General features: G+C 30.6%; 3 protein-coding genes across 4 annotated transcripts in view; all 3 read right to left on the bottom strand.

Annotated features, from left to right (window-relative positions):
* Positions 1 to 5,842: 5,842 nt before the first annotated feature.
* Positions 5,843 to 28,204, bottom strand: LOC107456247 (putative sodium-dependent multivitamin transporter). The gene is made up of 11 exons (XM_016074069.3): positions 27,765 to 28,204; positions 24,420 to 24,485; positions 22,713 to 22,832; positions 19,774 to 19,931; positions 18,044 to 18,184; positions 14,188 to 14,326; positions 12,409 to 12,616; positions 10,024 to 10,178; positions 7,785 to 7,969; positions 7,275 to 7,372; positions 5,843 to 6,214 (listed from the first exon to the last, which is right to left on the bottom strand). The coding sequence occupies exons 1-11, from the start codon at positions 28,098 to 28,100 to the stop codon at positions 6,093 to 6,095; spliced, it is 1,728 nt and encodes a 575-aa protein (XP_015929555.2). The 5' UTR covers positions 28,101 to 28,204; the 3' UTR covers positions 5,843 to 6,092.
* An 838-nt stretch (positions 28,205 to 29,042) lies between these two features.
* LOC107456245 (putative sodium-dependent multivitamin transporter) lies at positions 29,043 to 53,335 on the bottom strand. Its single transcript, XM_043053909.2, has 11 exons — positions 52,952 to 53,335; positions 50,815 to 50,880; positions 49,363 to 49,482; positions 47,750 to 47,907; positions 45,658 to 45,798; positions 41,878 to 42,016; positions 39,890 to 40,097; positions 37,497 to 37,651; positions 35,634 to 35,836; positions 30,917 to 31,014; positions 29,043 to 29,362 (listed from the first exon to the last, which is right to left on the bottom strand). Exons 1-11 carry the CDS (start codon positions 53,285 to 53,287, stop codon positions 29,241 to 29,243), a joined length of 1,746 nt encoding a protein of 581 aa, XP_042909843.1. The 5' UTR covers positions 53,288 to 53,335; the 3' UTR covers positions 29,043 to 29,240.
* A 3,532-nt stretch (positions 53,336 to 56,867) lies between these two features.
* The window catches only part of LOC107456244 (putative sodium-dependent multivitamin transporter), a 27,724-nt gene continuing 20,911 nt past the window's right edge, over positions 56,868 to 63,680 (bottom strand). For both annotated transcript variants that reach the window (XM_071184224.1, XM_071184225.1), the window contains exons 9-11: positions 63,165 to 63,343; positions 60,609 to 60,706; positions 56,868 to 57,453 (exon numbers count right to left, since the gene is read on the bottom strand). In XM_071184224.1, the coding sequence (XP_071040325.1) occupies positions 57,371 to 57,453; positions 60,609 to 60,706; positions 63,165 to 63,343 (360 nt within the window). In that variant the 3' untranslated portion in view covers positions 56,868 to 57,370. The remainder of the gene's footprint in view (positions 57,454 to 60,608; positions 60,707 to 63,164; positions 63,344 to 63,680) is intronic.

Here is a 63,680-nt window from a genome sequence, read left to right as displayed (position 1 = left end):
ATCTAAATTGAAATATTTATGCAGTGAATTTAAAACAACCTCAAAATAAGCTTAGGTATAAATAAAATGACTTCATATACCTCAATAAATATCTCACTCTTTTTAGTTGAAATAAGGTAAAAAATTTTACACCTCAAAAATACCTCTTTTGTTACAAATGTAAGAAAATAAACCTGGTATACCTTAAAAATCACCTTATCAGTCTGGATGATTTGAAGTGAATTTTAAACAACCTCAAAACAAGCTGAAGTATATATAAATCAACCTCGTACACCTTAATTACAACCTTTACGAGGTATAATTTTTATTTCTGTTTTCTCTGCAACCTTAAATATACCTCAAATATACCTCAAAACAACCTTAATACCTCAAAAATACCTCAAATCAACCTTAAATATACCTTAAATTTTCATAAGGGTTCTTTATTTGTGATATTCACCTGAATTAGTATTGAAAACGATCCAATTTGAACTGTAGGTCAGAATTTCTGATTCTTAATTAAATCAATAAAAACAGAAGTTTTGTTCAAATGATGAATCTCTTTTATTCACAATTCAGGAAGTGTTTATGGGATCTCTCTGGTCCCTCATCGCAAAAATAAATTCCCATACTTAATGCGTAACAAAATTAAAAGTGGAAAAAAGAATTCTAAAAAAATTATCGAACAGCAGCTGTCGCCATAGCAAAGTATAGGTAGTAAAGAGTTTGCAGTGCACCATAGTTTAGAAAATACCATCCCTACGGTATTTCAACTATTCATTTAGTAATATTTTTACTCACATGATTACTGTTTATCAGAAATTCTGATTTTCAAAATTTTAGTTCTCATTACCAATATTAAGCAGCAAATACAAAACTAATAAGTAAATGTAACCGAATTTTTTTTTTATGTAAAGTTTTAAACTACCATAAAAAATTATCAAATTTTAATGCGTGTTTTAAAATAATATATTACTTATAACTTTACCGAAATCAATACCAAAGTGCTTGAATAAAAATTACTGTACTTTTTCTTGTTCCTGTACCACCAAGAAACACGGCAAAAATTCACCATATTCTGGTACTTTTGACCATCTCACTGTAGTGAGTGTTTCTAACTTAGAGTGTCTTTAAAATGTACTTTTAGAAATAATTAACCTAATGTACAAAAATTTGGTTTATTTTTTAAAACGATTTGGCTCTGTCTACATTGCTCAAGCAAAGTATTCCTTACACATGAAGCAGTTTTGTATCAAACAATATACAGAGCACAAAATAAAAAAGCTGACCACCCCAAATATCTTTTGATCTAATGAGCGGATCTTCTAGTTCTATGACTTAATCTTGCATTTTTGAAGGGGCAACCTCATATATACTAATTAATTAGTGTAGATGATATTTTAAGTTACGAAACACCAGACAGAAAAACCTACTTTCTCTGAATAAACGTACCTTATTTTCGAAGGATTTCTCAACACCCTAGGTGTAGGGGATAGCCGCAATCTAGGAAATATGGTCCCTATCGTTTAGACCTTTTAATGTTATTTAAATTTTTACCTATTCTACCTGATCTCGAGAGCTTTTTAAGCGAATTTAAAAATTTCTGCACAAAATTACAAAATTCGCTTTTTGAAAGATAATTCCTTCAAAATACAACTTTTAGTAATTAGCTATTATTGTTTATTATTTATTGTTTGTATTAGTCAAATAAGTTTCGAATTGTTAGGTATACAATTTCTTACATTAATTTAAAAAATGTAATTTTACATAGCAGAGTGCAAAGTTTGTGCGAAACTGATCGAATTGTTTCTGAAAAATCAGATTTTGAAGAAGTCATGTTTTCAAAATTCAATTTTTTACTTTATTCGCTCAAATTGCGCATTTTGCCATGTAAAATTGCATTCGTTAAACTAATGAAAAAAAAGTGTATAACTTTCAATTCAAAATATTTTCGACTATTAAATAAACAAATAACTATTTATTTAGAGTTATACTTTGAATGGAATTAACTTTGGATAAGTGAATTTTATAATTGTGGGCAAAAATTCTCGCTAAAAAGTTCTTCATATGTGGACGCAAAAAAGGAAATTAACATTAAGGAGTCCAAACTTTGAACCACTTTCCTGATCAAACTAAGGGGACCATATTTCAAAGACTGGCCCCTCCATTTTTGCTGAGAAAATACCGAATCCATCACCAAAAAATGTATGTTTATTCAGAGAAAGTACGTTTTTGAATCTGATTTTATAACTTAAAATATCGTCTACCCTAATTGAATAGTATATTTTGGGTCACCATCTTGAACCATTAAGAATGTGCTGGAACTCAACATTAGTTTAAAAGATATTCAGGGTGATCCGTTCATTTTCTGTGGACTCTACATCACAACATAATCTAACGCATAATACAACTCCAAAATCTAAATTTCGCCCATTAAATCCATATGAGGACTAAAACATATATGAAATAATTCTAATTAGTATAGGAATAGGATATGCACAATTAATATGAAGCATGGTTACATTTTAAGCCTAATTCGACTCAACTATATTAATTACGAAATCAATCTACTATACACCAGTCTCTATATCTATTATTAATAGTGATGATCAAGGTTATTCCTACTTATCTTTGTAAATATTTAGAAAAATTAAAAATTTTTGAAAATTTGTTATTTTAAATCTTAATCTTTTTACAGCATACGAAAATGATACTACATCGATTGTTACGTCGTGATTTATAATATTTACATTAAATTTTAGTAAGACAGCTGAAAAAAAAACTATTATTTTGTAAAATAATAGTTTTTGTAATATGTACTACTGTTATTATGGTAATTGGTGCAGTTTCAATATGAATTCTACAGCGGGTTTTCCATAGTTTCAGAAAATATTTTTAGCAGTAGTAGCAAAGATAGTGTAACAATATACTAGTGAATTTGAATTAAAAAGTTTGTCTACCCCTATTTTTATGTACACTCTAAAACAAAAAAATCGACGTACCAAGAAGCAATCATCCGATTGCTTTGAAATTTCGCATGTATGAATGTTTTGAACAGATATGACTGGAATGATGCCGACTGGGAACGTATAGACTTTAGCGACGAATCCCACTTCCAACTGTGTCCTGACGATCATCGAAGACGTGTTTGGAGACGTACAGGGCAGAAGGGGGATCCTGCCTTCACTATTGCACGCAAAAGGGCATTATGGTCTGGGGAGCCATTTCCTTTGACAGCCGGACTCCTTTGGTCGTCATTAGAGGTACACTTACTGCACAGCGGTACGTCGACGACATCCTAAGACCTGTTTTGCTACCGTTCCTTTTGCAGCGCCCTGGGCTGGTTTTTCAGCAGGACAATGCCAGACCACATACGGCACGTGTTGCTATGAACTGTCTGCAAGCTTGTCAAACTCTTCCTTGGCCTGCCAGATCACCAGATCTCTCTCCCATCGAGCATGTCTGGGATATGATGGGAAGGCGATTGCATCTGGCACGGAATGTTGATGACCTCGTTCGACAATTGGATCGAATTTGGCAGGAAATACCGCAAGAGACCATCCGGGAGCTTTATCGGTCTATGCCACGCCGTGTGGCAGCTTGTATCCAGGCTAGAGGTGGGTCAACACCTTATTGAACTTGTTACTGTAACTCTGCAATAAGTTATTCAATTGTTCTGAAATTTTCAACATTTACTATTCTGTACATTGTCTTCTTATCCACCAATTTTCGTTTCAATCGGACAACTCCTTCTTCGTGCGTCGATTTTTTGTTATAGAGTGTATTTTAAGCAGTAAATTGAAGGTCAGATAGAGAAAAGGTCATGCTTCAAAATCCTTACCAAGTTCTTACTAGAATTTTATTTGTTTTCAATATTTCGCTTTTAGTTTGCTGTTAGGTTCAGTTAATTTCGATTTTAGTTGAGAAATGTATTTCGCACGTAAACTCAAATGTGAAAGGGTTATGCAATAAGCACCAAATATACTAATATCGCTATAAAATGTTTTGTTATGATGATTATTAAAACTGCACTAATCTTAAGCAGGAGTTCTAAGGAGCAGCGATACTAAGGAGAAACGTAAAAAAAAATTGTCTTACACAAGTATTGCGTTACTCCAATTATTAATAAAAAGTAATGGACACTACTGCTATTATGGTAATAAGCGCACTTTGAATTGGTTCCAAATATATTAATATACACTCTATAACAAAAAAGTCGACGCACCAAGAAAGAGTTGTCCGATTGAAACGAAAACTGGTGGATAGGAAGACAATGTACAGAATAGCAAATGATTAAAATTTCAGAACAATTGAATAACTTATTGCAGAGTTACAGTAACAAGTTCAATAAGGTGTTGACCTGCCTCTATCCTGGATACAAGCTGCCACATGGCGTGGCATAGACCGATAAAGCTCCCGGATGGTCTCTTGTGGTATTTCCTGCCAAATTTGATCCAATTGTCGAACGAGGTCATCGACATTCCGTGCCAGATGCAATCGCCTTCCCATCATATCCCAGACATGCTCGATGGGAGAGAGATCTGGTGAACTGGCAGGACAAGGAAGAGTTTGACAAGCTTGCAGACAGATCATAGCAACACGTGCCGTATGTGGTTTGGCATTGTCCTGCTGAAAAACCAGCCCAGGGTGCTGCAAAAGGAACGGTAGCAGAACAAGTCTTAGGATGTCGTCGACGTACCACTGTGCAGTAAGCGTACCTCTAATGACGACCAAAGGGGTCCGGCTGTCAAAGGAAATGGCACCCCAGACCATAATGCTTTGCTGATGGCTGGTGTGGCGTGCAATAGTGAAGGCAGGATCCCCCTCTGCCCTGTGCGTCTCCAAACACATCTTCGATGATCGTCNCCGGCTGTCAAAGGAAATGGCACCCCAGACCATAATGCTTTGTTGATGGCTGGTGTGGCGTGCAATAGTGAAGGCAGGATCCCCCCTCTGCCCTGTGCGTCTCCAAACACGGATCGTCAGGACACAGTTGGAAGTTCGTCGCTAAAGACTGTACGTCCCCAGTCGGCATCATTCTAACCGTATCTGTTCAAAACATTCATGCATACGAAATTTCAAAGCAATCGGATGATTGCTTCTTGGTGCGTCGATTTTTCTGTTATGGAGTGTATTTGCAATTAATATACGTGGTATCTATTAAAATTGCACCAATACTGTGCCGTTTTAATATAAATACTGAAAAAAGAGGTTCTTTTAGAGGCCCTTAAAAAGTATAAATACCAGCAAAAATAGCTTGGTTGTCGCAAATTTTTACGGTCATGAATTTGTCTCAAGCAATAATGAGAGAAATTTTGACTGTCATGAATTATTTATCTCAAGCAATTCATGTCTCGCTCGCATGAGACATGTGTGCTAGACATGTGACAGATCAAATGATACTGAAAACCGTTGATCTTTATTTTCAAGGAATAAAGTACTAAAAGCACTTAACTTGATAACGTAAAGCCACTGACAGGGACAAAATATAATAATAAATGAAAAAATGGGTCTATTTTAGCTATATAATTCCTGTTGGTATATGTCTTTCAATTTTGGGTCTGATTTTGTAGTATTGATGAGTACTGATTCATTGATTGTTTTTCCTCGTACGAAAAACGGGCATTCAGCTACTACTTAATAATATATCTTATAATAATTTTGTTACATTTTAATAGTTTATAGTTTTATTCTTAATAAAGAAGTAAGGGATTAAAATAAGCAATCTATAAAATATTTTGAGATTTATATGTTTTAATAATTAACGTAGCATAAACTAATCAATGTTAGAGATTTCAATTTAATTAAGGTTAAAAAAAATAAAAAATGGATAAGTTATGATAGATTATAAAAGTATCACAAATTAAATAATCAAGATTTAAATTTAATGAAAAATCACAAATTCCTTAACAAGTTTTTTTAAATGATCCAAATCAATTTACACATTTTTAGATCAGATGTTACATAGTTCAAATCGTAATAAAATCCAATGCAAAAATTTAAATCAAAGAGTGAATTTTTGCCACTTAAGTTTGAAGCGTAAAATATGATGTTAATTATTATATGTGAATATGTGAATGATCAATTAATTTAATATAATTGAAATCTCGTATTTAGTTTTCCACATTCATTGCTTCCAGTTCGGTGAGTTCATATTTAGTTTGCTGTTTTGTCCTATTCCAAAGTATCGGGCTTAAACATTTTGAGTCAGCTGGTATTACATTTTTTCTCCATCCTGAAAACGCAATTAAGTAGAAATAAATATTTTTGCTTAAACAAAATGTAATACTAATTGCTTAAAAAATTGATAGCCATTTAAATTATAAGAATTTAATAGTGTCTCATAGAGAAGAAATTACTATGAGACCCACTGTAAAAAAATTCAGATCAAATTACGAAAAAAAGTACCGGTACTTAGGTGCCGGTATTTTCAATCCCTTTTAAGTGCCTTTTTATCGGAACTTGTTACGGAATATGAAATCGGATATACCATAATTTTTACAGTAATAATTACCTTAAAATCACTGAACCACAATACTTAAAAAAATATCTCTGTTAAAATAACGGTATAATATTTTACGGTAAAATGGATTTTAAGGATGATGCACTCAAAGCGCCGCTACCTTATACCGTAATTTGATCCCGTGTCTTTTACAGTGTACATACGTAGATTTCTATACAGAATGATTTGTATAAATAAGGACTAAACAATGCATCTGTGTTAGTATTTAGTTGTTGATTGTTACTCAATTTCTTTTTTAAGAAATTTATTTTTTCAAATGCTAATCATTTAACAGTTTTTTAGGTTCATTAAAAAATTTTTATATTTACAAATCCCAATTTTTTTTATAAACTTTCACGCTTTTTTCTTTTCACTACAAAACAAAATCTTATTGTTTTACTTATTTATACTGTTTGCAAAAACAAGTTTAAAACAAATGTAGGATAATAAAGAGATTAAATGATTGAAAGTAATTCAAAGAAAATAAACTATATTAAAAAATATTCCAAATTTGGATCATATATTTTGAAGATAAAATGCTGATATCATCTTTTATATAATTTAAAAGTTTAATTTCAATTTAATTGTAATTTTTTTTGCATTACTTAATGCAATAATATTTACTAATTATCAAACTGTTTGACCATTTTAGAAAAATACAATTTTAATAGTTTTATTTTAATAGTTTTATTTTTCTTGCTTTTACAATGATCATTACTCTATGAATTACATTACTTATAATTTATTTGAAATATTAATTTCAATAAATAAAAAAAATTGAAAAAATTCTCACCTGTTAATAGCACAGTAACAAATATGCAAACTGAAGTTAAGACAAATCCAATTCCACTGTACCAAACATGTGAAATTCTATACAGAATAAAGATATTCCTGAAATTATAAAATGATTAAATTATTACATTTGAGAAGATTTTCGTTACAAGACGGCAAAATTTAACTGGGAGTTGGAACGCATCTACACGAGGAATATTTTTCATAGAATGTATGAAAGGAACACAAGCAATGAGGAGTTAAAAATAAGTTTTTCACTGTCACATTTAAAGAATTAATGCAGGAATGAAACAATTGCTTCGGAAAACTTTGTTTGTATCTGATTTCGTCATTTAAATTATAGTCTGCTTTAATTAACCAGCAGATTTAAGGTTAGGCCCTCAAACTATAACGATTGATTCTTAGCAAGTGAAAATTAGATCATTAGGGGATCAAAAATTATACTGTGTGTTCTTTTCTTGCGCAGCGAAGGGCGCTAATTTTCTGTTAAAAGATTGAATTGAATACTTACTCTGTTGAATTATCTTTTGCAAATGATGGAGTAATTAATGATGCGTTTGAAATGGCAGTGCTTTCAAATGATGGACATCCGCTCACACTCATAGGCAGCAATGGTTGGGAGTAATCAGAAAATAAAGAACCATATGATATCCAAGAAATTAGTATAACTCCAAAAAGGAAAGCAAATGAAACACACTATAGAAACACATAGTAAGGTTAGATTGAGTAATTTAATCATTAAAAATGATCTCTTTAGAGTTTGATGGTTTGCATATTGTTAGAAATTTCACAGAAAAATGGTTAAATAACAATTTATTTAATTGTCATTTTAATATATTCAAACAAAATAACCATAAGTAAGATGGTAATCCATAACCATATTAATAACCATAAATAAGATGGTAATCCATAACCATATTAATAACAATAAATTAGCTGGTAATCCATAACCATATTAATAACCATAAATAGGATGGTAATCCATAACCATATTAATAACCATAAATATGATGGTAATCAAACTGTTAAATGTGAGAAATTCCTTCTTTTATCTGCTTTCACTAAATACGGTTAAACAAACAGAAGTTTATTGCACCAACTAAGCCCACCTAAAGAAGCCACTTAGTTTCTTGCATTGCTTACATTTTATAGCCGAGAAGGCTAATCTGGTTGTCCGACACAACTGGGGTTTGAGTCTTAGCGTTGACACCACAATATTTCCACCATTCCCTCTACACATGAAGAGTTTCCAGTATCCTGCAGTCTTCAATTTGTGTCATGTGCTCGAAAATGCAAAAGTAGCAAAAAACCGAGCTTCTACGTACAGTTAAATTTCTTTTTTTACGGTTTTGAAACAGTGCTACTTGTAAATATTTAAAAAACCGTACAGTTTTGTATTCATGGATTTATAATCATACAAGTTGTAAAATGATTCAAAATCGTACTATTAACTTCAAGGTTAATTGGATGGACAGACTGCTTACCATAATTTTAGAATGAAAATTCTAACAGTCTATCAAATAGAAATTGTTTTTCAAGTTTTAACTTTCACTTGTGCAGTTTTACAGTAGCCTATATTTTAAGGCAAAAATACTAGCTCAAAAATAATTCTAATCTATATACATATTTCTCTTGCACGGCGACAAAAAAAAGCCTCATTACAACTCCCTGAATGGCAACGCTAGAAAATCGACCAATGATTGTCGCTAAAAATGTTACATGCCAAATCTAGCTGAGGTGGCTCAACATATAGCGCTTTAAAAAACAGAAACTGAAATAACCAGAGAGAGCATCAGCTGCGGCAATCTCATACTATTAAGCTAGGCAGAAGTGAGTAGTCTTTGTCGATAGATCTCTATTTTAATATTTTGTCGAAAGCGCTTTTTTTCACGAATTTATATATTATGAATTTATTTGACGATTTTAGATTTATAACACGAATTTATATATTACGAATTTATTTGACGATTTTAGATTTATAACACGAATTTATTTTTTTTATTATTGTTATTAGTTATTCATTGAAAAATGAGTCTCAGTCGTGCTGTTACGCTTTAAGATTTTATACTATAGCACATTTCTAATAGTTTTAACGAATTACATGTAATTTATTTGAATTCAAATTTATTTTAATGACTTAGTATTTACTTAAAAGATGCAATTTTTTTTAAAAAAAAAGTTGTTATATGGATTTGAATGATTGTTTTGAATTCATAGAATTTTGTGCATTTGCAATGTACCTAAGTTAGTGGCGAGCGAAGCGAGCTTGGTTTGCGAAGCAAACCATATAAATTGCGTAGCAATTATCAGGGGTTGGCGAGCGTTAGCGAGCAGGGGGCCCAGCCCACTAGTTTATTTTGTTTCTGCTATTAACTTTTCTTAAACTAATTGGTTAATTGATACGGTCGAGATTAAAAATAGACCTTAAAGGATTATTATTTGCAGATTATTTTTATCAGTTAAAAACATTTCCATTTTCATTTATTATGAATCAAATATCGATTTTACGCCATCAGTTTTACATAAAAAAATCTTGATAGATAATAAACTTCTGTTGATTGAAACGAATTTATTTTATTTCGAAAAATTTTGATATTAAAACTATGATTTTAAAAACTCTTAATTTTTATATTCCGTATAAAACTCTTAATATATATATTTCAGCTTATATTTTTTTATTTCGAAAAAGTGCTTAAATGCGTATAATTTTTTTTTTAATTTTACATTTATAATTTACTAGAGTGGCTTACCTTGTCACTGGCCTTTCTTGATAGAACTGCAACTAAAAATAGTGCCAAAATTGGACCATCTGCTGCGTAAATAACAACGAGTGCCAACCGTTTGATACTTTTTACCCCCAGAAAACAAAAGCTGAGACCAATGCAAATTCCACCATAGATGAGAGCTTAATAAAAACATTAATAGTTAATTTAAATAATTCCATAAAAGATATGCAGAATTTCCCTGAATACATGAGCCAAACTATAAAGGGATTCAGGCATAAGGATTGAGAGTTGCATACCAAACCATGATAGTAACTGTCATCAATAAGCGGGCTTACGTAATATGAACTGGCTGTTTGTGCTCACTTGAACTGATACATTTTTTAATTGTTAGTGAACTGATTAACTGAATTAATTGAGTTAATTTTGAATTAATTATAAATAGATTGAATTTATTAATTGATAAACGGATTAATTGAATTAATAATAAATTGATTGAATTAAATAATTGCAATAATTAATTGAATTAATTGATTGTGTTATTGAATTGATTTTAATATTATTATTGAACTTACACATTTATTTAACTGAATTATTTTAATTTTATTCTTTTTTATCATAATTTTCGAAAACATCTTTCAAAGTATGTTGCAGAAAAGGCGGTTTCATGAAAATTCAATGATTTAGGGACCGATTTGTATAGTAGGTCACTAAGCTATTAAATTACGATAAAATAACCTTTAATTTGCCTATTTGAGGGAAATTTTCGATGATTATAATTAAGAATCAGAGTTAATATTATTTAGATGAATGAAAGAGCCAGATGAGGGGTTTAGGAACAGCCAGTCTATAATGTGTCAGTGCCCCTAGATGCTTGTGGCAAATATTCTGTTGCTTGGTAATTCTTTATATTCAATTTTTGTTGTACACCGACTCTTAAAATTTGGCACCATGAATCCACAGATACCATGCATATTTAAAAATATTTACACACATTCTTTCTCTAATAACATCGTTTTTCTTTTTTGTTAAATAAAAATTGATAACTCTATTCTTATGCGTTAAGAGTGGTGAAACTGTTTTATTACGGCCAAAATTACTGGATAACTTTTTGCTTACGGCTAGTACAACTGATAATTCAGAATAGCAGGCAAAAGGTGAAACTTGGAAAGATTTTGAAATATCACGTGAAATTGGGTATTTGCACTTCAAGAAGAAAATAACTCTTACCCACACATGTGACCTATGACGCCAGCACCAGCTGATAAGCAAAATGGCGTGTTAAAGTTGAGCTAAATTTCTACACATGAGTTAGAATGTTTATAATGCGAAATTATTTAAATGCAGCATCGTATCGCGCATCGAATTTTTTGAAATACAATTCTTTCTCGTCTGCGTCATTTACTTAACTTAGATTTATTATTCATTTATGTATTTTATAGCAACTGTGAGACATTTTTGTTTTGTGTACCTGGCAACTTCGATGCATTGTTAGTTTGTTTATGATCTGCATGACTCCATGTCTTTGTTAAATAACAAATATATAGTGAAAGAATTGAAATCTTTGTGTAAGAATATAGAATGTGACCACTTAAGAGTATTGATATGTGCTGGGCTTAGATGAAATAAAATGGAAAGAACAGTTGCTAACGTAAATAAATGGTATGTTTCAACAAGGGTCGAGGTACCCACATTGAGTCACTTAGAGGTATAATCTTACGATATTGTTATCGAAGACATGATTGCTAGAAACAAATTCTCTTTCTTGTGAAGAAGAATATATGTCACGGCGAAAGACCGAAATCGGTGGTTGTTGACTTTCACCGGTGTATGTCGACAATCACAGATATGCTTTGGTGAATGTCCGAAATATTTATTACATTCGATTTGACATGAATTTACTCGTGGATATAATTACATTTATTCGATATTTTAACCCTACATTGATGTTTTTTTAAGGTTAAGTGCCACTGCCCGGTATATCATACACTGATATTTTCTTAAGGTTAAGTGCCACTTCCCGGTATACCCTACACTGATGTTCTTTTAAGGTCAAGTGCCATTGCCCGATACTCCAAACACTGATGTTTCTTCTAATCTATCGTCAGTAAGTATTAAAATATAGAGTAAATATAAATATATCAAATAAATATAATAATATTAACGAAAAAATTAATATAAAATTGGATATAACAAATATTTCGGACATTCACCAAAGCAACTATGTGATTGTTGACATTCACCGGTGAGAGTCAGAAATAAGGCTATTTAGCAAATATTTCGGGCATACACCAAGCGACTAAGTGAATATTGACATTCACCGGTGAATGTCGACATTCTCCAGGTTTCAGTGTTTTACCGTAACATATATATTACTTTAAAATTTTGTTTTGCAAATTGCACAATACCTACACGAAATTTTAGCCAACCAAACAATTTTCTCCTCAGTAATCTGCTTCGATTTAAGAAGAGGTTTTATGAAATCCACAACTGTTACAGTTGAAGCACAGTTCAACGCTGAAGATATTGTACTTAAGGAAGCACAAAAGATGCCAGCTATGCAAAGACCAGTCATCCCAGGGATATTGCTGAATCTCTTTATAATGAATGCCGGGACCATCTACAGAGAAGGATTTATTAATATAAAATTACATTTGATTAAAAGCAATTTTAAAAATACAGTACAATTTTAGTGAAAAGTCCTATTGGTACACTTCATCTGATAGACAAATGGCAGGGTTACAAAAACGCAAATGTTGCAATACAACAGCGGCTATGTCATAATAAAGAGATAAGTTTACGTTAAAAGTGAGAACTTATTTCAAATTTATCGCAAAGGACTACTATCGTTATTTTAAGATATTAAGACACTTTATAAAATGAGTGATGACAAAAACAAAGAATCCTGAGTAATTTCAACAAAGTAATTTCGAAGACATTTTAGGTCATTATTAAATATTAAAAATGCTTAAAATGGGCAAATAATTTTTAAATCAGTTATGGCTTAGTGAGAAATTTCTAATTAAAAAAAAGCAGCAGTCATTAACAGTATTTCTTAAGACCAGAAAATTTAATTGAACAAAACTTCGTAAGTTTGAGAATACATTTTTATATAGCAGTACCTAAAGAAATTTTTCAAAGCTGTTTACGTTTTTATTTATCAAATCCTCGAAAAATATATTTAAGTAGGTTTTGGAACACATTTATTTACTAAATGTGGGATATATTCCAATTTTTCCCACATTGAATTGCTTAAAAAAAATACGAAAACCTCATTTAAAATATTTGCAAAAATTTCAAAATGAAACTTTATTGAAAAACTATATTTTAAGATTTTTAAAAATACAAAAATGACTGTTATTTGGAATATAAATGTATATGTATATTTCGATCTGTCAGCAGCATTCTTTTTGTTATTAGCATATAATTAATTTTTTAAGTTTGTTTCAAATTTTCCTATAATTACATAGCTCATTTTTGATTTCAAAGAATTTTTTAAACGATGAGGGCGTTAATCACGAACCTAATGATTTTCAGAACAGGAAATATTTTATATCAAAAATTTATTTTTGCTTACATTTTTAAATACGTACAGAAATTCCGTTTTTGAATCATAGTAAATATCGCTTTTTGGTTCATTTTTAAAAAAACGCCTTCAACGTGAAAGGAACTTTCGCTTCTAGCGATTTAGAATTACACTGCCGGAATAGTCTGGTTGATAGAACGTTGGACTCGTGTTCGTGAGTTCAAATCTTGCTATCCATAGAATCCCCGAGTTCAAATGATGACTGTTGCACATTAATTCTGTCGGGATCACAAAGTCCTCCAATTTTCCTTAACAAATCAATACCTCTAGGAGTACTAAATTGGAGATTAATCGTTCTCTGGCTCATGTCAAAATCACGATATGTGGATGAATAAATGAAGTATGAATAGGTCCTCCCCATAAAACGGACTGTGACATGTGTGTGGCTGAAATCATATTCGGGGCCATAGATGGGACCACTGAAAAACAAGAAACCTACCCTCTGCCTTAAAAATTCACTTGGTTTCAAGCAGGCTTGCTGATATTGGCCATTGGCATCAATAACAACGGCAGAATTACACTTGTTCTACATAAACTGTTCAATGAAGTGAATGATTTAATATAAGTTGCTCAGAAATTAGTAATAAATGATATTCGAATCGTACTTGATCATGCTTTGTCAACCCTGAATGCTCTTTATCTAATATTGGATCACAGTCATGATAAATTCCATACAAAACAATACCAAAAACTTGACACAAGGCATACAAGAAGAAAGTTGGAATCGCACTCATTCTCAGAGTTCTGAAATGAAATTTATACAAATGCAATTAACTTTGAACAACATACAATAAAAATTATAATTGCGATGACCTTTTAAAAGTTTTAACTTTCATGAAAACAAACTAAGCCTAATTACTTGTTGTTTTGATTCAAGAGATGAGATAATCACGTCTTCCATCGTAATAAATATTGATTTATCTCTCCATGTTTCTTCCGAAATTTCTTATTTTCAACAACCAAATAATTGAGAAAAGTAATAAAAAAAACTTCAAAAATCAATCGGCTTCAGTGGTTGTAAAGATCGCGTAAAATGTAACATACATGTTCATAAAAAAGGAAAGGAACGGAAAAAGTTCGAAATATTATCAATAATACGTATATTGTTAGAAATCATAGTATCACTCAAATTTGTACAACCTACGTTCAGCGCAAATTAATTATTTTTAAATTGAATTAAATGTGGCATTATTCAACTTAATTATTGTTGAATTAAACAACTAATATAAGTTTCAGCTAATGTATATGTTGTTTTGGCTTAAAAATCCGATATTTTGATTCTATTTCAAACGTACTTTCAATTTTTCTCTGAATGTATAATTCTTAATAACTAAAAGCTTCCATAAAATGTGAGTGAAAGTAAAGTAAGACCGGATAGCTAAAATTCGAATGGCTGTAGAAGCAAAACTGTTTAGAACTGTCAGATATTGACAGATTTAATCACAGTTGAGTAGAGTATACCATTCCTAGAAAATCATAGATGTACTATTTTTTTTATAAACGATTTCTTTCTTTTAGAGGAAGTTAAACCATCAAGTTAAATCATAGCAGACCAAAGAAAAGGTCAAGGGATGATGTCTTTAATCGATTTAAAATCTTTCAAGATCTCCAACTGGAAGATCAAGGTCGGGAACAGAGTTGTTTGTAGAAATATTGTGTGGCAGGCTAAGACCCACCCCGGGCTGTAGTGCCAATAACGAAGAAGAATTTCAGTTTAAGAATTCATTTGCGAAGTGATTATTTTCTTGCTCAGATTATCTGTAGCTTTTGTGAGACCCAACAAAAACACTTTCTTTATTAATTCCACCCTTTTTTCTTTCTCTCTCTTTTTAAAAAAAGTTAGAAAATACATCATTGCATAGCTAAAAATGGACATCTGATGTACACTGGTGGACAAAATTAAGAGATGGAAAGCATTTTCGCTCATTCATTCGCACATGCAAGATACCCGCACACCGCTCCATGTGTTTGACAATGAATGCCCAGAGGAACAAGCAGGAGGTCCTGAGCCCTATATGCGTCTTTTCAGGGACGCTGTTGGCCCTGAGTTCACTGTTATGGACGACAATGCGCGACCACATAGGGCTCTCATGGTTGATGAGTATCTGGAAAGCGAGGATATTCAATGAATGGATTGGCCAGCCAAATCCCCTGACCTGAATCCTATTGAACATGCTTGGGATGCTCCTGGGAGAGCTATTGCGATGCGCCAACCTCCCCCCCAGAACCATTCTGGAGTTAAAAATTGCTCTGGTGGAAGAATGGGAGGGTCTTCCACAAGTCCTCCTTAACTCCCTTATTAACAGCATGCATACTCGTTGTGCATGTTGTCTGTCAGGGGTGACCATGCACCATACTAGAGGCAACACACGCTGTACAAGCCTCACTTTTATTGTCATCTTTTATCCTTAAGTTCAGACTACATTGGATTTATTGGCAATAGATCTTGTGCCAGTGAATGGCACTTTCATTTTTGTTTTGCATGTTTTATTATCATGGAATAAGCTACATCCATACCAAATTTTATTTATTTATATTTAGTATTTTTTAAGATATTTGAGACAATGTCTTCCATCTCTTAATTTTGTCCACCAGCGTATTTTTCTTATCTTCACCAGTTGTGAGGTTTTGCTTCTGTTTTCTTTTTGAGTCACTGCAAAACAACTTTGGTTGAACATTTTTCCTGTTTTTTTATTCCTTTCTTGCTCTGTTATTCTAAATCGGTTTCATATTGTGAGAGTAGTACCCGGTCATATCCCGATGACAAAATTATCGATACGTGATGAATAATTACATTTATTAATGAATGATGATGAATAATGAATGAACGTAATGAATGATTGAATTTTCATCCACTAGAACTAAATCTTTATCCTAGGGGGTGACCTCAAATATGCAAATTAGTCAATAAAGACGATATTTTAAGTTACGAAATTGGACACAAGAGCTACTTTCTTTGAAAACATATGTGGATTATGATTTCTGACAGAATCTGGTCCCAATGAAAATATAGTCCCAATAGTTTGGTCAAGAGAACGATCAAATGATTGAAGTCAAATGCGATACTGTATAGTAACAAAAAAAGGACCAACCTGAATTACTTTCGATGTAATGATCGAATCTTCACGTTCTCGTACTTAATATTAATGGTCCGAGAGAGTGACTTCAAATAGGCTAATTAATTATTGCGGACGATATTTTAAGTTACGGAATCAGGCACAAAAACCTGTGTTCTACGCATAAACATAACTTTTTTTAGACAAATTCGGATTCCTTTCCTTCAGAATACAGAAAGTATCCGCAATCTGAGAATATGGTTCGCATAGCTTGGTCAGGAGAGCGATCCAAAGTATGAATCCCTTAATGTTAATTTTCGCCGTATCCCAAGAACTTTTCAAGCGAATTGAAAATTTTTTGCAAACAGTTATAAAATTCGTTTATCCAAAGACAATTCCATGCAAATAATAAATTTTAGTAAATATTTATTATTCTGTTTAATAATAATCGAAAAAAATTGAATTGTAAGGAACTAAATTTTTTACATCATTTTAAAGTTTGCAATTTTGCATGACAGAATACAAGATTTGAGAGAAATCAGTTCAATAGTTTATATACGTCTACGAAAATATACGAATTATTAAAGAGACTACTTTCTTGAAATTTGATTTCTCCGGAGCTACTCAACCGATTCCCTCAAATTTCTATTTTGTTATGCAAATTTACATACTTTAAAATGATGTCAGAAATTGTAAACCTCACAATTCAAAATTTTTCACTATTATTAAATAAAATAATAAAAAAATGTAAAACACACAAGAAAATTTTTTGCATGGAAATTTAGTTGGAAAGACGAATTTTATTATTACGTTCCAAAATTTTTCAATTCTCTTAAAACGTTCTCGAGATATGGCGAAAAACGCAAAGAGTAAAATTAACATTAAGGGGTCCAAACTTTGGATTGCTCTGCTAACCAAACTATGGATACCATGTTTCGCATTTTCACTGAATAAGTACGTTTTTGTTTCTTATTCAGTAACTTATATCGTCTGGACAAATTAATTATGATAGATGAGGTCACTTCCTTGAACCATTAAGAATGAGTTACAGAACGTGAAGATCTGATGTTTAGTTCAAAAGTTATTCGGAGTGGTCCTTTTTTTTATTTTGCGCACTGTATATCGTTTTTGCCTTCCATTTTGAATATTAATTAATCTAATAATTTCCCTGCTTTATAAATGTATAAGAATAATAGTTTTCGTCTGAGAATAATATGAAAATATCTAAAATAGCATTTTCTGATGGCAATTTCGAGACACTGTATTTTTTCCAGACTGAAAAATTCAGTAGACTTTATAATAATTTTAATGATCTCTATAAGAAAATTTTGGAAAATATAGTACTTGAAATGGTAAATAACTCATTTAATATATCCGAATTTGTTTAATTTTTATAAATACTTACGACTTCGCTCTGTCAACATTACTCAAACTAAGTATCCTTTGCACATCAAGCTGATTTGTACCAAATATTGTACATCCTATCGTTATCCCACGTATAATACAACTCCAAAAGTTGAATCTTTCCATGAAATCCAGACGAGGACTGCAAAAATTATTCAGTGAAATATAAAATTGAAAACATGCACATAAGTGTGAAATATAGAATTAATTACGAAACCTAATTACCTTATGAGACAAATTTGACGGAATAAACCAGGCATTTGATTAAAATTGTTATTTATACTTAACTTAATAAACAATTTAGTATAATCATCATCTAATTTGCGTTTAATTAATTTGAGAGTCCCATTCAGGCGGAAAATAGATTCTGCTTTTTTCATATTACTCTACGAAAAATAGTATAAATGTAATTTAACTATTAAGTAACTAATTAATGTTTTAAAATTAGTTTGTTTTATTTCAGTTATTGAAATTTATGATTAAAAGAAGTAAATTTTATTTTTTAAGGTTGAAATCATTTTTAAAATTTTTTAATAAACTTTCTCATTTCTTTAATGAACTGTGATCCTATATAATTAAAAATTTAAAATGTATAACTTGGTAACTAGTTTTAATAGACCTCATATTAATGAATAAAATAAAATAAAAAAGATTCCATGAAATTCATTAGCTGCTTCAGAAGTACTTTATTTAAATCACACTAGAGCTGCACACTGGGCTATTGGCGACGGTCTGGAAAGGATGTTCCGAAGGCATGGCATTACAATTTTGATCCTCTGTGGAAGAAAGGCCCCTCCCCCTTTGGAAGCGTGACGGTCTGGCCGCAAAGTCGAGCATTTTACGGTAGAACATTTTAACGAAGATGCGTACCGTGCACCCTCAGTCCTTTTGCAAGCTGATTAAAGTAATCATTCCCCCGATTACTGAGTGCTGCAAGCGATACTTGGCATTAGTCCACACTGGGAACCGTGTCATGCGATCAGCCCACTGTGGCACTCTTTATGGATGGTTTGATGTGTAAAACTATACACACATGGCACTAGGGGTTAAAATTTCGTCATAAGATTTCCGGGTTACGACTTTCAATTGATTTTTACGCTTAAGCTTGTAAAACGGCGCCATCCAATATTATTAAACTTGTAAAGTTTACAAAATAATGCGTTCTTTCAACTTAAATTTCAACGAAACAAACAACGAATGAATTCGGAAGACTCTGCAAGCATGCTATGGTGCTATCCGAAAAATAAAAAGCGGTGATATTTTTCACTAAAATAGCCAAAGAAGGGATAAAACTCAAAACAGGGCAAACCTCACACTTTATTTGTGATCTTAATTTTCTAAAATTTTCTTTAGGCTCACAACCTAGAATTTATAAATTACAGGAAACTCTTATGAATAGATAAATTGAGCTTAACTTTAAACGCATAAAACTTTCTGGAATATAAAGTCTATTCACACATCTATTAACACTATTCACACATCTCCTTATAAGCATAACGTTGGCGGAGAGATACACCGGAAGCTTTCTAAATTTCTTCCGGTTTTATAAGGCTTGCTAATGTTTACATTCAATTAACAGCCCATATAAAAAAAAATTGTGTTCAGATTATGTGCAACAAGTTAAATTTGAATAAGAATAGTCCATTTTCTGTTAAAAGAAGATCGTAAATAGAAAATTTTCATATTTAAAATAGAACAATACATACACAGAATGCATGTTAAATTATTTACTTGAAAATATCATCAAGTCTGTGCCCTGCCTTTGCTTTTTCATAAATGTTGGATACACCACCTGCATCTTGAATACCGGTAATGAAGAAGGACAGAATACAGATCAACATAAGAATGATTTGGAAGACATCTGTCCATAATACAGCTTTCAAACCACCCTAAAAACAGAAACAATTTGAGCAATGTCAGGTATGTATTTGAGATATGTATGATCAATTATGAAAAGGAATCACCCTAGCCTGTTCATATTTAAACATTTATTTAGTGGATGGATTAATTATAGCATCAAGCAGAATAAAATGTTTTTTTTTTTCTGTCAGCAGTTTTTAAATAAAATCAACGATAAATCAGACATGATATCATTTTTATCCAGAAACTTATTGCAACTAGGAGGTTCCGGTCACCAATCTCCATATTGGCCCTCATTCATCTTTATTTTTTTTCCAAAAAGATTAAGTTTGTTAATAAATAATATAATTATTATAGTTTTATGTAAAAATATATTTTACAGTGAAACCTCCAGGATAGACCTCTTCCATGCAGCGACATCAAAACCTCTCCCAACGGTCTGGCAATTCTCTGCACCAAATGCTAAAACGATCAAATATGGAAACACGAAAAAAAAATAATATCTCGAACGATAAAAACGATATAACAAAACACGATATTAAAACATTACATATAAAAAAAATTAAAATGCATGCAAAATATTTGTGTGAGGCTCTCATTTAGGGAACATTTTTTGATATATATATATATATATATATATATATATATATATATATATATATATATATATATATATATATATATATATATATATATATATATATATATATATATATATATATATATATATATATATATATATATATATATATATATATATATATATATATATATATATATATATATATATATATATATATATATATATATANTCATGGGGCACATTAGGACCCATAATCCTCATAGAACAATCCTTGACGTCTGTAAGCTACTTGAACATAGTTGCAGAGCAGGTTCACCTATTCATGGCAACAGTTTTTTCTACGTGGGATGGTGTTTACCAACGGCATAATGCACCATGTCATAAGGATCGAATCGTCATGGATTGGTTCGAGGAACATTCCAGGGACTTTCAAGTCATGTCTTGGCCCCCAAATTCACCCGGCCTTAATCCAATAGAGCATTTGTGGTCCGACTTGGAAAACCAAATTCGTGCTGCCACGTGACCCCCTCGCAATGTGAGGGAATTGCAGGACCAATTGGTGAGCGCTTGGTACCAGATACCTTAGACTACCTATCAGCACTTTGTGGAGTCAATGCCACGGCGGGTGCGAGCAGTTTTGAGGGCTAGAGGTGGTCCTACATGTTATTAACAGGGTGGTCATAATGTAATGGCTCTTTGACGAATATATTACCATAATTGGCATTACATATTTCCAAACTTTTAAAATTTCTTTAATTACTTAAACTTTCTTTTAATCATTCTTAATCGAATTATATTTAAATTAAATCTATGAGTTAATCTTTATAAAAGCGAACATGAAATATTTTATTCTTTTCTTGTCGATCAATGTAACGGCTAACTTTTTATTTCAATTATAATGCAGACTCTTTGATTCACTGTAACGCCTAATCGAAAACAAGAATCTATTTATAACTCTTAATTCTTAAATTTCTTAATACAAATGTGTTTCAGTTGCATGGTTATATTAATTCTCAGTTGGCAGTAGATTGGACAACATATTTTTTTACTACTAGTTTACCAGCTGCTAATTCTTGAATTAATAATCGAATCTTATTTTTTTTATTCCAGTGAACACCCAGTGCATTTTATTTTGCTTCATTTTATTAATTTTTTATTACTTTTCATATCATTCCATTTTTTATTACTTTTCGTATCATTCCATTTTTTATTACTTTTCATATCATTACATTTTTTATTACTTTTCATATATTTTCAATCGCGAGCCTCTAAATTGAAAATTTTGAGAGAGATTAATGTTTAGACAACAATAGATAAATAGTAAGTATTTAAAAAAAACTGGCAAAAAAATTTACTTGAATGGCACTTAAAATTGCAGTACCTTTCAAACTAATTTAAATTTTGAAAAAACTCGCTCTCAGTTTATAGTTAAAAATGGCTAACTTAACGTGTCAAATTTTCAACTCTGCAGTTGCATTTCCGTGGGCAATCCATTGGCCACCCTTACTACAAGTGTAACAGCTGATAATTCTCGAATTAATTATCAAATGTTAATTTATTTTCTTCTAGTTTACACCCTGTACATTTTTCTATACATCTTTGTAATTCGAAGTATCTAAATCATATCTTGTTAATGATGTTAATTGGAAAACCCAAAATTACTAAATATGATGTTAATTAGAAAACACAATATCACGCGGTTCTTAGGAATTTTTTACGTGACGAGATTATTATTGGAAATTCTTTTTAATGTACCATATCATTTACATTTGTAGAAAAAAGTTTATTTTAAGATGACATAATTATCTACTATGTTAACCTTCATCTATTAAAAGGTGCCTTTAGATGAACATGTCGTATATACTGTTGAATTGGTAATTAATTTTTACAGTGGTATTTACTCCACAATTTTGGTAATTAATAGTTATAGTGTTAGTTACGCCGCAATTTCTCTGTGCTTTTAGATTTTACAATAAGCTAGTATATTTATAATTTACTTCTACTTTTTGTTTTCAAAAGGAGTGACTGATAAACAAGGCTTGGCTCTTCGTGTATTTAGTACTTCTGTCAAACAGAAAATCGGAACTTCTCGTTTAAATCTTTTTGGCTATAAAATCTAACGTTCTATTGTTAAACGTAAAGTCAAATGTTTTCAAAATGATACTTAGCATGTTTTCTCCCTACTTTTCAACTAATACAAAAGAAATATTTACATCTTGCTACTTACCAGGAAACAATATAAAGTGCAGATGGCTCCCAATGATACAATTGACGTTCCAAACGATAAATCTGATACTGCACTTAAGGCTAAAACTGCTCCGTAAAGAGCAACTGACATAAAAAGCATCTAAAACAGAGTATTTCAAAATTACTGTGAACTTGCCTCTGTTATATAAATAAAACTGTAGTGGAAGTATGAGAGTTATCTACTCAACTTTGACACACAATTGTAGAAAAATTATGAGTGTACACCGAAGAGCTATTACATTATGACCACCTGCTAATAGCATGTAGGACCACCATTAGCCCTCAAAACTGCTAGCACCTGCCGTGTCATTGATAGCACAAGGTGTTAATAAGTAGTCTGAGGTATCTGGATCCAAGCGCTCAGAAACTGGTCCTGCAATTCCCTCACATTGCGAGGGTGTAGCGTGGCAGCATGAATTTGGTTTTCCAAGTAGGACCACAAATGCTCTATTGGATTATGGTCAGGTGAATTTGGGGGCCAAGACGTGAAAGTCACTCGAATGTTCCTCGACGATTCGACCCTTATGACATGGCGCATTATCCTGTTGGTAAGCACCATCCCCCGCAGGAAAAACTGCTGCCATGAATGGGTGAACCTGGTCTGCAACTATGTTCAAGTCGCTTACAGACGTCAGGGATTGATCCATGAGAATTATGGGTCCTAATGTGCCCCATGAAAACATTGTTCCTGGGAGAGAAACCATGAAAACCAGGGCGAGCCCATTGCTATAGATGGACGGTGGTCATAATGTAATGGCTCTTCGGTGTATATTAAATATTCATTAGTTTAATAAAAATTCCAGGGGGGAAATAGGTCTACATATTTAGAGAGTTCGAAACAAAGGCAAACATTTTCAAGACGCAACAGACGTAAATGAGAAAAATAAAAGAGATATGAAAAAAATGTAAAGTTGGTGTAATGATTAAAAGATAATCTAGTCCTTAAAGTAAAATTGTTTTTCTACTCTATTTGCTGCAAAATCGTTATTAGGACATTTTCAGATATTTTAGCTGATTAAGTTTTATTAAGCTGATCCTTCGAAGGATGATAATCACTGAGGACTTTACCAAAGATCTTCCCAATGGACTCTTGGCAACATTGGATATACCAGACGCTCTTTAAAATTTCTATTTAGGAAACATGATTTATATGCCAGCCATCAAGAATAGGATGAATCATCTATTGTTGCACATTGTTGGAACCTTGGTCATAAATTTAACTTTTATAGCGACAAAATTCTTTCCATCATTGTAACATCAGCTCATCTCGATGCTCTACGATCTTTTAGTCTCTTATCTCATTCCTACGAATGCCGATTCTCTAGTTTTAACGACATAAACTTCTCACTCTCCCTTTACTACTTGAAAACATATTTCTACCCTAATTTACCTCTTTCGGCCTCGAACTTTTCTCTTGACTGCAGATTTTTTTTCATTTTTTCAAATCTGTTTTGCTGTTCTCATTCACTTTTCGTTCGTCTTGAGATTGGGCGCCCTTTATTTTGAGCTCTAGAAACAATATTGATTTTTCCTATCTTGGTAACTTTTAATGCTAATGAATTCTGTTCCGTTATTAAATATTTAAGTTTCTGTGTTGCTGTGGTACAAAAAACATAGTTTAGCTGTATTATTTTTAAGGTGTTTGTCAAAGTTGATTGGATAACACTCATTTTTCTCTTACACTCACCATTTGCAGAAGGAAGAATGTTGAAAGTATCCACTTGATAATTTTTCCAAAGCGCATCTCAAGAAACTATTGAGGTAATGAGCAAGTACATGAAAATATTGAACAATAATTCAATAAACGTCTACAAAAAAAAGATGGAAACACAGCATAGTTTTTTTTACAATATCTTTTTCTTTTAAATTTAATATTCATTATTGATTCGTATAGTTTAAGTCAAAAATTAATTTTTACAGTTTAACAAACTTCTTCTAAATACTTACTCTATCTCATGATTTATAATAAATAAATGTTTGTAAAATGCAGTATATATTTGAGATAGGCACGATAGCACACATTCAATTATGGCTCCTATTACAATATAACAAATTAAATCCAATTGAGTTAATAAACCATAATTATAGATATTTAGTTTTTTTTGTGTATTTTTTGAAATGCATTTTTAATTAAATATACAAATAAAAAAATTGAATTATCAAAATGAAAATAATAGCATTTGAATATTGCAATTAAAAATAAAATGACTTCATTTTATATTTTATTGCAATTTAAAAAAATATTAGAGATGTACCCTTTGCAAATATTTAGCAGAGTCTGGGTACCCAGTAAAGGTTGAATATTTTACTCTGTTCGTTCCGGGTTCTCCATAAAATTTGAATTTAATTCCCGGTCTAAAATTACACCGAAGAGCCATTACATTATGACCACACTTCTAATAACATGTAGGACCACCTTTAGCCTTCAAAACTGCTAGCACCCACGGTGGCATTGATTCCACAAGGTGCTTATAGGTAGTCTAAGGTATCTGGTACCAAGCGTTCACCAACTGGTCCTGCAATTCCCTCACATTGAGAGGGGGCAGCGTGGCAGCACGAATTTGGTTTTCCAAGTAAGACCACAAATGTGCTATTGGATTAAGATCAGGTGAATTTGGGGGCCAAGACCTGACTTGAAAGTCACTGGAATGTTCCTCGACGATTCGACCCTTATCACATGGTGCATTATCCTGTTGGTAAACACCATCCCCGACAGGAAAAACTGTTGCCATGAATGGGTGAACCTGGTCTCCAACTGTGTTCAAGTAGCTTACAGACGTCAGGGATTGCTCTATGAGGATTATGGGTCCTAATGTGCCCCATGAAAACATTGTTCCTGGGCGAGAAACCATGAAAACCTCGGTGAGCTCATTGTTGTAGATGGAGGGTGGTCATAATGTAATGGCTCTTCGGTGCATAACAGTTATAAAAAACGATGCAAAAATTATATAACTTTCTATCAAACAAAGGTTTTACTAAACATAATAGCAAGGAACTTTATTGAGCGCCTATACGAATAAAAATATGTTTTTATTTTTATATATAAAAATATTTTTTTATTTTTATATTTTTTAAACTCAATTTAAAAAAAAAATTCTAAAGAAAATTAAGAATGATTGTTCCGATGTAGAATGAATAACGTAAAACTTTTAATTGAAGTGGTGACATCGCTAATAGTGGGCATTCTAATAAATAAATTTTTCATTTGATTTAATTAAATTTCCTTCAACATTTTTAATGTAACTTCAGTTAAATGCAGGATATTTTAAAAATGACGGCATATTCAATGAAAAATATTTTGATTATCAGGGATAATTTTTATCATATCCGAAAACTACAAAAGTAATTTACGTGCTATCTCTTAAAGTTTTCACAGTTTTGTGAAAATATGTAACCAAACCAAACCAACTTATAACCAAATATCAATAAATTAATTATTCTTTTTCCATACCATAGTAATTTTGAACAATCGAAAAGTAAAGTAACTCCTAGATATAGCAGCAAACAAAACAAAGAGCAAATTTTCTTTCATGAAAAACTTTTTTTTATGAAACTAACGCGCATTTGCATTACAGGGAGGAAAAAAACACGAAAACATCCCATGGTTAACTTGACTTTAAAAGAACATTAACCAGACTGGTTAGAAATTCTTACTAAACATGTGAAAATAAAAACTATAATTTTGAAAACCAGAATTTCTGGTAAAACGTAATCATATTAACAAAAAATCGCTGATTGAATAGTTTAAATATCATATATATTGGTTTTACCAACTATATTTAGGGTTATTTTTACCAGAAATGTCATTACCTTTTAGTGAGGTAATTTTATCAGAATTTTTTTCTGTGCATATAACTGAAAACTTTTGTCCCTTAATTTACATCTTCTGTTGTCATACACTTTTAAATAATGTTTTACTAACTATAAAATTAGAATGTTTTACTAGCTATAAAATTAGAAAATATGTCAGTATGAATTATGTCATACACTTTTAAGTAATGTTTTACTAACTATAAAATTAGAAATTATGTATGGCAACTTTTGCTTATAATTGAAGACAGTTTAGGAAAGAAATATTAGGTATCCATTTCAAATGTTTTAGTTTTGTAAAATAAAGTAAAAGCTTTTTAATAGTAAGAATTGATTCACTATCTAAAGTATTTATCTATTTTTTTATTCAGCTGAGTTAATATTTTTCTAGAGCAAAATCAAATTAAATTTTAAAGTTTCCATGAGTTGTGAAATTCTCTGAATTTTATTTTTAATCGTTAAGTTTGCTACCCGATCCAATAACAAAAACGATATTATTTGAGATACTTTATTTTAAATAATAAATTTTACATGATATTATTAATATTAGGTAATGTATCAATTAATTTTGTCTAGATTATACAAAATGTATAGAAATTTCAGATAAATATGACACATCACATCGAGCTTGCCAAATACATATCAATTAAAAAAAATNGATTGTAATTTCCTGAAAGGTAAAAGACAACTCTTATAAACACTCAATAACTTTTTTACAAAAGTCACTACGAATTTGAAAGAAGGAAAAAACAAAATTTCCGAATATTTAGTAGTTTTAAAATTAACTTAATTAGAAACTCCTTTTTATGTGCAAACATTGAATTAATTTTTGACTTCTAGTTTAGTTTCCAGATATTTTCAACGTTTACTATTTCAATGAATTTTGTAACATTTTCCAGCATTTTAAAGTTTTATAAACTTAAATTAAAATTGAAGGCATTTTAAATTTTAAAAAAATATATTTGCTTCCTTTTTCTTATAAAAATTAAGGTGATTTTGAATTTTTGATTTTCTCGAAATGTACTTTGAAGTCGTTAATTTTTTGTTTTGTATTTTTACTTTCACTTTTTGCTCGTTACTTTCTAAATTTAAGACTTTTTAATTTTAAAAAGTTACTTTTGCTCAAAGTACTTGTACTATTACTCGTTACCTTTTAAAAGTAACGTTCCTATGTATGACTAGAAGACAACATTCTTAAATAAAATTCTTTTGACAACCATACCTCATTCACAGTTGATACTCCACATTGATAGTAAACAGGTATAAAGAGTAAAGAAGCCAAAAACATACCAAAAGGCATAACAAGAAATGTTATAATATATTTCAAACCGTATCTATATACTTCAGAAGGAGCCCCAATCACTGATATTGGGGAAGTTACAGTTGCAGCAATTGATAATATAACTGGAAGTTTTGCCATTTTCCCGCCGGCCAGTAAATAATCTTTTGCTGTTTTTTGGCTTCCATAATATTTAACAGCAACACCAATGCCTGCAGATATTAACAGCGAAAAACCGATAACTATGTAGTCTGTTATTCCTAAGTAGTGCTTCAACATAATTACTACTCTTTGTCTGCTGCATACAATCGTCGTTTCAGTTATTCTTTCGAACGAAGAACAAAAAGAAAATATAAAATTCTCAAAAATGTTTTTTAATTAATATATTTGACAGTAAGTTATAAACCATAGATTTGATTCTCTAATTGTGAGAGCTATTACGAAAAATGCGAAACAACTTTTTTTTACTGGGCTTCTTACAACTTCGTAAATGTATTTCATAATTAATTATAATCTAGATGGCATTTCATAAATTAATCAAAAGGTCATCTCCAGTGATGGTCAGTCCCAGGCAGAAAAATTTGCATTAAATTCATGAGAGGAAACTATAAAATGTTTAAGCAGTTGATTTGTGTATTTCATGCAAGATTTACGTTCCATCGAATATCACATTTAAAGGATTATTGTCACTATGTTAAAGAGTGCACTTTAAAATTGTTCAAATATACTATAGAACTTCGTGATTAAAGTTTTTTGAAGTTGAATTCTTTTATTTTAAAATAAACATATACACTACTGACTAAAAAACTACTGACAGGAACTCTCAATAATTTTTGTTTCCATTACACTGTTAGAAATGTCTCGAAACAAATGGTTAAATAAATATTCATTTAATGTTTATTTTACCATATTCAAACAAAACAGTCAAATAGCCATAAATAAGATGGTATTCATAGAGCTAACTGTGAGAGAAACTATGTTATTAACTGCTCACCCAATATGGTTACGCACCCGGAATTTTATCTCACCAACTAAACCCACCTAATAAAACCCCTTAGTTCCTCGCAGTTGAGTACAAATTATAGCCGAGAGTGCTAATCTGTCAATATCAGGACCGAGAGAACGGGGGTTCGAATCTCAGCGCTAACACAACAATATTTTCTCCGTTCCCTTCAACACATGAAAAGTTTCCAGTGTGCACAAATTTTTAAAACAAGTACAATAAATTCCATTTTTTTTAATGATCCAAATCCATTTATACATTTTTAGATCAGATGTTATATAGTTCAAACCGTAATAAGATCCAATGCAGAAATATAAATCAAAGAGTGAATTTTTGTCACTTAAGTTTGAAAATATGATATTAATTATTGTTATATGTTAATAATCAGTTAATTTAATGTAATTGAAATCTCGTTTTTAGTTTTCCACATTCCTTGCTTCCAGTTCGGAGAGTTCATATTTAGTTTGCTGTTTTGTCCTATTCCAAAGTATCGGGCTTAAACATTTTGAGTCAGCTGGTATTACATTTTTTCTCCATCCTGAAAATACAACAAATACATTTTCTTATAAATAATATTCTAGGGAGATGTAAATATTCTTATTTAAACAAAATTTAAATTATTTTCTTAAAAAATTAATAGTCATTTAAATTATAAGAAATTAATTTTATTTTATAGAGTAGAAAATGATGGAAAATACTACGAGACCAACTACAAAAAATTTTGGATCAAATTGTGAAAAAAAGTACCGTCACTTAGAGTGCCGATACTTTTTATCATGAAGTCCATTTTTAACCGAACATGTTGCGAAATACAGAAATCTGATATTCCATAATTTTTACAATAATAATTACCTCAAAATCATTGAATCACTATAATGAAATAAATATTTCTGTAAAAATTCAAGTCTAACATTTTACCGCTGGAATAGATTTTGAGGATAATGCACTTAGTTTTTTACAATGTACTTACGTAGATTCATATAAAGAATGGTTTGTAAAAATAAGAGCTAAACAGCGCATATATGTTATTATTGGGTTGTTGATTGTTACTCAATTTCTTTTTTAAGAAATTTATTTTTTCAAATACAAACTCTTTAACAGTTTTTCAAGATTATTAAAAATTTGTTATGGAAACAAGTCCAAATTTTCTTTATAGATTCTTACGCTTTTGTTTTTTCATTACACAACAAAATCTTATCCTTTTACTTATTTATACTGTTTGCAAAAACAAGTTTGAAGCAAATATAGGGCAGTGTTGTCGTCGTCGACCATTAAGGCAGAGGGGGAGCGATTGTTCTTGTTTTACAGTGGTGCCATCTGTGGTGAAGAATTCGACATCTTCCAGACCCATACGTCACACCCGTTTATAGGACGGACCCATTCATATATTCACTCAATCATCCATGAAGCGTAATTCTGACTTGAATCAGAGAACAATCAATATCCTATTCAGTCCAGAAGCATTGATTAGTTATGTGAACAAGGAGGACTTTGTGACATGATAGGCTTAACGTACACCTGTCGCCATTACTTCGGCCGGCTGGATTCGAACTCCCGTTCTCACAAACGTGAATTCAGCGCCCTGCCAACCTGGCTATCCTGGCCAAAATATAGGGCCATAAAGAGATAAAATGATTGGAAATAATTTAAAGCAAATAAATTAAATTAAAAAATATTCCTACTTTGGATGGTATATTTTAAAGTTAAAGTACGGATCCTCTTTTATATAATCAAAAAATTTAATTTTAATTTTATTTAATTTTTTTTAATTCGCATTACTCCTTGCAATAAGAAAACATAATTTATTACTTTTTTTTCTCATAGCAAGTAGTAATAGTAGGTACTTATCCACTTTCTCATATTACTCTATTTACATGAAAGATAAATAGGAATGATACTTGGATCGAAATTATTTACTCATGAGTGAATGAAATTTACTAATTATCAAATTGTTTGATCATTTTAGAAAACTACAATTTTATTAGTTTTATTTTCCTTGCTTTTTCTCTGATCATTGCTCTATGAAATAATTACTTATAATTAATTTAAAATGTTAATTTTAATAAATAAAAAAATTTAAAAAAATTGTCACCTGTTAAAAGCACAGTAACAAATATGCAAACTGAAGTTAAGACAAATCCAATTCCACTGTACCAAACATGTGAAATTCTATACAGAATAAAGATATTCCTAAAATTATAAAATGATTAAATTATTACATTTGTGTAGGTTTCCGGCACAAGATGGCAATACTTAACAGGAAAATAAACCATATCTACACGAGCAATATTTGTCTTAGAATATATGATCGTAACACAAGTAGGGGAAAGTTATAAAGTAATAAAGTTTAAAGTAATAAAGTAGTTTTCCACTGTTACATTTAAAGAATTAATGCAGGAATGGAAAAAATATGCTTCTGAGAACTTTTTATTCTCTGGAATAAGATTGATGATGAAAGAAATTTGCTCAAAAGAAAAAAAATGTATTTTAAATACAGAAATTGCTTAGAGTGGAGACATGCCCAAAATATTGATCAAAAGATCATCCGTCAGCTGCAATTCAGCTTTCACATTTGAAGTTTAGGAAGTGAGGTACACTTGGGAAAACACCAGGTATTTCTTTAATGGCACAGCACTAGCAACAGAGCGATCCAGTAAACGATTAAAGTAATAAATGCAAACTTCAATGCTTAAAAAACTTCACAAAGATTGAAAAAAATTGTGCTGGTGGCTCCAGAATTTGACATGACTCATGAAAACTTAGTGCAACGTGTTACGCCCGTATTCACCATTGACCCTAACCATAACCCTCGGTACGAGTTCAAAACAGGCTTTATGAGAGCAACTCTAGGTTAGAGTTCAAAACTTCATTTCACCGTGTACGTAACTGCGAGTTACTCTAACTCTAATATTCTTTTACTCTACTCTAATATTCTACTCTAATATTACTCTAATATTCCCGGTTAGAGTAACCGCGCATGCGCTGTAAACGAGTGTTTGTTCATTTACTTCGTCTTCTTCTTCGGTATTTTTTATATTTCAGCTCTTTTTTGTTTCACATTTTTAATTGTTTTGAATTTCGATTCTTCTTTTGCATTTTTATTCTGAAGATTTTCCCGGTTTGAGCAAACACGGATACGAAGAAGGAAATTTTTTTTTTTTATGTTTTCAAAAATAACACTTTTGATGTTCGGTTGCTCATGTTCAATGAGGTCAATTTTTGCACTTGATGCAATTATAATTAATTTATATCTTTGCCTTGCCTTCAAAAAAATATAGCATACCATAATATTAATAAAATGAAAACATATTCAATAAATGAAAATTAAATAACACTTTTGATATTCGGTTACTTTTTTTATGTTCAATGGGGTCAATTGTTTTTACTAGCTGTAACTATAATTAATTTATATCAAATAAATGCTTATTAATAAAATGAAGATTAAATAACACTTTTTATGATTGGTTGCTCTTTTTTATGCTTAATAAGATCAATTTTTCTACAATATGTAACTGTAATTAATTTATTTCAAATAAGTGCTTATTAATAAAGTCAAAATTAAATAACACCTTTGATGCTCGGTTGCTTTTTTTTATGTTCAATGAGATCAATTATTTTACTACATGCTTGCTTTTTTTATGTTCAATGAGGTCAATTTTTTTACTAGATGTAAATATAATTAATTTATATAAAATAAATGCTTATTAATAAAATGAAAATTAAATTTTCCAGAGTTAATATCTTCTGTAGAAGATACTATATCTATTTCTCAGATTATTATTAGCACTTAAATAATTTTTCCCTCGAAAAAAAATCGTGGATAATAAAGATTGCGGCTACAATAATTCAAATAAATAGTGTAAGTAAAAGGATTCTAAATAATTTAACTAACTTTCATTTATTTTTTTACAAGAAAAAAGAAGCAATCTATACTTGAAAGAAATATAAAATTTAAAAAAGAATATAATTCATTAAATGTTTTTAGATTTTGATAATATCTATCAAGATGATAGATCTTGCCCGAAAATAAAATTAGTTTAGAGATGAACTGGTAAAATAAAGTGCAATAATTGGACATGAAGATAACGAAAAGAATTAAAAAAATTTTTAATCCGTAAAATGAAGCTATTAATTGAATTAAAAACATATACATTATTTTAAATATATATTAGAAATTATGCTGAAATAAATATTATGTAATCAATGCAAATTTTGATCCGAAGTAACATTTAAACTACACAATAGTCCCGCAGTGGACTGATCGTTAAGTCACGGTTCCCAATAGATCACCGAAGTCAAGCATCACTGGCTGCGGTCAGTGTGCGAGTGGGTGACCACTTGGATCAGTCTGCGTAAGGACCGAGGGTGTGCGGTATTGGTCCTCGTTAAACTGTGCTACCGTAAAGTGCTCGACTTCGCGCGCAGGTCGTCGGGCTACCGAAGCGGGGGTGCCATCCCCTCCGCAGAGGATCAAAATTGTGATGGCATGTCTTCGGATCATCCTCCGGGATGTTTCCCAGATCGTCGCCAATAGCCCATTGTGCAGCTCTAGTGTGACGTAAATGAACAACAACAACAAACTACACAATAATCTGCATCAAATAACTTTGCAAATCTGGAAATTTTGAATTTTATAACCATAAAATAATCTGCTGAATATTTGGAAAAAATAGGATCATTTGGAAGAGATTTATTGCGTAAAACTATATGAAATTAAAATGCCCGTCTTTAGTTCTAATTTTTAATATATAGCCTGACTACTTTATGACATATGGGGCATTTATACAACTGATATATTTCCATTTACAATTATCTAAATAATTAAATTTTTAAAGGCATGTTTTTTTTTAAATTCTAAAAGTTTTGGAATATTTGTTCCGATTATAACATTTTCCTTTAAGAAAATTGTTATCTTATTCACCATGTCACCGACGGTGATTCTCTCTTATCATCGGCAGATGGCAGCATAATAATTGTCATTTATAACTTATCAATAATATGAATGTGTTGATTTATGTTTATCTGAGCTAAGAAGTTTATTTTATACAATTTCATTTAAAATTTAAAAAAGAAATTCTTCTCAATGGTTTAAGTTATCGATAATATGTTATGAAGGGGGGAAAATTCAAAATAAGCGAACAAGGAAGATAATGATGTTAGCATAATCCCCTTGATCATAGTGTAAAATGGAAGTATTAAATAATTGTGTGAAATGAAAGTATTTTTAGTTGAATTTCAGTTGCATTTCTATGGTTGCTTGCGGCTTTATGCTATCCATAATAATAAAATATTTAAATTCATAATAATAAAATATCAGGCAGCAACAGCTACTGTCGTATGAATCTGTGATACGATTCGCCTACCAGACAATGTGGCAGAATGGGTTTGGACCAATCAAATGGTTATAAAGGATCCCTTCCCAAACATTTACGGAAAATCACCACTCAAACGAAGGAAGATGCGTGGCATGCGGGTTCGAAGTTGCCAATGTGTGTGAATTGTGGGTATTACCTGGAATAATCAAAGTGCGAAATCGACACGTAGCTGATAGTTCGCGGTTGACAACGCTTATACCTATTATGTACGACAGGGGTATCCTTATGCAGCACATTCCAAACAGTATTTTGGGACATGTTCACAGCACGTACAACCGCTCACGTGCTACTTCCCTGTTTATCATCCACTCTAGGTAGAATATCCTCAACTTCCTTACATTCTTTTCACTACCTTGTCTTTTGCTTGGATTCGGCAAAAGATCTTGTTTCACAATGTCATCGATGAAAACTCTCGAATGTCTTATCGAAAATCGTTCCTGATGAAGTTTCTCTACCATACTTGCATTCACCGCACCGTGCACGAAGCTCCCATATCCACCTTTCCATCCTTTCCACCAACCATCATCTCAGCAATCCGCATTAGATATGCCCTTTGGATCCTTCTCATACCACTTTCAACGCCACATAGGGTTGCGTCTATACTTTCTACGACCAATATTATTTGTTGCCTGAATTAAACAAATGGTTTCTTGAAATTTGTTACAAGAAAGAAAGCAAGGTTTAAAAAGGATGATAAACACAGACATAGAAAATGTTCGCTTTTTTAATATTATATAAATATATCCTCTTCAAGAAAGTGTATTATGTTAAATATAATGACCCACGAACTGTAGGAGGTATCCGTAATCTGAGAAATATACCCCAATAGTTAGGTAAGACGGGAGATCAAATGTTTTAATCCTATAATGCTTTTTTCTATTTTTAAAGTGAGTTGAAAATTTTTCCATACAATCATAGAATTCGTTCGTGCAAATGTAATTCCATGCAGAAATTAGTTTGATATGCGTATTATTTTTATTAATTTATTTAATAATAATCAAAAAGTTTCCAATTGTGAGATATGAAAAATGTTTACATCATTTTAAGGAATGTCATTTTGAATGGCAAATACAAAATTTGAAAAAAATCGATCGATTAGAAATCGAATTATAAATAAACAAATTTTTCAGCATTCGAAATCCCATAAATAATTCGACTAATAAATTAAACAAAAAAGGAATATTTATTCAGAAAACGTACATGTTTGTGTATTTTCCGTATTTTAAATTATCGTTGTTATTTGATTTCGCAATTTAAATATCGTCTGCTTTAACTAACAAGGGAATTCAGGTTAGGCCCTCGAACTAATAAGAGTGATTTACTACGTAACAATTTTATCATTAGATCAAAAATTATACTGTGTGCTCTTTCATGCACACCGTACAGATTTTAAGCAATGCGTTTTAATTTTCTATTAAATGATTAAATACTTACTCTCTTGACGAATCTTTTGTAAATGATGGAGTTATTGATGATGGAGTAATCAATGATGCATTTACTGAAATGGAAGTGTTTTCAAATGATGAACATCCGCTCACACTCATAGGCAGCAATGGTTGGGAGTAATTGGAAAATAAAGAACCATATGATATCCAAGAAATTAGTATCACGCCAAAAAGAAAAGCAAATGAAACACACTATAAAAACACATAATAAGATTAAGTTGAGTAATCGAATCATATAAAAGCATGTCTTTTGAGTTTGTTGGCTTGTATATTGTTTGAAATTTCAAAGAAAAAATTTGTTAAATAACATTTTATTTAATTGTTATTTTAAAATATTCAAACAAAATAACCATAAACAAGATGGTAATCCATAACGATATCAACCATGAATAACATGGTAATCAAACTAATAACTGTGAGAAATTCCATCTATTAACTGCTGTTACCAAATACAGTCCCTCGGGGGAGCCTGTAACCCCTAGACGGCGCGTCCCCAGGTGGCGGAGCGGGGAATGCCTCCATTGGTTTCCTTTGGGTGGTAGAAGGGCAATAAAATACCTTCCTCGGACCAACAGGCAGAAGTCCAACCTCCCAGGAGGCTCTGGCAACCTTCATCCATGAGTAGTGCAATATGTGGTTCTAGTCTTAACCTAAACTGTGATCGAGCCATTTCCACAACCATAGCTAGATTGAAGACTAAACACTTCAAGGGAATGAAAATATCTCCCGATGTCCATCGAAGCTACAGAAGCTGTCCTCACTGCATCGACATCGAACTCTCTCCCGATCATGTCTTTGATTGCCCAGCCATACCGGCAAAGCTCCTCAGGATTCATCTGGATCCCCCGCAGCAACTCCTCTATTTCTTAGAGATTATTGATGTGGCCAAAGCTGTTATAGATACTTTTGGACGAATTTAATTTTCCTTGCATTACTGGACAAGACAACAACAACCAAATACGGTTAAGCAACCAGAATTTTATAGCAGTAACTAAGCCCACCTAATGAAACCACTTAGTTCCTTGCACTGCTTAAATTTTATAGACGAGAGGGCTAATCTGTCTGTCTCATGATCGACAGAACTGGGGTTCGAGTCTTAGCATTGACACCACAATTTTTCCACCATTCCCCTTAACACATGAAGAGTTTCCTGTATTTTGCAGTCTTCGATTTGTGTCATGTGCTTGAAAATACCCATTAAATAACGAATAGTCGAAATTTCTTTTTTACGGTTTTGAAACAGTACTTGTTGTAAATGGTTTCAAAACCGTAAAGGTAAAAAATGTTCTTTGCAGTAAACTTCACGGTTAATGGAATGGACAGGCTGCTGCCAGTTGCTTTACTATAATTTTAGAATTGAAATTCTAACAGTGTATTAAATATAAATTTCTTTTCAAATTTCAACTTTTCCTATTTAATCATACAGTAGTTTATATTTTAAGACAAAAACACAAGTTCAAACACAATTTTTTTTTTCATTTTCTTTTATCTGTTTTCCTTCCTTTTTTTCAAAAAAATTGGTTAATTGATCGGCCGTACTTAAAAATAAGCTTAAAATTATTACTATTTCTAGACTATTTTTTATCAGTTAAAAACCATTTCCCTTTTTATTTCTCATGAATTAAATGTAAAATTTACTACATCATTTTTACGTAAGTATTTCTTGATAGATATTAAACTTTTGTTGATTAAAACAATTTATTTTATTTTGTAAAATATTGGTATTCAAAATATGATTTTGAAAAATCCTAATTTCTGTATACCACTTTTATTTTTTCTTATTTCGAAAAAGTGTTTAAATATGAGTAATTTTTATTTCATTTAACACTTATAATTTATTTTAATGGCTTACCTTGTCACTGGCTTTTCTAGATAGAACTGCAACTAAAAATAGTGCCAAAATTGGACCATCTGCTGCGTAAACAACAACGAGCGCCAAACGTTTGATACTTTTTACCCCCAGAAAGCAAAAGCTGAGACCAATGCATATTCCACCATAGATGAGAGCTGAATAAAAATATTAATAGTTAATAGAAATAATTCCATGAAGCCCTCAGCATGAAATCCATAGCAAACCCTGATCGGAAATATCATCGCTTACCATTATGGACTGACTATTAGTGCGTACTGGAACTGATATATTTATTAATTATTATTGATCTGTTTAATTGAATAGATTCGAGTCGTGGTGGCTCAGGTGATAGATTCTCCCAATGAGGTGACCCGGGTTCCATTCCCAACGATGGCTCATTGAAAAGAATTCCACATCCAGCTTGTACCGACCACAGTGCTGATGCAAAATATCCTCTGTGGCAATCGGATCACGGATCCGAGTTCACTTGCCATCAGGCTAACAGTGATAGACTTTTGCGGTTTCTCTGCCCATGTAAAGCAAATACGGGTTAGTTTCATCAAAAAAGTCTCACACGAAGGCAAACTTTCTCCCAATATTTGATCCAGGAATTCTTTTGTTTCCTGGATTGAATTCAAAATTACAAGGCTACGGAGTTTAACATTAGTAGCCATAAACCCAAAATTGGGTCGGCTGTTCAACGACGGTTATAAACTAAAAATTGAGTTAAAATTGTGTTAATAATTGATTGAATTGATTAATTAATAAATTGATTGAATTGATTAATTAATAAATTGATTGAATTGATTAATTAATAAATTGATTGAATTAATTAATTGGATTAATTGTTATTGAACTGATTTTAATATTATTATTGAACTGGCACATTTATTTAACTGATTTATTTTAAATTTATGTTTTTTTATCATAATTTTCAAAAACTTCATAAATATATTTGCAGAAATAGCTGCTTCATTCATATTCAATGATTTATAGACAAATTTGTACAGTATCTCGTTAAGAACGGTGGAACGGTTTTATTACGACTAAAATTTAAAGTGATTTGGAACACTTTTAAACTTGGAAATATTTTGAAATATCACGAATAAAGTTGAAATATACCTATCCTAGAAGCAAAACAGTTTGGAAACTCATTGGGCCAATATTCACCATTCTTGGATCACCAAGGCTTAGGGCCATTATTTTGCCAAAATTGAACAAATATAGAAATGTCCAATTCACCCAATATTTTATAGTCACCATTCAGCCAGTGTTTACCTAATGTAAAATTGTCAAATTCTTAATTAATTTGAAAATCTCTTTGCCGTTATTTAGGCAATATCGTCCCTACACAGATTTGTTAAGTTCATCCTATAACTTATAGCCATTATTCAGCCAATATTAACCCCACATGAATTGTCTAATAGCTGTTATTCATATATAACTTATGTTAGTTCGATCTAGAAATGTCCGACTCAACCGATATTATATTGTAGTTAATCGGCAAATATAAACCATATATAACATTATAAGATTCCCTCGATATTTTATTTCCGTTATGCAGTCACATAGAACAGTTCGATTCATCCAACATTTTTTAGACATTATTCATCCAATATGGACCCTATTTAAAATTGTTCTATTGATCCAATATTATTAGACGTTATTCATCCAATATAGACCCTATTTAAAATTGTTCGATTGATCCAATATTTTTTAGACGTTATTCATCCAATATAGACCCTATTTAAAATTGTTCTATTGATCCAACATTTTTTAGACGTTATTCATCCAATATAGACCCAATTTAAAATTGTTCTATTGATCCAATATTTTTTAGACGTTATTCATCCAANGGTGGTCATATTTTTATTTTATTTCATTTGTTTTGTATTGACGAAACAACCTTGTCGAGGAAACGGCCTGTCGACGAAATGACCTAGTCGATGAAATGGCCCGTCGATGAAGTGGTGTCGATGAAATGGCCTGTCGAGGAAGTGATTGTCGATGAAATGAACCAGACCCCAATATAGACCCTATTTAAAATTGTTCTATTGATCCAACATTTTTTAGACGTTATTCATCCAATATAGACCCTATTTAAAATTGTTCTATTGATCCAATATTTTTTGATTATATTGTTAGTTTACATTCAAAGCTTTTTATCAACAACTGGACATCGACATAGAATGGAAAGAACAGTTGCTAACGTAAATAAATGCCATGCTTCAGCAAACAATCTGGATCAAGATATCAACACTACGTCGCAGGTACATTGCATAATCTTACGCTATTGTTATATAAGACGTAATTGCTAGAAACAAAATATCTTTCTTGTAAAGAAGAATCTATGTTACTTTAAAATTTAGTCTTGTAAATTACACAATACCTACATGCGATTTTAGCCAACCAAACAATTTTCTCCTCAGTAATCTGCTTCGATTTAAGAAGAGGTTTTATGAAATCCACAACTGTTACAGTTGAAGCACAGTTCAGCGCTGAAGATATTGTACTTAACGAAGCACAAAAGATACCAGCTATGCAGAGACCAGTCATCCCAGGAATATTGCTGAATCTCTTTACAATGAATGCCGGGACCATCTACAGAGAAGGATTTATTAATATATATTAAGTTGTATTTGATTAAAAACAGCGTTAAGAAAATACAAAATACAAATAATTTTATTGAAAGTTATATATGCTTCGGTGTCGTATTAGTATACTTCATCTGATAGACAAATGGTAGGATTGAAAAAATGCAAATTTTGTAATACAACAACGGCTATGTCATAATAAAGAGATAAGTTTGCCTTAAAAATGAGTATTTATTTCAAGTTTATTGCAAAGGATTACTATCGTTATTTTAAGATATTAAGTTACTTTATAAAAATAATTATGAAAAAAACAAAGAATCCTGATTAATTTCAACAAAGTAATTTCGAAGATTTTTTGGGTCATTATTAAATATTAAAAAATACTTAAAATGGGCAAATAATTTTTAAATCAGTTATGGCTCAGTGAGAAATTTCTAATAAGAAAAGAAGCAGTCATTAGCAGTATTGTTTAAGACCAGAAAATTTAACTAAACAAAACTTCTTGAGTTTGAAAATATATTTTTACAAAGCAGTGGCTAAAAAAATATTTAAAAGCTGTTCAAGTTTTTATTCTTCAAATCCTCGAAAAATATATTTAAGTAGGTTATGGAACACATTTTTCTACTAAATGTGAGATATATTCCAATTTTTTCCACGTTGAATTGTTTAAAAAAACACAAAAGTACCACAAACCTTTTTTAATGTACTTTTAGAAATTTTAAAACGAATTTTTATTAAAAACCTGGGTTCCTAGATTCTCAAAAACGTAAAAATGAATGTTTTTTTTAAATTATTTTGAATAAAAATGTTTTTACTTTGATTTGTTTTCAGCATTATTTGCTATTAGCATCTAATTTTTTTAAGAAAAATCTAACTAAAGTTTCATATTTTCCTATAATTACAAGGGTCATTAAAAAAAAAATTTTTTTTTTCGATGCGTGCGGGCGTTGATCTACAGCCTAATGAATCTCATAACATATATTTTTATGTCCAGAATAAATTAGGAAAACATTTCAAAATAAATTAGGTAAATACTTTAAAACATATTTTTTTACAGTAATTTATGAAAATATTTGAATATTAATTATAAAAGTTATTTTTAAATGAATTATAAATTAAAAATAATATTTAAAAAAATATTTTGATTCAAATACAAAGAAATTAAGTTTTAAATAATTATTATATGAAATCATTATTTCTTGAAACTGTTTTTGATTTGAAAGACTTGCAATTCTGTAATCTTGAAAATTGCTCCATAAAATTTGCATTTGATTATTCACATGAAATGCTGGGATAGTCTTGTTGTAGGACGTTTGGCTCGTGTTTATGATATCGAGTTTCAATAAAGCCTGCCAAAGAATCCCAGTGTTAAATGGTGACTTCTGCACATTCATTCTGTCGGGGTCGCAAAGTCCTCTCATTTTCCATAACAAATTATTACCACTGGGGTACTGAGTTGGAGATTGATCGTTCTCTGATTGAGGTCAAAACCACAATCTGTGGATGAATAAATAAGGTTTGAATATATCCTCCTTGTAAAATGTGCTGAGACATGTGTTTGGCTAAAGTCTCATTCTTTTTCTTGGCCATAGATGGCGCCACTGAAAAACATTAAACGTACCCTCTGACTTGAAAATTCGCATGGTTTCAAGCAGGCTTGCTGATATTGGCCATTGGCATACGTAACAACAACAGAATTACACTTGTTATACATAAACTACTCAATGAAAATAATGATTTGATATAAGTTACTCAGAAATTAGTAATAAATGATATTCAAACCGTACTTGATCATGCTTTGTCAACCCTGAATGTTCTTTATCTAATATTGGATCACAATCATGATAGATTCCATACAAAACAACACCAAAAACTTGGCACAAGGCATACAAGAAGAAAGTAGGAAACGCACTCATTCTCAACGTTCTAAAATAAAATTAACACAAATGTAATTACCTTCCGAAGAAGATACAATAAAAATTATAATTATGATGACCTTTTAAAAGTTTTAAACTACATGAAAACAAGCTAAGTCGAAAGCCTAATTACTTGTTGTTTTGATTCAAGCGATCGGATGGTCATGGCTTCTGTTTTAATAAATATTGATTTATCTCTCTGTTTCTTTCCAAATTTTTTGTTTTCAACAACCAAATAATTGAGAAAAGTAATAAAAATCTGTAAAAATCAAGTTATTAGGCTTCAGTGGTCTTAGATATCGTATAAAACGTAATATACATGTTTTTAAAAAAGGAAAAGGAACGGAAAAAGTTTAAAATATTATAGATAATACATCTATTGAATTATTTTTTTTAAAAAAAGGCAAAATATTAAAATCTACACTACGGATGAGAATTCCGTTTGAAATTTTGAATCATAGTATCGCTCAAATTTGTGCAACCTAGATTCAGTGCAAATTAATCATTTTCAAACTGAATTAAAATTACAGTGATTCAACTTAATTATTGCTGAACTGGATAACTAATATAGGCTGCATTAAATGTGTATGGTGTTTTGGCTTAAAAATCAGATATTTTGGTTCCATTTGAATCGTAATTTTTAATTTTTCTCAGAATGTATTCTTCTCAATAACTAAAAGCTTCCTTATGGAAGCTTTTAGTTATAAGATAGGAGAAAGTAGGGTAAGACCGGGTAGCTAAGATTCGAATCTGTACGAGCTAAACTGGTTGACCCAGAAACTGACAGATTTAATCAAAATATTCATTGTTTAGCTGTGTAAACTATACCATACCTAGAAAATCATAGATCAATCATAATCATAGCACTATTTTTGTATAAATAATTTTTTGATGAATGAGATCCGGTGTAGATTATCTAAGATATTTAGAAATGCCAAAATTTCAGTAAAAGTGATTATTTGATAGTTGATAGCTTTAAATTTGAAGCCGTCGATAGCTTTACATACCTAGGAGCAGCAATTATGAACACTTTAGATACTATTTCAGAAGAAATTATTTGCAGAATCCAGAAAAGCAACCAAAGCTATTTTTTCTATCAGCATCTGTTTAAAAATAAATTGATCCCGAGAGCAATTAAACTAAACAGTTACATAACAATCATCCGTCCCGTGGTGACATATGACTGAGAGACTTTGACACAAAAAGATATAAATAATTTACTAATTTTTAAACGAAAAATATTTAGAAGCATTTATAGGTCAATACAGCAAACTAACACTAGATTGCCCGTGGAAGTCATTTCGACTGCTTTTTAATTTCAATTAGAAAAACAATGATGTATAATGACTTAGAATTCTTAGAATTTTGTGACTTTTTGTTCAACATATAATTTTTTTCTGTTAATATTTACTAATAACGTGTTATATAACTGTAAATAATTTAAATAATATTAAAAATTAATTTTTACCAAATTTATTTACACATTAATTATTCTTTTACAATCCAGTCATTTTGACTGCTTTTGAGCAATATAGGTATTTACTGAGTTTGAGTCTTTCTAGTGCTAATAATTATTGGAGAATAAGAACTAATGATGAACTGGAAGCTCTTGCATAGAAATATTGTAAAATTAATGAAAACACAGAGGTAACGGGAGTAGTACAGATCTTGCATTGGAAGCCCAAGTGCAATAGGCCAATTGGCAGACCTAAGAAAAGATGGATGATATCTTGAATGATTTCAAAACTTTAAAGATCTCCAACTGGAAGATTAGGGTCGGGGACAGAGCTGTAGGGAGAAATATAATGCGGCAAACTAAGGCCCACCATGGGCTTTAGTGCCAATAAAGACGAATTTCAGTAAAAAAGTTGAAGACGCTTTTGTTTATGACAATTTAGGAATTCAAGAGTCGGGACAGCCTGGTTTGTAGGTCAATGGGCCCATGCCCAAGAGGACGTGTGTTCGATCCCCGTGGGCCGGAGACTCCCGTGTAGTAAATGGTTACTAATGCACGTTAAATTCTCTCTTTCTTTCTCCCTTTTTTTTAAAGTTATAAAATACATCATTACAGAGCTAAAAATCAACATCTGATGCATTTTTCTCATCCTCATCAGAAGAAACATTAAACAAGGATTTAGGATTTTTTTTTTATGTTTAGGAAATCTGTTTTATTTTATTATTTCAACTTACACTTCTCCCTCTGGTTTGTTTTCAGGATTTGCTTTTGGTTTTTTGAGACACTGCAAAATAATTTTCTCTTCCTCGATTGAATATTTTTCTTCTGCCTTTCTCCCCTGTTATTCTAAATCGGTTTCATATAGTGAGGATAGTACCTGGTCGTACCCCTACATGCTGTGCCCGATTTTACCACGATAATAGAGATTATCGAAAATGGAACAAATAGTGATCCAATATTCACCCACTAGTACCAAATCTTAATTATCAGAGGGAATTACCTCAAATATGAAAATCAGTTTGTAAAAAAAATATTTACGGAATCAGGCACAAAAACGTACTTTCGATGAATAAACATACCTTTTTTAGACGGTTTCGGATTTCTCTCCCGAAAATTTCAAGGATAACCGCAATCTGGGTACATAGTCGGCATAGTTCGGTCAGGAGAGAGATCCAGAGTTTGAACCCCTAAATGTTAATTTCAATCTTTGCGTATTTCGCCGTATCTCAAGATCTTATTAAGCGATTTGAAATTTTCTCCCTGGCAATTATGAAATTCATTTCTCCAAAGATAATTCCATGCAAAAGATAAATTTTACCAAAAAGTAATATTTTTTATTATTTTTTTTAATAATAGTCTGAAAAAATTTGAATTGTAAGGTATATAGTTTTTTACATCATTTTAAAGTATGTAATTTTGCATGAAAGAATACAAGATCTGGGCGAAATCGGTTAAATAGTTTATATACAGCTTATATGCGTCTATTATTCCGTAACTTAAAATATCGTCTGCACTAATTAATTAGTATAGATGCAGTCACTCTCTTCAATCGTTCAGATTGAGTCCCAGAACGTGAATATCTGATAACTAGATCAAAAGTTATTCGGTGTGGTCTATTTTTCAGTTTGCGCATTGTTTTTGCCGTCTATTTTGAATTTCTATTAATCTAATGACCTCTGTACATTATAAAGCATAATAATATTTTTCGTCTAAGAATAATACGGGACTATCTGAAATAGCTTTCCTGATAGTAATTTTGAGACACTTTGTATTTTCTTAACCGATGAAAAATTCAGTAGACTGCATTAACTTTGAGTGTCTCTGTGAGAAACTTTTAGAAAATATAGTACTTAAAACTGTAAATAACTTATTTCATATAATCTAATTTGTTTAATTTTTATTAGTACTTACGATTTTGCTCTGTCAACATTGCTTAATATAGTACTTAAAGCTGTAAATAACTTCTTTAATATATACTTATTTGTTTAATTTTTATAAATACTTACTCTTTTGTCTTTCAACATTATTTAATATAGTACTTAAAATTGTAAATAACTTCTTTAATATAATCTAAATTGTTTAATTTTTATAAATACTTACGATTTTGCTCTGTCAACATTACTTAATATAGTACTTAAAACTGTAAATAGCTTATTTAATATATCCTAATTTGTTTAATTTTTATAAATACTTACGATTTTGCTCTGTCAACATTACTCAAACTGAGTATTCTTTGCACATCAAGCTGATTTGTACCAAACAATGTGCATCCTACAGTAATCCCACGTATAATACAACTCCAAAAGTTGAATCTTTCCATGAAATCCAGACGAGGACTACAAAAGTCATACAATGAAACATGAAATTAAAAAGATATACATAAGTATGAAATACAAAACTAATTATGAAACCTGATTACTTTTTAAAACATATTTTTGACAGACTATATCAAACATTTGATCGAAACTGTTATTTATACTTAACTTAATAAAAAAATTCAGATAATCATCATCTTTGAAAATAAGTTATTTTGATTTTTTTATCTTTCCGATTACATAAAAAATTGTTATTAAATTATCATGTCATGCCCCATAAATAATTATTTTACATCCAATTTTACTGAAATAAATCTAAAAAATGTATGACAATTTTTCTAATTTGCATTTAATTAATTTGAGAGTCCCGATCAGGCAGGAAATATATTCTTCTTTTTCCATATAAATCTACGGAAAATAATGTAAATTCTATGTCTTATTTATTAAGAAGCTAATTGCTGTTTTGGAATTCGTTTGTTTTACATTAGTTATTGAAATTTTCGATTAAAATTTAGAGAATTTTATTTTTTAAGCTTGAAAGCGTTTTTAAAACTTCCTTAGTGAGCTTTCTTATTTCTTTAATGAACTATCATTTTATCTTATTAAAAATTTTAAAGCTATAATTTATTAACGATTTTCAAAAGACCTCATATTATTGAATAAAATGAAATAAAAAATATTCCAAAAAAAACCTTAGTTGTTTAATAAGTATTAGTTGAACTTAATTTACATCACACTAGAGCTGCACAATGGGCTATAGGCAGTGGTCAGGAAAACATACCTAAGGAAGTTCCAAAGACATGTTATTACAATTTTGATCTTTAGTGGAAGGAATGGGTCGAGCATTTTAAGGTATAACATTTTAACCATAGAACATTTTAACCATTTAAGGTAGAACCTTAGTTGTTTAATAAGTATTAGTTGAACTTAATTTACATCACACTAGAGCTGCACAATGGGCTATAGGCAGTGGTCAGGAAAACGCACCTAAGGAAGTTCCGAAGACATGTTATTACAATTTTGATCTTTAGTGGAAGGAATGGATCGAGCATTTTAAGGTAGAACATTTTAACCTTAACATTTTAACCATAGAACATTTTAACCATTTAAGGTAGAACCTTAGTTGTTTAATAAGTATTAGTTGAACTTAATTTACATCACACTAGAGCTGCACAATGGGCTATAGGCAGTGGTCAGGAAAACATACTTAAGGAAGTTCCGAAGACATGTTATTACAATTTTGATCTTTAGTGGAAGGAAGGAGTCGAGCATTTTAAGGTAGAACATTTAAATGAGGACCGGTACCGTGCACCCTCAGTCCCTTTGCACTCCGATTAAAATGGTCACCCACCCTATCACTGAGAGGTGCTAGTGCAACGGGGTACCGCGACATGCAATCAGTCAATAGTGGGACTCTTTATATAAAAATATAGCGCTCATAGTTTGTTCAATAAAATAACAGGAGCCGGGGTGGCTCAGGGGATAGAGCGCTCGCCTTCCAATGAGGTGAACTGGGATCGAATCCCAGCTATGACTGGTCCATACGAATTTCGCCTCCGGCTCGCACCAACCACACTGCTGACGTAAAATATCCTCAGTGATAGGCGGCTCATGGGTTAGAGACCGCATAACGTTAGGCTAACCATGGGAGGGTTTCGTGATTTTTCTCGCTTTGTAACGCAAATCCTTGAAGGTGAATTTCCCAATACTTGATCCAGGAGTTCCCTTGTCTTTTGGACTGGGTTCAAAATTTCAAGGCTACGGAATTGAACATTAGTAGTCGTAAACCCAAAATTTGGGTCGGCTGCTCAGCGACGGCTATAAAATAAAATAAATTAATGTAAGTTAGCGTAGATTAAGTAGATTCTATTTTCTTTTGAAAGAAGATCCTTAATGGAAATTTTTTATATTTTAAACAGAATAATGCATACACAGAGTAATTCACACACAGAATGCATGTTAAGTTATTTACTTGAAAATATCATCAAGTCTGTGACCTGCTTTTGCTTTTTCATAAATATTGGATACACCACCTGCATCTTGAATACCGGTAATAAAGAAGGACAGAATACATATCAACATAAGAATGATTTGGAAGACATCTGTCCATAATACAGCTTTCAAACCACCCTAAAAATAAAAGAAATACTCTGAGCAATGTTAGGTATGAATTTGAGATCCAGTTGACATTAATTATCAAAAAGGAATCATCCTATATTTTTCATATTTAAACATTTATTTAGCTGATGGACTAATCGCAGCACGGCATTAAGCAGAATAACATCTTGTTTTTTTTCTGTCAGCAGTTTTTAAATAAAATCAAGTAAAATTCACATATCAATTTTATCCAGAAACTTATTTTTGCTAGGAAGTTCTAATCATCAACCTCCATGTTGGACTCTCATTTATCTTTTTTTCATCCTGAAAATAGTTTTTGTTTCAAAAAGAATAGTTTTGTTTATAAAAAAACATAATTTTTATAATTTCATGCAAAAATATTTTTTTTTATTAAAATGTTAGTTTTATAGTTAACAAAGTGAACGATTAATTGGATTTTAAATTCAATATTTGAAATAGAACTTCTGTTATAGAATATTTGAGATAGAACTTTTAAAATGGAATATCTGAAATAGAAAATTTGAAATAGAATATTTGAAATAGAACTTATATCTGATAACATTAATTTTTCTTATCTTTCAAACGAAAATTGAAGTAAATATTATGATTTATATCTGATAACATAAAATCTTTTGATTGATTTATTTTATTTTATTTATTAATTTTTCATTAATTTTGACATCAAATCAATCGCGAGCTTTTAAATTGAAAATTTCACGACAACAATAGATAAAGTGTAAATATTTTAATAAAAAAACTCATAAAAAATTATGTGAAAATCACTTAAAATTGCAATAAGTTTCGAACGAATTCAAATTTTGAAAAAACTCGTGCTAAGTTTATAATTAAAAATGATACTTTTAAAGTGAAAAATTTTAAGCTCTGCCGTTGCATTTCAGCGGGCAGTAGATTGGTCAACATATTTTCTTTACTACAAGATTAACAGCTGCTAATTCTCGAAATAATAATCGAATCTTAACTTTTTTATTCCAGTGTATTTCTTGTATATTTTTCTATACATCTTTGTAATTTCAAGTTTCTAAATCATGTCGTTTTTGCGTAACGAAACTAAATGTGACGTTAAATTGAAAACTCAAAATAGCAGTGATGAATACGAAGTTTTAATGTAGAGAGTTTATAATTGCAAATTCTTCTTTTAAGCACCATATGTCACTTACATTTGTAAGAAAAATTATATTTTTCTGTATTTTTAGCTTTTACAATTAGTCAGTATAGTTATAATTTATTTTTCCTTTTTCTTCTTCTAAAAGACTGAGTGATAAGGAAGGTTTGGCTCATCGTATTAAGTACTCCTATCAAAGTAAAAATCAGAGCGTCTCATTTAAATCTTTTTGATTATAAATATTAATGTATTGCAGTTAAAAATAGAGTCAAATGTCTTATTTAGCATGTTTTCTCACTACTTTTCAACTAATACAAAAGAATTATTTACAGCTTAAAACTTACCAGAAAACAATATAAAGTGCAGATAGCCCCCAATGATACAATCGACGTTCCAAATGACAAATCTGTTACTGCACTTAAGGCTAAGACTGCTCCGTAAAGAGCAACTGACATAAAAAGCATCTAAAACAGATTTTTTTAAAAAAAATAACTGTGAACTTGTCACTGTTATAGTATAAATAAAAATGCATGTGATGAAAGTAAAAAATTATTTAATCAACTTTGACAAACAATTATTCATAAAAGCTAAACGATTGATAGTTTTATAATGCTTATATGTTGCAGACACATAGTTTTTTAGATCAGTTCTTACATAGGTTTTTCAGATTTCTTGTGTTTTTGATTGCGTCGCTTTATCTATTTTCAGTACCTTTTTGAATGCATTATTTTATATATTATAATATTTTATATATTTTATACATTTAAAATGCATTATTTTGAATGCATTATTTTTCATAGTTTTTTTTAACGTTTAGATCCTATTTTTTTTCAAAATAGGCTGTAGTTAGTTTCTTGTCAGAAAGTTATAATTATATATAATAACCTCTAGTTTAAAAAAATTCTAGGTATAAAAAAGGTCCACATCTTTCGAGATCTCAAAACAAAGGCACACATTTTCTAGACTCACGAGACGTAAACGAGAGAAATAAAACAATGTGAAAAAAAATGAAAATTTGTTGTAATAATTAAAAAAACTAATTGTATCCTTATAATAAAATTATTACTATACCTTTTTTTCTATTAATTTTACTGCAAAATTGCTAAGACATTTTCAGATATTTTAAGCTGATTAAGCTTTATTTTTCTGATTCTACCAAAGATGATAATTGGTGGAGAATTTACCAAAGATCTTCCCAATGGAATCTTGGCTACATTGGAGATACCAGACACGCTTCAGAATTTCGATTTAGGAAACTTGATTTATATGTCCGCCATCACGAATCAGATTAATTATCTACTGCTGAACATTCTTAGAACCTTGGTCATAAGTTTAACTTTTATAGCGCCAAAATTCTTTCCATCTTTGTAACATCGGCTCCTCTTAATGCTCTGCAATCTTCTCTCATTCCAATGAATACTAATTCTCTAGCTAACGACATAAATTTTTCACTCACCCCATACTGCTTGAAAACATATTCCTACCCTTATATACCTCTTTCGGCCTCTAACTTTTCTCTTGACTACCGATTTGTTAACATTTTTTCAAATTTGTTTTGCTGACCTCATTCACATTTGGTTAGTCTTGAGATTGGGTGCCCTTTGTTTTGAGTTCTAGAAACTTGTCGATTTTTTTTCTACCTTGGTAACTTTTAATGCTGATGAGTTTTGTTCCATTATCAAATATATATGAGTTTTTGTGTTGCTGTGGTACAAAAAAACATAATTTAGCTGTATTATTTTTTAAGTTGTTTGTCAAAGCTGTTTGGATAACACTCATTTTTCTCTCGCACTCACCATTTGTAGAAGGAAGAAGGTTGAAAGTATCCATTTGATAATTTTTCCAAATCGCATCTCGAGAAACTATTGAGGTAATGAACAATTACATGAAAATAATGAACAATAACTCAATTAAATGAACTTAAACAGAAACAAATATGGAAACACGGCGTAGCTTTTTTTACAATTTCTTTTTCTTTTTTTTTCAAAATTTAATATTCCTTAATAACTTATATAGTGTAAGTCAAAAATTTATTTCTGTAGTTTAACTAACTTTTTGTAAGTACTTACTCTATCAAAAGATTTGTAATAAATAAATGTTAACAAAATACGGTATATATTTGCGATAGACACAGTAGCACACATTCAAACATCGCTGACTACCTATTTCAATTTAACAAACTGAAACCAATTGAGTTAATAAATCTTAATTACACATATTTTGTATTTTTATGTATTTTTTAAAATGTACTTTTTATTAAATATAAAAATCAACAAATGAATCATTATAATGAAAATAATAGCATTTGAATTGCAAATAAAAATAAAATAGTTTCCTTTTATATTTTGTTATAAGTAAAAAAAAATATTGGAGATGTACCCTTTGCTAATATTTTGCCGAGTCTGAGTACCCAGTAAAGGTTAAATATTTTACTCAGTCGCTTCTGGGTATTCCATAAAATTTGAATTTAATGTCCGTCCTGGAATTATATCAGTTAGGAAAAACAATGTTAAAATTGTATATTTTTTATCAAACAAATTTTTTGGTTAAAAATGAACTTTTTTTTAAATTAACTTTTACATGTTTTAAAATTAACTTTTACCTTTAGCTAAATTTACAGACAAAATATTATGTTGCCAAATTTTAGCTACAATCAATTCTGAAATTGTAATCTTTTACATTTTGTAAAATATCATAAAAAATAAAGTAGGTCTATTGAGTTTTTTTTAAACAAAAATCTCTACAGCGATATATTTTATATTCTTATAAATAATTTCATAATATTTCCTTCATAAACATTGCTGCCTTGGTTTTCTACAATGATATAACCCTTGAACCATGCAAATTTTCTACAACCTTAATGTGGCACCAAATTGAAACATATAATCACAAAATTAACGCTTTTTAAATTTGAGCACAAAGATGTTAAAGTTCAACGTACATTAAAACATTGTTCAATTCAATACCTTAAAGAAATTGTAGCAGTATTGCACAATGTAATGTTTCGAATTATTTGCATAGTTCAACATTGGATTTGTTTTCTTCAAGTATATTTTAGCAACAGGAGCATGCAGAGCAATACTTTTACTTTCTATACTTATAACAAATATAAAAGTCAAAAGTGCGTACTTTTACTTGAACATCGTTACCTTCGTAATTTAATAATTTGATTTGATTTTCCTTTACATTGTTGGGGAAAAGTACAAGTATTTGTTAAAAATTCTAAAAGAAATCATTACTTTCTTCTGAAAATTTTGTTAAAAAAATCCTTCAGAAAATTTTTTTTTTCGAAATCTTTGATTTTTTTTTAATTTATAAGTTTAATGCATTTTATATTCTAGCTTACTTCTTTTTCCTAAAACCTTTAAGGATTGTAATTTCCTGAAAGGTAAAAGACAACTCTTATAAACACTCAATAACTTTTTTACAAAAGTCACTACGAATTTGAAAGAAGGAAAAAACAAAATTTCCGAATATTTAGTAGTTTTAAAATTAACTTAATTAGAAACTCCTTTTTATGTGCAAACATTGAATTAATTTTTGACTTCTAGTTTAGTTTCCAGATATTTTCAACGTTTACTATTTCAATGAATTTTGTAACATTTTCCAGCATTTTAAAGTTTTATAAACTTAAATTAAAATTGAAGGCATTTTAAATTTTAAAAAAATATATTTGCTTCCTTTTTCTTATAAAAATTAAGGTGATTTTGAATTTTTGATTTTCTCGAAATGTACTTTGAAGTCGTTAATTTTTTGTTTTGTATTTTTACTTTCACTTTTTGCTCGTTACTTTCTAAATTTAAGACTTTTTAATTTTAAAAAGTTACTTTTGCTCAAAGTACTTGTACTATTACTCGTTACCTTTTAAAAGTAACGTTCCTATGTATGACTAGAAGACAACATTCTTAAATAAAATTCTTTTGACAACCATACCTCATTCACAGTTGATACTCCACATTGATAGTAAACAGGTATAAAGAGTAAAGAAGCCAAAAACATACCAAAAGGCATAACAAGAAATGTTATAATATATTTCAAACCGTATCTATATACTTCAGAAGGAGCCCCAATCACTGTTATTGGGGAAGTTACAGTTGCAGCAATTGATAATATAACTGGAAGTTTTGCCATTTTTCCTCCAGCCAGTAAATAATCTTTTGCAGTTTTTTGGCTTCCATAATATTTTACAGCAATACCAATGCCTGCAGATATTAACAGTGAAAAGCAGATAACTATGTAGTCTGTTATTCCTAAGTAGTGCTTCAACATAATTACTGCTCTTAGTCTGCTGCATACAATCCTCGTTTTAGTTACGAAAGAAGAACAAAAAAAAACCATCTAATTCTCAAAAATATTTTTCAATTAATGTAGTTGACAATAGGTTATAAACTATGCATTTGATTCGCTAATTGTGTGAGCTATTACAAACAATGTGAAATAGCTTTATTTAAAAGGCTTTTTGCAACTTCGCATAAATGTTTCATAATTAATTTTAATCTAGAGGGCATTTCATTTATTAATTAAATGGTTTTATCTTCAGTAACGGTCAATGCCAGGCGCGAAAGTTTGTATTAAATTCGTTGGAGGAAAATATATAATTTTTTGACATTTGATTTGTGTTTCTCTAATATACAAGATAAAAAGATTTTTGTTACTATTTTAAAGCATACACGTTAAAATAGTTAAAATTTGTTTTTTAGAATTTCGTGATTAAATTTTTTTTAAAGTTTTATACTTTTATTTTATTATAAACATATACACAACTGACTGACAAAAATACTGATAAAAACGCTTTTTAATGTTTGTTTCTATTACACTGTTAGAAACGTCTCTATTAGAAACGTCTAAATAACTATTTATTTAATCATACTCAAACAAAGCAGTCAAATAATCATAAATAAGATGGTATTCAAACTGCTAATTGAGAGAAAAACTGGTTATTAACTTTTTTCACCTAATACGGTTACACAAGCAGATTTTTATTGCACTAATTAAGCCTCGCAACTGGGTACAAATTAGAGCCGAAAAAGCAAATCTGTCTGTCTCAGGACTGACAGAACGGTGGTTCGAGTCCTAACGCTGACACCACAATATTTCCTTCATTCCCTTTAACACATGAAAAATTTCCAGTGTGCTGCATTCCCCAATATGTGTGTTATCCACACTCTAATGCCCATTTCCTAAAAAAAAGCCTAGATGCTTAGACAAATTTTGTTTTTACAGTTTTGAAACAATGTTATAGGTTAATGGTTGAAATATCTTATAGTAATATAGTTATAACCATTTAATTATTAGTTAATATAGTTAGCTTCATAACCATACTAATTGCATACGGTTTCAAACTTATAAGGGTAAAAAAAAAATTTACCGGTAAACTTTGCGGTTAATTGGATGTGCAGACTGCTGTTTGTTATTTTAATATAATTTCAGAATGAAAATTCTAGCAGTGTGGAAAAAAATTTCGTATTCCAAAAAAATTTGTTTCATTAAAAAAATAATTATGTTTAAGTTGTTCTCTTTTTAAAAATCTGTGCATTTCTAAAACGCAGCTGCATTATGAAAAGCAATTTCTGAACAATTACTGCAAAAAGTATCGGCATTCAGGTTGTCAGCACCTTTTATTGTAAAATCCATTTTTACAGTAATATTTTATATCGTAGTTTTTATAATGATATTTACGGAATTACAATGATTCTGTAAATATTATTTTAAAAATTACGGTACGTAATGTGTTTTTTTCAGTAAAATTTTCAGGCATTTTGCGGGAATTTTAATTTACAGTGTTTGTTTGACATTATTGCGAGATTACCTTTGCAATCAGGGGGGGATCTTGTACAGGGAACCCATGTGCAATAGGCTAAGAGCAAACAAAAGAAAAGGTGGATGGACGATTGAGTGATTTAAAGACTTTTATGATCTCCAACTGGAAGATTAAGGTCCGGAACAGAGCTGCGTGGAGAAACATTGTGCGGTAAGCAAAGTCCCACCCTGGGCTGTAGTACCAATAAAGAAGAATAATAGTGTTTCTTTAGGCAGAAGGTTTGAATCCGAAAAATGGTGTGCAGATTTGAACAGAGATAAGGTGCTTACGATGCGGTAGTTCCTTGAAATGCGACTTTGCTGTTGAAGCCAACGTATATAGTTATGTCATCAAATTGCTAAATGTTATGCAAAAACGACAGAAATTCTTCCTTTGACAGTAGTGTAAATATGGATAAGGGATGTTTCAAAAATTCCATTGTTGAGCATATAAGTTGGTCATTGAAGTATATGTCATAGACAAATGCAAGTGAGTGTTTTGTTATGGTCTGTACTGGCTGCCTCCGGCGACCAGTTAGATATAATGATTTTTAAAGATTTTTATGCATTTTGATATTTAAAATCAAATATTCAAAACAGTATGTAAACATGAACTCATGTTGTCAAGTGAAAGTCTATTTAATTATTTTCTCGTACATTTTTTTTTATTTTCAGACCTGGCTTAGTTTTGGAGTAATTTTTGGGGTAATTTATATATATATATACTGTAAAATCGTCTATAACTAAGGTCTAATATTTTAAAAATTCGAGTTTAAGTATGCGATATGTTTTGGTAGTATCTTTGTACGATCCTGTATTAAAACATCTTTTTTAAATTTGGCTGATATGTTAACATTTTCTTCTGAGATAACATTATGTTTTTTTTTTATTAGTTCTGCCTAATGCCTCATAACTAATGATTTACACCTGTCACATGTACACAATATATAATAATATTGATCACCATAATAATTGTTATGTTCTGAGCTTAATTTTAAAAGGAGCGTTCATTATAGGGAACCGTTCCGTTAATGACCAATGCAAAAGAATATTTAGAGCTGCGCATCCGTTTTAGATCAGCTTTTACGGCTTAAGAGCTCAACTACAGCACAAAAACGTAACTCGTACAAAATATTTTATTTTTAAATTTAATAAATAACCTTGGACTTTAATACTAAATAAAATAAGACTTTTTTACTGCTATTGCTATGATATGATATTTAATTGCACTTTTCAGACTTCTTCATTTCCAACAGTTATTTTGAGTACACGATTACCTCTACTTTGAAAAGCTTCATACTTGATACGCTATTAAGCCTCGCAATAAGTATTAGATTTCTATTATGACTTAATGAATTATTTTTGTAAACTAAATAATTTGAGTTTGATATATATTTTTACTTTTATCAGTAGATAGTAAAAAAAATGCCTTTTTTAGTATTTAAAATCATGCTAGATTTAATTTTTTTTCCTTTTTTTCGAATTTGCAAAATTTATAGTCAGTGTGCTTAGAAATCACTGAAATCACATTAAAATCACTTAAATTGGAGAATAAGTACTTTTTACAAAACAATTTATCCATGGTTCTGTTATATTTTACAAAATATGACTGGTAATAAATTTTGCTATTAATAGCTCCATTTCTCGTCTGTAGTATATATATTACACGTGGATAAAAATAATTCTTCGTCAGATGTTCCAATTTTAGTTTTTTTTAATGCATTTTGATTTTAATCTCTCCTAGTTATTTCTAAATCATTAATGAAAGATAACGAGCAGTTTTATAAATACTTGCTTTTTAATTAATTTTTTTTTATTAATAGGCATTTAAACCTTGTCTTACATTGGTATCAAATCTTACCTTACATTGCATTTAAATCTATTTATATTGGACATAAAGTAGAAAAATTGTAAAAGTCAGAATTATAAGAAAAATTTCTAAGAGTTTGAAGAGCAATTGTATGAACAATCAATCTTTAGTTGCATTTTTCGCAGGAAAAAAAAAACATTTAAAACAAATCCCATTAGATATAGAAGCGTGAAACTAAGAAAAAAATCAAATATATTTTATTTTATTCCAAAATTGCAATTTTAAAGTGTGTTGAAGTGCTTTTCGATATAAAAGTAATTTATTAATCAATGTTTAAAAAATTTTTTCTTTTGTTAAATCATAACACTGAGTAACATCAACATTTTTGAGACATCGTTGATATATGGGAGATTTCTATCTCTCCTTGCTCGTTTAAAGGAAAATATAGTTCAATATAACAGAATCTTGGCTCAGTGTCTCTGTTTATAGTGGTTGAACGATATAGTTCAACATAATGTATTGATACTGTAGAATAACTTTGTTAAATGTTACGATTTCAGGGGTCTTTTCTCTTCTTCAAAATGCTTCGATATGTAATTATGTATCTTGTTACACAATAATACACAAAGGTTTAATAAAAGTTTGATTTGTATATCATCCTCTACGGCATGATGTAACCTAATTAGTTCGAGAAAATGTGACGTGATGTTCATTTCCCTTCAATTCAATTCCCTTCTTTTATTTCAGGCATTTTGTGGCTTCGATTTCTTCCATAGAATAGGACTTAAACACTTTGAATCAGCTGGAATCACATTCTTCTTCCATCCTATTAAATGAAACCAAATTAAGAAAACTAAATTTCTCAAATTATTAAAAAAATATTGAATAGCAAAAATTTCTAAGTAGTCGTTTGTAAATGATAACGCACTTTATTTTCAACATTTTTAAAAAAAACTCTCTTAACATCTAACATTTTTAAAAGAAAACCCACTTCACCATACCCTAACTCCTCTTGTAGAATTTCACACAATAATATATGGTCGGATCCCGCTCACTTTAGTAAACCAACTGCGGACCTCACAATAAATCCACTGTGAGCGATGATTCATTATATCCGTTTCTTTTAAACAATATTCAGCAGTATAATTAAACAGTATAATTCGTTTTATAAATTATTAACCATGCAAATATGTAGTGCTTCAAAAAAGCAAAAAAGGTTCCATTATAGCAAATTTTTACTAGTAACGAAATCTTCAATCGGAAAGTTAAAAAAACGTTCAAAATATTCTTCAGTGATTGTCGTCCCTTATTGTCAGTCTTAGAATTTTTTAGATGTTTATATCTTTTTGATTTCCATTATTTTTATTAAAAGTTTCAATTAAAAGCTGTAATTTTTGTGCTACCAAATTGGCTCCCCCATATGGCCGCTTTTGCATTATTCCACAAGCACCATTCTTTACAGCAAAATAATTTTAAACTCACCTTTATAATATGCATTACATCAATTTTCACGAGAAGTCATCGTAATATACTTCTGAACTTATCAAATAGAATAAAAATTTTGTATCATTTATTTCAATAACTGAAAAAGGAAATTTGAGGCCACAATAAACGAACTACCATTTTCTCAACTGTCCACTAAAAGCGTGAGATACAACATTAGTTAAATAGCAGTTCGGACGAGACCAAAGAACGTTCAGCGAAACAGAGTGTTCACTATATCCTGAGTTAAATATAACTAGGGTCAGACAGTATAAACATATGATAGCTGTTTTGAAACATGTTAAAGATCAGAGATGGTGACAAGTTTTCGATCACTGTTCCAAATAAATAACGGTGTATTATTTTCAGGAGTTCATCATGCAACTCAGTTGTAGAAAAATTTATTTGCAAGCCACTATTTTGATTTCAAACCATTGAATTACATTGTGATACAATGTTAGATTTTTAGTAATAAACTAACTTTTAATATGATACAAGGCGGTTTCTAACAGTAAATTATATCTTACAGAATTCCTTGATCAAATTACCTGCTCACAAAATAGTGCAAGTTTACTATATTGTAAATTTTTCCATAGTTTGTAATTTAATTAATAATCTAACGTTGTACGAACTTCCCGAAAAAGAAACAGTCTCTCTTACGACATCGACTTCGATATTGAAAAGGGCTATAGTCCCCCCCTGCATCCGGAAAAATGTCACATTGTGCCCAAAGTCGCATTTGTTTATGAATCCGCTTTATATGGACACCAGTGTCAAAGTTCTTTTCTTAAAAATGTTGTCTTCAGTGAATATAACTCAACAGAAGTCATACTTAAGATGAATTTCAAGCGCACCGCTGAAATATATGTCAGGAGTCACCTAATAGCGCGCGTGCCATAGGCGTGTGAAATTTCCGATATAGATCATATTTCAAATTTTATTTTCAAACATTAATACCTTTTTTCGTGAAATTTATGAGCGTAACAGTAATAAAGATACATAGAGCCGTGATGGATTAGGGGATAGAGCATTCACCTACCAATGAGGCAAACCGGGTTCGAATCCCAGTGCATACGAATTCCGCATCCTGCTTGCACCGACCACAGTGGTGACGTGAAAAATCCTCAGTGGTAGACGGATGATGGTTTAGAGTCCCCTTGCCGTCAGGCTAACCGTGGGATGTTCTCGTGGTCTTCCTCTTCATGTAACTCAAATGAGGGTTAGCTCCATAAAAAAGTCCTCTACGAAGGCAAATTTCTCCCAATACTCGTTCCAGGAGTTCCCTTGTCTTCTGAATCGGGTTCAAAATGACAAGGCTATGGAGTTGAACATTAGTAGTCGTAAACCCAAAAGGTTGGGTCGGCTGTTCAACGACGGTTATAAAATAATGATAAGTAGTAAACTTATTTCATTGAAAAAGGTATAGAACAAATGTTTTAAAATATGGGATGCCACACTTCTGATAACTCTCGGACTCATTCTTGCCGCAATCTGTTGCAATTTTACTAATCCCCTCTCACTCCTCCAAGCATGACGTCATTGTTAGTAGCTTCAGTAATAAAACTTTCAATCAAATGTATATTTCCGATGAAATCAACATTTAAAATAAAATTAGATTTCAAAAATTTCATGATTCATACAATGCATATTTTTAATTTCTATTTAAGAATGTTATGCTTATAGTTTGAATGTTATGGTTATATATTTCAATAAAGAAACATTAAACAAGGATCAAAAACCATTTGAGGGAGTTTAAAAAGTATTAAAAAGGGAAAAACAAAACCATTGCACATAACATTTATTTTAATCATATGTTAGAAATGTAAGACGATTACAGAAATGCTCAAAGTTTTTTAAAGATGCATCGAAACTCACCTCACTTCGATGCTTCATCGACACACCCTTTCAAATCTACCAAGTGAATCCGGAATGCCACCTACTGCCTTTATTTCTTCCTACTAAATCTTCTGGCAATAAAATAGGTGTTTCTTACGCAACTCCTTTTAAAAACTAGAAGAAATTCATTGGAGAGAGATCTGGTGATCGTGGTGGGCATATGATTGGTTCCCTATCATACATGCGTGTGTATACGCCTTTTCATAACTTTAGCACCCTCTAATGGATCTTACGTTCCTATGTGATTTTTTTATCATTATTGAATGCCTGATTTGTCATGTCATTTTGTAAACGATTTTCTTTAATCATCCTGTATATGCTGATCAAATTTCTGGTAAAACAGGTAAAACATTAGTCTATAGGTATGAAAAATTATATTTCGTATGCGTCAAGGTAAAAAGTGACGTTCCTTTCCCATATATTTAGTATTATATAATTCTTTATTCCTTACTAATGTTTGAAGACGATACAGCCATATTGGCATTTTGTTGAATTTTGTGAAGATTAAAATCTAGATTTTTTTAGAAAACTTTACATTACATTTTTCTTTTAATATAAAACATGTTTATGAAACCTAAAAATCAATAAAAAGAAATTTGTTACCTGTAGCTAAAACAGAAATAAATATAACGACTGAAGTGAGTATAAATCCAAACGTGGGATACCACATGTGCGCAATTTTATATAGGATGAATATTTCCCTAAAACATAAATGAAAACAATATTATATATAAAAACAAATTAATAATTTATTAACACTTACGATGTATTATTATTGACAATTAATATTTAATATTTTTAACTATTATTTTTTTAGTTATTAATGAAAGTATTTACGAAGGAGAAGTTTCCCCTGGCGACTGTTGACAGAAGTGGGTATAAAAGAAAAAAGAAAAAGACGTTGAATATAAGACATAATTTTATATTTCTACATAATTATCAAGAACGTTGAGACGCGTGTCGGTACATGCGTCTGATTTGAGATATGTACACGTTGAGACTTGTACGTTGTACATGCGTTTTTCCTCTTTTAAAGCTTCAAAAGGTCTTTCAGAAAGAAATCGGGACATTGTATATGGAAGAGACGTTTACGGGTTGTATGACTTCACCATTGTTTTGAAAGCTCCTTCGGCTGAGATTTTTCTTATAAATCCGGACACAGATAGATGTCACTGGAATAAAGATAAGAACTGTATGACGGATTATCAAGGATCTTGTAACCAAAAGTGGCATTATGGTTTTGACTTGCCGGCGCTATACGTGGTTTCTTATTGCCATCCAACAACGCCTACTGTAAGAAGACCAGGTCGCTTTTTCCAATTGACCACCGTATATTTCAATACACGGTAGCATTGATGATTTCCAACTCCGATAAGTTCAAGTGACAACAAAACTCCGGGACCAGATTTAGAAACTCGCCTTTATTTTGCACAGGCATTGCAACATCGCTGCCATCTGTTTGATCACAGTCGAAAGATTGGCTATGGTGCGTAGGTATCTTTCACATTCAGCAACTATCTGTTAGATTTACTAAGGAACTGAGGTTCGATTTACTTATTAACATATGAGGAAAAGTAGAAGAGAAACTTATTTTCGAACTCACCTTCGTAATATCCGCATACATTGTAGCACTATAATGCTCCAAATAACCTAATTTAAGCTAAAAAAGTTTTATCTTATAAACAATCCATAACAGTCAGTAAGCAATTTAGTAAATCCAATTTAATTTCTCCCCATTTATGTTAATACTATTTAATAATGAAATTATTGCAAGACAGTGATATTTAAGATATTAAATTGAATTGTTTCTTTAAAACGAGCATTTTAATAAGAATAATTAAAACAAACTCTATTCTGTAAACAGTATTTAAAAGTTTTACACAATTTCAACTAAATATATTCCAAAACTGACAAAACAATTTGGATAAAAATTGTACATCTTAATTTCTTTGATATAATTTTGTTTTCGGAAAAGAAATTAAATAATTATATGTTTTTAATTACTTGGCCTGATTTAAAAAAAATTCATCAACTCTGGTAGTAGTTTTTATAGAATATCAAAATTTTGAATTCTAGTTTGAAGTGATTTTCTTCAGCTGATTCAAAGTAGAACATTTTCTGTACTCAAAGTTTGGATCAAAAAGATTAAAATAAAATTAGATTAAAAAAACGAAATACTTTGACTGTTAGTTTTTAATTGAGGGCACAGCTCGAAATGTGTGTTTACAAAAATGTGAAAATGCGCGTTTAAGAAAATGGGCACAGCGTGAAATGCCTGCTTCTGAAAATGAACTCAGCTAGAATGATTTGTTTACGAAAATGGGCATATTCAAATGCGTGTGTACGAGAATGGACACAACTCATATTGCGTGTTTGCAAAAATGGCCGCATTCAAAATGCGTGCTTAGGAATATGGACACACCTCGAATTGAGTCATTATAAAAACTGACATATTCAAAATGTACATTTACGAAAATGGATACAGCACAAACTGTGTATTTATGAAAATACAGCTCGAAATGCGTGTTTACGTAAAATTGACACAGCAAAATATGCTTCTTTTCACTATTCAATCCAAATTGAACTAATACGCAAGAAATTTCGTGCTTACTTTTCCTTACTTATTTAAACACTAAGCATAATCATTACGGGGCAAAGTCCCTAACTCCGAGATTGCGGTGGCTAGATGAATTACAGATGAATTTTTTAGACGAGTTTTTCGAATTCAAATCTCTTAATGATAAATTGAGTTTTAAAGCTTTGGAATTCCTACAACGTAAATTTACTACTATTATTATAAATTTACAGTAACCATGGCAACCTTGCAAATACAACTGTAGACTTTTAAAGTCTAATTTAATCTTACGTTTCTAGTGTTCTTTGCAAATGAACGATATCAAATTACGAATTTATTTTGGTTCATTAGTTTATCCTTTAACAAATGTTCATAAACGAAGTTTGAAAAATGAAATCAAATGTATGCCTATTTTCTTAAATAACTAAGAATATTTTCATGAACGCCTTGTCCAGGTTCAAAAACTCACCAAAGAAATGTTCAATCTTAAAATTTTAAAAAAATCCTAAATTTCCCGTAATACTTGTATAAAACCTAAACTGATAATAATTGATTATGCTTAAGAGAGAATAATAAATATTTACTTGGAATTTGTTGTCGGAGTCATAATCGTTGACGAGTTAAATGAAGTTGTTACGTTTTCAGTCGATGTGCAACCACTGGTACTTAGAGGCAAAAATGGTTGATGATATTTGGAAAACAGTGAACCAAAGGAAATCCAGGAAATTATTGTAATACCGAAAATAAAGGCAAATGATATGAGCTGTAAAATAAATGATTAAGAATTCAAGCAATTTAAAAATACACATTTAAGAGTTCAAATAATTTTAAAAAAATTTTATTTAAGGATTCACATTTAAGAATTCAGAAAATGTAAGAATTTTAAAATTCAAAAAAATTAAAAACAGCCAGATGTTTTAAAACACAAATATTTACATAGCAAACAAAACATAACAAAAATAAACAATATTCTAGTAAAAAAGAGATATACGATAAAAGAAGAATTGAAAAATCAATTAATGAAAAATTATCGGAGATAGAAATGTACGATTTGACTCGTTAAACTTAGGAAACAAAATATTGATTCTCATTAACATTCA

This window comes from Parasteatoda tepidariorum, chromosome 8 (genome assembly GCF_043381705.1).
Source record: "Parasteatoda tepidariorum isolate YZ-2023 chromosome 8, CAS_Ptep_4.0, whole genome shotgun sequence".
NCBI lineage: Eukaryota > Metazoa > Arthropoda > Arachnida > Araneae > Theridiidae > Parasteatoda > Parasteatoda tepidariorum.
Note: the sequence above shows the minus strand (reverse complement) of the source record. Positions and strands in the feature narration are given on the sequence as shown.

Coding starts and splice junctions, on each gene's coding strand:
- LOC107456245 (XM_043053909.2), bottom strand. CDS start 53,287: ATGTTGAAGCACTACTTAGGAATAACAGACTACATAGTTATCTGCTTT. Junction 47,908..49,362: donor GCACTTTATATTGTTTTCTG/GTAAGTTTTAAG, acceptor TTTTATTTTTAG/GGTGGTTTGAAAGCTGTATT. Junction 45,799..47,749: donor AGACTTGATGATATTTTCAA/GTAAATAACTTA, acceptor TGACTTTTGTAG/TCCTCGTCTGGATTTCATGG.
- LOC107456247 (XM_016074069.3), bottom strand. CDS start 28,100: ATGTTGAAGCACTACTTAGGAATAACAGACTACATAGTTATCGGTTTT. Junction 19,932..22,712: donor GCACTTTATATTGTTTCCTG/GTAAGTAGCAAG, acceptor TTCTGTTTTTAG/GGTGGTTTGAAAGCTGTATT. Junction 7,373..7,784: donor GCAAAAGATAATTCAACAGA/GTAAGTATTCAA, acceptor TTATAATTTCAG/GAATATCTTTATTCTGTATA.